This window comes from Ranitomeya imitator, chromosome 2, assembly GCF_032444005.1.
Source record: "Ranitomeya imitator isolate aRanImi1 chromosome 2, aRanImi1.pri, whole genome shotgun sequence".
NCBI classification, from domain to species: domain Eukaryota; kingdom Metazoa; phylum Chordata; class Amphibia; order Anura; family Dendrobatidae; genus Ranitomeya; species Ranitomeya imitator.
Window position 1 is genome coordinate 46,749,890 of NC_091283.1, and position 72,089 is coordinate 46,821,978.

The following is a 72,089-nucleotide window of genomic DNA, read 5'->3' on the forward strand; positions in this document are numbered from 1 at the left end:
AGGCTCTCTAATGCTCCATCTGTGTTCCAATCCTTCATGCATGATATTTTCCGCAATGATCTTGATAAATTCATGGTTGTATATTTGGATGATATTTTGATTTTTTCCGATGATTGGATGTCTCATGTGAAGCAGGTCAGGATGGTGTTCCAGATCCTTCGTGATAATGCTTTATTTGTGAAGGGGTCTAAGTGCCTATTCGGAGTTCAGAAGGTCTCTTTTTTGGGTTTTATTTTTTCTCCCTCGTCTATGGAAATGGATCCTGTTAAAGTCCAAGCTATTCATGACTGGATTCAACCCACATCTGTGAAGAGCCTTCAAAAATTTTGGGGCTCTGCTAATTTCTATCGCCGTTTCATTGCCAACTTTTCCAGTGTGGTTAAGCCCCTTACTGATTTGACGAAGAAAGGCGCTGATGTGACGAATTGGTCCTCTGCGGCTGTTGAGGCCTTTCGGGAGCTTAAACGCCGATTTACTTCTGCACCTGTGTTGCGTCAGCTGGATGTTTCTCTTTTCTTTTCAGGTTGAGGTTGACGCTTCTGAGATTGGGGCAGGGGCCGTTTTGTCTCAGAGGGATTCTGATGGTTCTTTGATGAAACCGTGTGCTTTTTTTTCCAGAAAATTTTCGCCTGCGGAACGCAATTATGATGTCGACAATTGGGAGTTGTTGGCTATGAAGTGGGCGTTTGAGGAGTGGCGACATTGGCTTGAGGGAGCTAAGCACCGCGTTGTGGTCTTGACTGATCATAAGAATCTGATTTACCTCGAGTCGGCCAAGCGGCTGAATCCTAGACAGGCTCGATGGTCCCTGTTTTTTTCCCGTTTTGATTTTGTGGTCTCGTATCTTCCGGGATCTAAGAATGTTAAGGCTGATGCCCTCTCTAGGAGTTTTTCGCCTGATTCTCCTGGAGTCCTAGAGCCGGTTGGCATTCTTAAGGAAGGGGTGATTCTTTCTGCCATCTCCCCTGATTTGCGGCGGGTGCTTCGGGAATTTCAGGCTGATAGGCCTGACCGCTGTCCAGTGGGGAAGCTGTTTGTTCCTGATGGATGGACAAGTAAGGTGATTTCTGAGGTTCATTGTTCAGTGTTGGCTGGTCATCCTGGGATTTTTGGTACCAGAGATTTGGTTGCTAGGTCCTTTTGGTGGCCTTCCTTGTCGCGCGATGTGCGTGCTTTTGTGCAGTCCTGTGGGACTTGCGCCCAGGCCAAACCTTGCTGTTCCCACGCTAGTGGGTTGCTTTTGCCTTTGCCGGTCCCTGAGAGGCCCTGGACGCATATTTCCATGGATTTTATTTAGGATCTTCTTGTTTCCCAGAAGATGTCTGTTATCTGGGTTGTTTGTGACCGGTTCTCTAAAATGGTCCATCTGGTACCTTTGCCTAAGTTGCCTTCCTCCTCAGATTTGGTTCCATTGTTTTTTCAGCATGTGGTTTGTTTGCATGGCATTCCGGAGAATATTGTGTCTGACAGAGGTTCTCAGTTTGTCTCTAGGTTTTGGCGGGCCTTTTGTGCTAGGATGGGCATTGATTTGTCTTTTTCTTCGGCGTTTCATCCTCAGACTAATGGCCAAACTGAGCGAACTAATCAGACCTTGGAGACCTATTTGAGATGCTTTGTGTCTGCTGATCAGGATGATTGGGTGGCTTTCTTGCCATTGGCCGAGTTTGCCCTTAATAATCGGGCTAGTTCGGCTACTTTGGTTTCACCTTTCTTTTGTAATTTTGGTTTTCATCCTCGTTTTTCTTCTGGGCAGGTTGAGCCTTCTGATTGTCCTGGTGTGGATTCTGTGGTGGACAGGCTGCAGCAGATTTGGACTCATGTGGTGGACAATTTGACGTTGTCTCAGGAAAGAGCTCAACGTTTTGCTAACCGCCGTCGGTGTGTTGGTCCCCGGCTTCGTGTGGGGGATTTGGTTTGGTTGTCTTCTCGTCATGTTCCTATGAAGGTTTCTTCCCCTAAGTTTAAGCCTCGGTTTATTGGTCCTTATAAGATTTCTGAAATTATCAATCCGGTGTCTTTTCGTTTGGCTCTTCCAGCCTCTTTTGCCATTCATAATGTTTTCCATAGATCTTTGTTGCGGAGATATGTGGTGCCCATTGTTCCCTCAGTTGATCCTCCTGCCCCGGTGTTGGTTGAGGGAGAGTTGGTTTTTCAAGGCGGAGGCTTCAGTATCTTGTCAAGTGGAAGGGTTATGGCCAGGAGGATAATTCTTGGGTTGTTGCCTCCAATGTCCATGCCACCGATTTGGTTCGTGCTTTTCACTTGGCTCGTCCTGATCGGCCTGGGGGCTCTGGTGAGGGTTCGGTGACCCCTCCTCAAGGGGGGGGGGTACTGTTGTGAATTCCGCTCTTGGGCTCCCTCCGGTGGTTGTAAGTGGCACTTTTGTGAGTTCTGCTCTTGGGCTCTATCCGGTGGTATTAAGTGGAATGGCTGCTCCTTGGATTTAGCAGTCAGCAGCTGCTTCCACTGATTGTCTATTCTGCTCGGCTATTTAGCCTGGCTCTTTCCTTCAGCTTGTGCCACTTGTCAATGGTTCCTGGTTGGATTCACATCTCTTTGGATTTCCCTGTTATCCTGACCAGTTCAGCAAAGCTAAGTCCTTGCTTGCTCTTTTCTGACCACAGGTTGTGGACTTATCCGTTCTGTGCTTTCTATGTTTGTCCAGCTTGTCAGTATGAATTAATTCTGTGTAGCTGGAAGCTCTGGGAAGCAGATTTACCCTCCACACCTTTAGTCAGGTGTGGAGATTTTTGTAAACTCTGTGTGGATTTTTTGTAGTGTTTTATACTGACCGCACAGTATTCCATCCTGTCCTATCTATCTAGCTAGACTGGCCTCCTGTGCTCATCCTGGTTTCATTCTGTGTATGTCTTTTCCCTCTCCACTCACAGTCATTACTTGTGGGGGCTATCTATCCTTTGGGGATTTTCTCTGAGGCAAGATAGTTTTCCTGTTTCTATCTTTAGGGGTAGTTAGTTCTCAGGCTGTGATGAGGTGCCTAGGGAGTGTCAGGAGCATCCCACAGCTACTTCTAGTGTTGTGTTGAGCTTAGGGACTGCGGTCAGTACAGGTACCACTTCCTTCAGAGCTCGTCCCATGTTGCTCTTAAACCACCAGATCATAACAGTAATCTATGTTATATGTACTGTATGTCTATATGTATGTTGTATGTATGTACTGTATGTATGTACTGTATGTGGCATGTTATATGTTGCATGGTGCATGTCGCATGGTGCATGTCACATGTCGCATGGTGCATGTTGCGTGCTGCATGTCGCATGGTGCACGTCGCATGGTGCACGTCACATGGTGCATGTCGCATGTTGTATGTCTGTATGTGTGTTGTATGTCTGTATGTTGTATGTCTGTATGTGTGTTATATGTCTGTATGTATGTTGTATGTATGTCTGTATGTGTGTTCTATGTATGTATGTTGTATGTACAGTATGTGTGCAATGTATGGTTTTTTTTTAACATATTTGCCGGATGATGGGCCTAATACTGTCCCATCATTGGCTAATGTGTCACTCACTGTCACTGTAGCAGGCAGAGCCCAATGGGACTTGTAGTCCCATCGGACGATGCCTGCACACAAAGACACACACACCAATAACCCCCCCACCTCCCGCCCACCCGCCAGCCCGCCAGCCAGCCAGAAGCATACCAAAGCACGGCCAGCGGACCCACTGCACACACCCGCAGACCCCAGCACCGCCCGGTGCCGACACATCACGGCGCAGCCCTACCGCACTGCCCGGCACCGGCACGCAGACCCCCCGCCCATCACATCACATTGTACACATCCCTGCCTAGCCCCACCCGCCCCCAGCACAGCCCTGCAGCCCCCAGCACCGCCCACAGCGCAGTCACTCTTGATGAGTGACCGCTGTTTGTGGAAGCTGGGTCACGCCTGCTCATGACGTCACGTCAATTTCCAGAGTCTGGAAATTGACGTGACGTTGGTGGAAATTAGTGGTGGCTGCAGCCTGGGGGTCACGTGACCGGACTCAGGCTCTGCCATAGCGTCGCTCACATGCGAAAACCGCAACAGAAGGTATTTACAAAATTCATTAGGGGCCCCGGGGGAATACATTTGGGGGTTAATTGAAAGTAATGGACAACCCATATAATTTATTTCAGTTCTTCAATACAAAAAGTGAAACCCATATATTATATTATATAGCGTCATTACACAGTGATCTATTTCAAGTGTTTATTTCTGTTAATGTTGATGATTATGGCTTACAGCCAATGAAAATCCAAAAGTCATTATCTCAATAAATTAGGATACTTTATAACACCAGCTTGAAAAATGATTTTAAAATCTGAAATGTTGGCCTACTGAAATGTATGTTCAGTAAATGCACTCAATACTTAGTCGGGCTCCTTTTGCATCAATTACTGCATCAATGCGGCGTGGCATGGAGGAGATCAGCCTGTGGCACTGCTGAGGGGTTATGGAAGCCCAGGTTCCTTTGATAGCAGCCTTCATCTCATCAGCATTGTTGGGTCTGGTGTCTCTCATCTTCCTCTTGACAATACCCCACAGATTTTCATTTAAACGCATTTTGGACTGGCGCAGGGACAACAAACATTAGGGTGTCTGGCTAATTGTCTATGGACCCTCTAAAAGGAAATAACACTGAGGGCCCACCACTCCAGCTATAAAGAACATGCACATCTACTGATTGGTTTTGGACTGGCACAGAGACAAAAAACATAAGTTTTAGATTTCAATGGAACAGGAGGAGTTATAGGTACCTTTAAAGGGTTTTCCCTAAAGCAAGTATTTCTTCTTAAAATAAACATGCTATTATCTTCAGTATGTTATAGATATTCAACAAGTGTAGATGACATCTGCTGATCTTTCCTTTTTCTGTTACCTTTTACTGTGGAAACCCACATTTTCCTGCGAGAGCAAGTAGATCCACATGAATCATGGTAGTCTAGCTGGGGGTTCTTGTGCATATTTTACCTTGGGGTCCTATCCAACTCTTTTTTACCTTTAAATACAAGAGCTTCAATCAGAACATTGGTACCATTCATAGAAGTTTTGAGGTGCAAAATCAAAGCCTCAATTTCCTTCATTTCCAGTTTCACCAACTCACCATTTCTTTAATTTCCAGTTTTTCAAACTCGGTGTTCAAGAGACATTGGTTCTCCATCACCTCTATGTGTTTGGTCAAACTTCGCTGCCCATTTCAAAAATAAGATCAACCAAATCAGACAAGTTTTTAGTTTTCAACCACAACAACTCTTCAAATATCAGAACAATGATGTTGTTATTTACATCACATAGGATACACTGAGACTGCTGATTATACATCACATTGGATATACTGAGACTGCTGAGTATACTTCACATAGGATACACTGATACTGCTGTAAACATCTACTGGACGGTAGTTGCCTGGATCTACTTTCTTCCCTTTCTTAAATATCGGTACCACTTCAGCAATCTTCCAATCATGTGGCAACACCCCTGTTACAAGAGAGTCTACGAAGATGAGATACATCGGTTTATCAATTACTGAGCTAAATTCCCTCGCTATCCATGGATGAATGCCATCTAGGCCGGGGGACTTGTCAATGTTTAACTCACTCGGATGCAGGCGTACGTCTTCCTGTGTTAAATTACGGTAGTTCTATCAGGTGGTGAACTTTAATTTTTGCCTTGTTGAAATCCCTGGAACTGTCAGGTCATTGGTGAACATGGATGAAAAGTGCCTGTATAATATCTCAGCCTTTTCTTGGACCTTTATAATTTTCTTGTTATTATCATCCTTTTAAGGGGCCGTCCGTACCATGCATTTTTCTTTTTTGGTATTGATGTATTTATAAAAAATGTGGAATTTATTTTAATGCCGCTGGCGATTTGTTTCTCTGTAGATAACTTTGCTATCTTGATTTCTTTTTGTACATTTCCTATTAAGATCTATTAAGATCTATATATTCCTGAAATGCTATTTCTGCATGCTCAACCTTCAAGACTTTGAATTCTGTTTGTTTTTGTCTTATTAAACTTTGTACTATCTTATTTATCCATAAAGGTTTATTTTTATTCCTTGACATTTCATTACTAGAGGGTATAAGTTTTCTACAGGATTTTAGTAGTATTTTCTTAAACATGCCCCATTTATGTTCAATAGTCCCAGGTACCATGACGTGTTCCCAGTCTACTTGATTAAGCTCTTCCCTTAATTTGTTGAAATCAGCTTTCCGAAAGATTCAGGTCTTTGTATTAACCCTTTGATATGTTTTATTGAATATTAGGCTTTGTTCACACGTTGCAGATTCTGCTGCGGATTTTTCCGCAGCGGATTTGGAAAATCCGCAGTGCAAAACCACTGTGGTTTTCACTGCGGATTTTCATGCGGTTTCTTGTGCGGATTCTTCTGCGGGTTTTCAACTGCACTTTCCTATTGGTGCATGTTGAAAACCGCTGTGGAATTCGCACAAAGAAGTGACATGCTCCTTCTTTTTTTCCGCAGCAAATCCGCGCGGATTTTTCCGCATTGTGGGCACAGCGATTTTTGATTTCCATAGGTTTACGTTGTACTGTAAGCCGTATGGAAAACTGCTGCGGATCCGCAGCGTCAAATCCGCCAGTTCGCCAGTGCGACACTGTGCACTCTATGCGCTAAATCTTTTAGTTACTGCTGCTCCTATGACTGTCCTATTGATCTTTTGCCTGGTGCTAAGCCTCCCCTGGGTCGAGTTTATCCATTATCTCTCCCGGAGACGGAGGCAATGTCTCAGTACATCAAGGAGAATCTGGCAAGAGGATTCAGTAGAAAGTCATTGTCACCTACAGGGGCTGGGCTCTTCTTTGTGCAGAAGAAGAATGGGGAGTTACGTCCATGCATAGACTACAGGAGTCTTAATGCTATAACCAGTTCCATCACTCTCTTTCCCTTCTTTTGAGGTCCACACCATCAGGCTCTTTCGCCCCCTCTCCCTCAGAGTAGCAGTCATATACCGGCCCCCAGGCTCACCCACCCACTTCCTGGACCACTTCTCAGCCTGGCTACCGCACTTCATTTCCTCAGAACTACCAACCCTTATCCTGGGAGACTTCAACATTCCCATTAACAGCCCCACTTCCACATCTGCATCCCAGCTTCTATCACTAACCACTTATCTAGGCCTCTCACAGCTCTCAACCTCTGAAACACACAAAGACGGTAACACCCTGGACCTGGTCTTTGTCCGGCTGTGTTCAATCTCCTACCTAGATAACTCACCGCTTCCCCTCTCCGACCACAACATTCTATCCTTCACACTCACAATTCCTCGACCACCCCAGCACTCTCCTACCACATACTCAGAAATCTACAAGCCATTAACCCTCATACACTTTCAGACTCCCTACGCTCATCGTTGTCCCCAATTTCTTCTTTTTCCTGTCCTGATCTGGCGGTACATCACTACAATGACACTCTTAGATCAAGTAGCTCCCCCCACCCTCAGAACCTCTAAACACAGAATGAAACAGCCCTGGCTCACATCGCAAACCCGATTTCTCCAGCAATGCTCTAGGTGTGCTCAACGCTTATGGAGGAAAACACGCACACCAGAAGACTTCATACACTTCAAATTTATGACAAGGACCTATAACTCTGCCCTTCACCTCGCCAAACAGACCTACTTCACCACCCTGATCTCCTCACTAGCCAACAACCCCAAGAAACTTTTTAACACCTTTCACTCCCTCCTCAGGCCAAAAGCACAAGACCCTATCACAGACATTTGTGCTGATGACCTGGCCTCCCACTTTATAGAGAAAATAGACAATATCCGTCAGGAAATCCGCTCCCAGACACCAAGTGCAATGACTCCCATTCCTCCCTGCACTTCCCCTGGCTCACTCTCCACATTCGATCCCATCACAGAAGAAGAAGTCTCCAAGCTCCTCTCCTCTTCTCGTCCGACTACATGTACCACCGACCCCATTCCCTCACACCTCCTCCAGTCTCTCTCTCCAGTCGTCATAACTCACCTAACTACAATTTTTAATCTCTCCCTCTCCTCTGGCATTTTCCCCTCCTCCCTCAAACACTCTATCATTACTCCATTACTAAAAAAACTCACCCTTGACCCTTCCTGCACAAACAACTACAGACCGGTCTTCAATCTCCCCTTCATCTCAAAACTCCTGGAGCGCCTGATCTACTCCCGCCTTACCCGTTACCTCTCCAGTCATTCCCTCCTAGATCCTTCACAGTCCGGTTTCCGCCCCCTACATTCGACAGAAACTTCACTCATCAAGGTGACCAATGACTTTCTGACAGCAAAATGTAACAATGACCACTCTCTGCTCATTCTCCTCGACCTCTCTGCAGCTTTCGACACTGTTGACCACCCTCTCCTACTTTCTAGGCTCCAGTCACTAGGCATTAAGGACACTGCTCTCTCCTGGTTCTCCTCCTACCTTTCTGACCGCTCCTTCAGTGTTCTGTTCTCTGGCTCCACTTCATCTCCTCTTCCTCTCACTGTCGGGGTACCTCAGGGCTCAGTCCTTGGCCCCCTTCTCTTCTCCCTCTACACAGCCCCAATTGGACAGACCATCAGCAGATTTGGCTTTCAGTACCATCTTTATGCTGATGACACACAACTATACACGTCATCCCCTGACCTTACCCCCGCTGTACTACAGAACACCACTGACTGTCTGTCTGCAGTCTCCAACGTCATGTCCGCTCTCTATCTGAAACTCAACCTCTCCAAAACTGAACTTCTTCTGCTCCCGCCTTCTACTAACCTTCCTAAATCTGACATTTCCCTCTTCGTGGGTGACACCATAATAACACTCCGGCAGCAGGCACGCTGTCTGGGTGTTATGTTTGACTCCGATCTCTCCTTCACCTCCCACATACAATCTCTTGCCCACTCGTGCCACTTACACCTAAAGAACATCTCTAGAATCCGCCCTTTTATCACCATGGAGACAACAAAAACTCTCACTGTCACCCTAATCCACTCCCGCCTAGACTACTGCAATGCTCTATTAATTGGCCTCCCCCTTACTCGACTTTCCCCTCTCCAGTCTATCCTTAATGTGGCAGCCAGGGTCGTCCATCTGGCTAATCGTTACTCGGACGTGTCCGCTCTTCGCCAGTCATTACACTAGCTGCCCATTCATTACAGGATACAATTCAAAGTACTTGTTCTCACCCTCAAAGCTCTCCACAGTGCGGCACCCCCTTACATCTCCTCCCTCATTTCTGTCTATCGGCCTAGCCGACCGCTGCGCTCTGCAAACGACTTTCGACTAACCTCTGCACTAATTCGTACCTCCCACTCCCAACTCCAAGACTTCTCCTGTGCTGCGTCAATCCTCTGGAATGCTCTACCCCAAGATATTAGGGGTACTTGCAAGATACTTGCATAGTTTTAGGCACTCGCTCAAAACACATTTGTTCAGAGCAGCCTATCATGTTCACTAATCAAACTCATTTTATGTTTGTGTGTGTGTATCCCATTCACTCTCTCCATCTACCTCCCACCCCCTGAAGATGGCTGGACCATCATTGTAAATACATCATTGTAAATACACACCTGTAATTTGTATCTCCCCCACCTCATTGTAGATTGTAAGCTTTCACGAGCAGGGTCGTCTTATTTTGTCTTATTTTGCATTATTATTGTATTGCTAATATTGTTACCTATGACTGTTGTGTTTGAAACTGTTAAACTGTAAAGCGCTGCGGAATATGTTGGCGCTATATAAATAAAGATTATTATTATTATTATTATTATAACCGTCAAAAATAAATACCCTCTGAGCTCTTCAATAGGTTGCGGGGAGCGAGGGTATTTACTAAATTAGATCGACGGGGTGCTTATAACCTGATATGCATCAGTGAGGGGGATGAGTGGAAGAAGGCATTCAACACTAGGGACGGCCACTACGAGTACCTAGTTATGCTCTTCGGGATCTGTAATGCCCCTGCCATTTTCCAAGACTTTGTGAACGACATCTTCTGGGATGTTATCCACCTCGGTCGTAGTCTATCTCGATGATATTCTCATCTACTCTCCAGATATAGACTCCCATCGGAGAGATGTCTGCAAAGTCTTTGACCTTCTACATGCAAACTCCCTCTATGCAAAGCTTGAGAAGTGTGTGTTTGAGCAGGAATCCTTGCCTTTCCTGGGCTATATAATCTCGGCCGAGGGATTGGCCATGGATCCTGCCAAACCAGAGTCTGTAATGAACTGGCAGGAACCCCATTGTCTTAAGGAATTATTGGGAGTTGATAGCAACGAAGTTGGCCTTTTCAGAGTGGAGACATCTCTTGGAGGGGGCCCGTTACCCCTTCCAAGTGTTCACGAACCACTAAAACCTTATTTATCTCCAGACAGCCCAGCGGCTAAATTCTCACCAGGCCAGATGGTTCCTGTTCTTCTCCCGATTTCACTTCACCCTCCATTTTCTTTCTGGGTAGAAGAACTCTCGTGTCGATGCTCTCTCCTGCTCCATAGTGTAATCTGAGGACGGAGCCTCAGCTAAATGTCCCTTCGGAGAGCCTCCGGCCAAGACTTTTGTCCCTTCTAATTTGTGACCGGAGGTTCTCTCTTGGGCTCATTCCTCCAGGGTGGGAGGACATTTTGGGACCAAAAGGACATCTGAGCTCCTGGTGAGGTTGTACTGGTGGCCGCATATGGCTCGTGACATTGGACACTATATGAGGGCTTGTGTCTCCTTCGCCAAGAATCGGTCTCCTCGGCAGCGGCCTGCAGGTCTACTGTATCCTCTGTTGGTGGCAGATAGGCCCTGGGAAACGGTCAGGGTGGACATTGTTGTGGGGTTACCCAAATCCTGGAACTGTACCATTATCTGGGTGGTCACCGACCATTTCTCCAAGATGGTGCACTTGGTGCCTCTTCCACTGGTACCTTCTGCACAGGCTTTGGCGGCGCTGTTTATAAAACACGTTTTCCGTCTTCACGGTATGCCTGACAAATTTGTCAGAGACCGGGGTCCCCAGTTCGCATCTCGGTTCTGGAGAGAGCTTTGACGTCTGCACAGCATTGAGCTAAACCTCTCTTCAGCTTACCATCCTGAGACGAATGGGTTGGTAGAGAGGGCTAACCAGACCCTGGTCACATATCTGCGACATTTAGTTTCGGCCAGGCAGGATGACTGGGCATCCTTACTACCATGGGCGGAGATTGCCCTTAACAATGCCATCGCCGATTCCACTGGGCAGACCCCTTTCCTCCTTAATTATGGCCAGCATCCACATGTTTCTGTGCCCATGCTCGTGTCATCCACTGACTCTAGGGTGGCAGACTGGCCCGTGACATTTGGGACTGCACACAATGCTATTCGGGCCTCTAAAGAGAGAATAAGGTGTTATGATTAGGTAATTCAGAACCACAATGGACCTTGAAGTTCAGAGCACACAAGTGACCTGACAAAACCCACAAAACATAGGACGAGCTCTGAGACGTGGAAACTATGCTGACCGCAATCCCTAATCCTATCATACCACATTAGAGGTAGCCGTGGAGCGCTCCTGACCAGACCTAGGCGCCTCGGGCACAGCCTGAGAAACTAGCTAGCCCTGAAGGTAGAAAAATAAGCCTACCTTGCCTCAGAGAAATTCCCCAAAGGAAAAGGCAGCCCCCCACATATAATGACTGTGAGTAAGATGAAAATACAAACACAGAGATGAAATAGATTTAGCAAAGTGAGGCCCGACTTACTGAATAGATCGAGGATAGGAAAGATAGCTTTGCGGTCAACACAAAAACCTGCAAACAACCACGCAGAGGGGCAAAAAGACCCTCCGCACCGACTAACGGTACGGAGGTGCTCCCTCTGCGTCTCAGAGCTTCCAGCAAGCAAGCAAAACCAAAAAAGCAAGCTGGACAGAAAATATAGCAACAAAATAAACACAAGCAGAACTTAGCTTATGCTGAGCAGACAGGCCACAGGAACGATCCAGGAGGAAGCAAGACCAATACTAGAACATTGACTGGAGGCCAGGAGCAAAGCACTAGGTGGAGTTAAATAGAGCAGCACCTAACGACTTCACCACATCACCTGAGGAAGGAACCTCAGAAGCCGCAGTACCACTTGTGACCACAGGAGGGAGCTCTGCCACAGAATTCACAACAGTACCCCCCCCTTGAGGGGGGGTCACCGAACCCTCACCAGAGCCCCCAGGCCGACCAGGATGAGCCACATGAAAGGCACGAACAATATCGGCAGCATGGACATCAGAGGCAAAGACCCAGGAATTATCTTCCTGACCATAACCCTTCCACTTAACCAGATACTGGAGTTTCCGTCTCGAAACACGAGAATCCAAAATCTTCTCCACAATATACTCCAACTCCCCCTCCACCAAAACCGGGGCAGGAGGATCAACAGATGGAACCATAGGTGCCACGTATCTCCGCAACAATGACCTATGGAATACGTTATGGATGGAAAAAGAATCTGGAAGGGTCAAACGAAAAGACACAGGATTAAGAACCTCAGAAATCCTATACGGACCAATGAAACGAGGCTTAAACTTAGGAGAGGAAACCTTCATAGGAATATGACGAGATGACAACCAAACCAAATCCCCAACACGAAGGCGGGGACCCACACAGCGTCTGCGATTAGCGAAACATTGAGCCTTCTCCTGGGACAAGGTCAAATTGTCCACTACATGAGTCCAAATCTGCTGTAACCTGTCCACCACCGTATCCACACCAGGACAGTCCGAAGACTCAACCTGCCCTGAAGAGAAACGAGGATGGAACCCAGAGTTGCAGAAAAACGGCGAAACCAAGGTAGCCGAGCTGGCCCGATTATTAAGGGCGAACTCAGCCAACGGCAAAAAGGACACCCAATCATCCTGATCAGCAGAAACAAAGCATCTCAGATATGTTTCCAAGGTCTGATTGGTTCGTTCGGTCTGGCCATTAGTCTGAGGATGGAAAACCGAGGAAAAAGACAAATCAATGCCCATCCTAGCACAAAAAGCTCGCCAAAACCTCGAAACAAACTGGGAACATCTGTCAGAAACGATGTTCTCTGGAATGCCATGTAAACGTACCACATGCTGGAAGAACAATGGCACCAAATCAGAGGAGGAAGGTAATTTAGACAAGGGTACCAAATGGATCATCTTAGAGAAGCGATCACAAACCACCCAAATGACCGACATTTTTTGAGAGTCGGGGAGATCCGAAATAAAATCCATAGAGATATGTGTCCAAGGCCTCTTCGGGACCGGCAAGGGCAAAAGCAACCCACTGGCACGAGAACAGCAGGGCTTAGCCCGAGCACAAATCCCACAGGACTGCACAAAAGAACGCACATCCCGCGACAGAGACGGCCACCAAAAGGATCTAGCCACTAAATCTCTGGTACCAAAGATTCCAGGATGACCAGCCAACACCGAACAATGAACCTCAGAGATAACTTTATTCGTCCACCTATCAGGGACAAACAGTTTCTCCGCTGGGCAACGATCAGGTTTATTAGCCTGAAATTTTTGCAGCACCCGCCGCAAATCAGGGGAGATGGCAGACAAAATTACTCCCTCTTTGAGAATACCTGCCGGCTCAGACAAACCCGGAGAGTCGGGCACAAAACTCCTAGACAGGGCATCCGCCTTCACATTTTTAGAGCCCGGAAGGTACGAAACCACAAAGTCAAAACGGGAGAAAAACAGCGACCAACGAGCCTGTCTAGGATTCAACCGTTTGGCAGACTCGAGATAAGTCAAGTTCTTGTGATCAGTCAAGACCACCACGCGATGCTTAGCTCCTTCAAGCCAATGACGCCACTCCTCGAATGCCCACTTCATGGCCAGCAACTCTCGATTGCCAACATCATAATTTCGCTCAGCAGGCGAAAACTTCCTGGAAAAGAAGGCGCATGGTTTCATCACCGAGCAATCAGTACTTCTCTGCGACAAAACAGCCCCCGCTCCAATTTCAGAAGCATCAACCTCGACCTGGAACGGAAGCGAAACATCTGGTTGACACAACACAGGGGCAGAAGAAAAACGATGCTTTAACTCTTGAAAAGCTTCCACAGCAGCAGAAGACCAATTGACCACATCAGCACCCTTCTTGGTCAAATCGGTCAATGGTTTAGCAATACTAGAAAAATTACAGATGAAGCGACGATAAAAATTAGCAAAGCCCAGGAACTTTTGCAGACTCTTCAGAGATGTCGGCTGAGTCCAATCATAGATGGCCTGGACCTTAACAGGATCCATCTCGATAGTAGAAGGGGAAAAAATGAACCACAAAAATGAAACCTTCTGAACACCAAAGAGACACTTTGATCCCTTCACAAACAAAGAATTAGCACGCAGAACCTGGAACACCATTCTGACCTGCTTCACATGAGAATCCCAATCATCCGAGAAGACCAAAATATCATCCAAGTATACAATCAGGAATTTATCCAGGTACTCTCGGAAGATGTCATGCATAAAGGACTGAAACACCGATGGAGCATTGGCAAGTCCGAAAGGCATAACTAGGTACTCAAAATGGCCCTCAGGCGTATTAAATGCAGTTTTCCATTCATCGCCCCGCTTAATACGCACAAGATTATATGCACCACGAAGATCTATCTTGGTGAACCAACTAGCCCCCTTGATCCGAGCAAACAAATCAGATAGCAGCGGCAAGGGGTACTGAAATTTGACCGTGATTTTATTTAGAAGGCGGTAATCTATACAAGGTCTCAGTGAACCATCCTTCTTGGCCACAAAAAAGAATCCCGCTCCCAATGGCGACGATGACGGGCGAATATGACCCTTCTCCAAGGACTCCTTCACGTAACTCCGCATAGCGGCGTGCTCAGGTACAGATAAATTAAACAGTCGACCTTTAGGAAACTTACTACCAGGAATCAAATCGATAGCACAATCACAATCCCTATGCGGAGGTAGGGCATTGGACTTGGGCTCATCAAATACATCCCGGAAATCAGACAAGAACTCTGGGACCTCAGAAGGGGTGGATGATGAAATAGACAGAAATGGAACATCACCATGTACCCCCTGACAACCCCAGCTGGACACAGACATTGATTTCCAATCTAATACTGGGTTATGGACTTGTAGCCATGGCAACCCCGACACGACCACATCATGCAGATTATGCAACACCAGAAAGCGAATATCCTCCTGATGTGCAGGAGCCATGCACATGGCCAGCTGGGTCCAGTACTGAGGCTTATTCTTGGCCAAAGGCGTAGCATCAATTCCTCTCAATGGAATAGGACACTGCAAGGGCTCCAAGAAAAACCCACAACGCCTAGCATACTCCAAGTCCATCAAATTCAGGGCAGCGCCTGAATCCACAAATGCCATGACAGAATAAGATGACAAAGAGCAGATCAAAGTAACGGACAAAAGAAATTTTGACTGTACCGTACCAATGGTGGTAGACCTAGCAAACCGCTTAGTGCGCTTAGGACAATCGGAGATAGCATGAGTGGAATCACCACAGTAGAAACACAGCCCATTCTGACGTCTGTGTTCTTGCCGTTCAACTCTGGTCAAAGTCCTATCATACTGCATAGGCTCAGGTCTATGCTCGGATAATACCGCCAAATGGTGCACAGATTTACGCTCATGCAAGCGTCGACCGATCTGAATCGCTAAAGACATAGACTCATTCAGACCAGCAGGCATGGGAAATCCCACCATGACATCCTTAAGGGCTTCAGAGAGACCCTTTCTGAAGATAGCTGCCAGCGCTCCTTCATTCCATTGAGTGAGCACGGACCACTTTCTAAACTTCTGACAATAAATCTCTATCTCATCCTGACCCTGACACAGAGCCAGCAAATTTTTGTCTGCCTGATCCACCGAATTAGGTTCATCGTACAGCAATCCGAGCGCCAGGAAAAACGCATCAATATTACATAATGCAGGATCTCCTGGCGCAAGGGAAAATGCCCAGTCTTGAGGGTCGCCACGTAATAAAGAAATAATGATCTTAACATGTTGAACTGGGTCACCAGAGGAGCGAGGTTTCAAAGCCAGAAACAGTTTACAATTATTTTTAAAACTCAGAAATTTTGCTCTATCTCCAGAAAACAAATCAGGAATAGGAATTCTTGGTTCTAACATAGAATTCTGAACCACAAAGTCTTGAATATTTTGTACTCTTGCAGTGAGATGATCCACACATGAAGACAGACCTTTAATGTCCATCACTACACCTGTGTCCTGAACTACCCAAATGTCTAGGGGAAAAAAAAGGCAAAACACAGTGCAAAGAAAAAAAAATGGTCTCAGAACTTCTTTTTTCCCTCTATTGAGAAGCATTAGTACTTTGGGCCTCCAGTACTGTTATGATTAGGTAATTCAGAACCACAATGGACCTTGAAGTTCAGAGCACACAAGTGACCTGACAAAACCCACAAAACATAGGACGAGCTCTGAGACGTGGAAACTCTGCTGACCGCAATCCCTAATCCTATCATACCACACTAGAGGTAGCCGTGGCGCGCTCCTGACCAGACCTAGGCGCCTCGGGCACAGCCTGAGAAACTAGCTAGCCCTGAAGGTAGAAAAATAAGCCTACCTTGCCTCAGAGAAATTCCCCAAAGGAAAAGGCAGCCCCCCACATATAATGACTGTGAGTAAGATGAAAATACAAACACAGAGATGAAATAGATTTAGCAAAGTGAGGCCCGACTTACTGAATAGATCGAGGATAGGAAAGATAGCTTTGCGGTCAACACAAAAACCTGCAAACAACCACGCAGAGGGGCAAAAAGACCCTCCGCACCGACTAACGGTACGGAGGTGCTCCCTCTGCGTCTCAGAGCTTCCAGCAAGCAAGCAAAACCAAAAAAGCAAGCTGGACAGAAAATATAGCAACAAAATAAACACAAGCAGAACTTAGCTTATGCTGAGCAGACAGGCCACAGGAACGATCCAGGAGGAAGCAAGACCAATACTAGAACATTGACTGGAGGCCAGGAGCAAAGCACTAGGTGGAGTTAAATAGAGCAGCACCTAACGACTTCACCACATCACCTGAGGAAGGAACCTCAGAAGCCGCAGTACCACTTGTGACCACAGGAGGGAGCTCTGCCACAGAATTCACAACAATAAGGGTCTCCACCAATGCTCATCGGTGCCCTGCTCTGACTTTTGCCCCAGGTGACTTACTGTGGCTCTCTGCTCGTAACATAAGGCTACGAGTTGAGTCCACTAAGTTCGCTCCTCGCTACATTGGCCCCTTCAAGGTTCCGGAACAGGTGAATCCTGTGGTCTACCTTCTGACTCTTCCTCCACGTCTGGGCATCACCGACACCTTCCATGTGTCTCTCCTAGAATCCGTTCACATGTCCCGGTTTTCTTAGTCATCTGCCGAGACGTTGGGTTCGTCCGTGGACTATTATGAGGTGAACGCTATTGTCGGCTCTGGTACATGGCAAAAAATTCTATCTAGTGGATTGGAAGGGTCATGGGCCAGACGATAGGACCTTGGGGCGGAGGCGCGCTCCCGGAATCTTCAGTCCACATTGCGGTGGGTATCATTTGGTGGCTATGTCGGCCATTTAGTTGTATTATAGTACTTACGACCCATTGTGTATAGCGGCAGTCCTAGGTGTATTATCACCTTTACCCTGCACTGTCATTTGATCTACTTTTCTGGGGCTGTAGTCTGCGGTGAAGTATTTGGATCACCGTTAGTGTGGTCGCTTCCCATCCCATTCGGTTTTCTCACGTATTGCCGTATTTATTTATGTATGCTGAGTTTTTTAGGCTTATTTTCATGATTTTGCTTATTTTTTTGTAATCATGCTAGGCAATATGTGATTACTATACTCTGTGGACTGTTATTTCTGTGCGCGTGCCTCCTGCTGTTTCTATTGCAGGGTTCAGTCCTGTGGCGCCATGCTGCGTGCTACCTTTCATACACTTGCTGTATTTTAAAATGAATAAAGTTTATACACTTTTTTGATACTCTTTTTGGTCGTGTATCATCTTTTTTTCGTTGTGGACAGGACCTTGGAGTCTATTGAGCATATCCTTGCTCCTCAGCTCATTGCAGCCTTTGAGCGTGGCAAGGCTCAAGGAGATGGGGCCCTAGGGGGGTAATGTTAGGCATCGATATTCCAACGCTGCACAGGGGGAATCTCAAGCCATGTCCTCTGCGGTCTCCGATTCTTTCTCAGCCACAGAGGATTCTGCTCAGCAGAGATGTCGGTCCCAGCGTCTTGCTCAGGCTAATGCTGTGCGTCTGGTTGCTGCTGCCATTCCAGGTCCAGTTATAGCAATAGCATACAGCATCAGTCAGCGGCGAGCAGATGCTCCTTGGAGTAAGTCCTGCTTCTGGCCTTCTGAGCATGCCCGTGAGATGACCACTCATTATTGGTCGGAGGTCACATGCTCAGGTCTTCAAGCTGCTCATATTGGTTCACTAGCAAGGTCCCGGAAGGCTGCGGCTATAAAGGGATAACACGGCGCATGGCCGTGCGCTAGTATATTCCAAAATTGTGTGTGTGTGCAAGCATGTATGAATCTGGTGCCTGCTACTAATCATCCCCTACCCTCATATTGTGTCTGGGTTGTGTTTGGAGCAAAGATACAGCACCTAGTAATGGCATTGCCAGCACAGTACACGTTGGTCAGCGTCTGTTAGTGGCGTACACCTGTGCAATGCCGCACGCACTCCGTGCGCTAAATTCTTAGTTGGTTAGTGGCGTTCGCCAGTGTGACACTGCGCCCTCCGTCCGCTAAATCTTTTAGTTAGTGCAACGCCGTGTGCCTAGTGGGTCTAGATAGGCTCTTACCCCTGCGTTCTTGGGGCTGAGTCTTGTGACCTTACACTAGCGCTAATACCGCTGTGCCCTGTGATGGTTAACAGCGTACGGTATCCGTATTCTGCGGCATAGCAGCTCTGTGAGGAAACAGAGCTCGTTGCAAGTACACACCAGGTGACTGGTAACCCACGTGTGTCCAGTGCGATACCGCCACTTAGTGTCCGCCATTACCGAGCAGCAGTTACCATCCCTGCACGTTGGACCCCGGGCTGCAAACACACCTTATTATTATCTTTATATTTATTTGGTGCGTTCTGCCAACCCTAATACCGTTTGACTTTTTCAACGCAGAATAGGCTGGAATTGAGATCGGACGCCATGTCTGGTTTGGAGAGCCCCTGATGTGCCTAAACAGTGGAAATCCCCCAATTCTAACTCTAACCCTTACCACAACAGACCCCTAATCCTAATCCCAACCCTAACCATAACCCTAACCACACTCCTAACCCCAATCACAACCCTAACCACAACCCTAACCCCAACACTCCCCTAACCCCAACACACCCCTAACCCTAATCCCAACCCTAACCATAACCCTAACCATACCCCTAACCCTGACACACCACTAACCTTAATCCCAACCCTAACCCTAATCTCAACTATAAACGTAATCCCAACCATAACCCTAATCCAAACCCTAACTTTAGCCGCAACCCTAGCTCGAACTGTAGCCCCAACCCTAACTTTAGCCCCAACCCTAACCCTAACTTTAGCCCCAACCCTAACCCTAGCTTTAGCACTAAGCCTAACCCTAATGGGAAAATGGAAATAAATACATTTTTTTTGTTTTATTATTTTTCCCTAATTAAGGGGGTGATAAAGGAGGGTTTGATTTACTATTCATAGTGGGGTTTTATGTTTGGCAGCTGTTACACCTAAAAGAAGCTTTTTATTGCATACAATAGTTTTTGCATCATCACATTTTGAGAGCTATAATTTTTCCATATTTTGACCCACAGAGTCATGTGAGGTCTTGTTTTGCGGGAAGAGTTAACGTTTTTATTGGTACCATTTTCCGGCACATGACATTTTTTGATCGCTTTTTATTATGATTTTTGGGAGGCAAAATTAACAAAAACCAGCAATTCATGAATTTCTTTTGGGTGGGGGATTAATACCATTCCGCGTGTGGTAAAATTGGCAGTTCTATTTTTTGGGTCAGTACGATTACAGCGATAACTCATTTATATCATTTTTTATGTTTTGGCACTTTTATACAATGAAAACTTTTACATAAAAAATAATTGTTTTTGCATCGCTTTATTCTGAAAGCTATAACTTTTAAATTTTTTCGCTGATGATGCTGTGTCATGGCTAATTTTTTGCCGGACAAGATGACGTTTTCAGCGGTACAATGTTTATTTATATCCGTCTTTTTGATCGCGTGTTATTCCACTTTTTATTCAGTGGTATGATGATAAAGCATTGTTTTTTGCCTCACTTTTTATTTTTAATGGTGTTCAATGAAGGGGTTAACTAGTATAAATGTATACTAAGCTGCTCCACCAAACGTCAAGGTATTCCCATATCAGAGCAGTCCTAACTGATGCATGCAATACATGTCCACATGGACTTTTCCTCTCTGAACCCTGTTCACACAGGTAATATACAGATGATCAGGATTTTAAATACATCAGATAGGGATTGCATACATCAGTTAGGACTGCTCTGATATGGGTATACCTTGACGTTTGGAGGAGCAGCTTAGTATACATTTTTTGCAAAAAACGTATCAACCAAATACTCTGTTTTTTTACATCTTTTTACTAGCACTTGCGGATTACTGTGATTTTTTTAACCCCTTCATGACCCAGCCTATTTTGACCTTAAAGACCTTGCCGTTTTTTGCAATTCTGACCAGTGTCCCTTTATGAGGTAATAACTCAGGAACGCTTCAACGGATCCTAGCGGTTCTGAGATTGTTTTTTCGTGACATATTGGGCTTCATGTTAGTGGTAAATTTAGGTTAATAAATTCTGTGTTTATTTGTGATAAAAACGGAAATTTGGCGAAAATTTTGAAAATTTCGCAATTTTCACATTTTGAATTTTTATTCTGTTAAACCAGAGAGTTATTTGACACAAAATAGTTAATAAATAACATTTCCCACATGTATACTTTACATCAGCACAATTTTGGAAACAAAATTTTTTTTTGCTAGGAAGTTATAAGGGTTAAAATTTGACCAGCGATTTCTCATTTTTACAACGAAATTTACAAAACCATTTCTTTTAGGGACCACCTCACATTTGAAGTCAGTTTGAGGGGTCTGTATGGCTGAAAATACCCAAAAGTGACACCATTCTAAAAACTGCACCCCTCAAGGTACTCAAAACCACATTCAAGAAGTTTATTAACCCTTCAGGTGCTTCACAGCAGCAGAAGCAACATGGAAGGAAAAAATGAACATTTAACTTTTTAGTCACAAAAATTATCTTTTAGCAACAATTTTTTTATTTTCCCAATGGTAAAATGAGAAACTAAACCACGAAAGTTGTTGTCCAATTTGTCCTGAGTACGCTGATACCTCATATGTGGGGGTAAACCACTGTTTGGGCACATGCCGGGGCTTGGAAGGGAAGGAGCGCCATTTGACTTTTTGAATGAAAAATTGGCTCCACTCTTTAGCGGACACCATGTCACATTTGGAGAGCCCCCGTGTGCCTAAAAATTGGAGCTCCCCCATAAGTGACCCCATTTTGGAAACTAGACGCCCCAAGGAACTTATCTAGATGCATAGTAAGCACTTTGAACCCCCAGGTGCTTCACAAATTGATCCGTAAAAATGAAAAAGTACTTTTTTTTCACAAAAAAATTCTTTTAGCCTCAATTTTTTCATTTTCACATGGGCAACAGGATAAAATGGATCCTCAAATGTGTTGGGCAATTTCTCCTGAGTACACCAATACCTCACATGTGGGGGTAAACCACTGTTTGGGCACATGGTAAGGCTCGGAAGGGAAGGAGCGCCATTTGACTTTTTGAATGAAAAATTATCTCCATCGTTAGCGGACACCATGTCGCGTTTGGAGAGCCCCTGTGTGCCTAAACATTGGTGCTCCCCCACAAGTGACCCCATTTTGGAAACTAGACCCCCCAAGGAACTTATCTAGATGCCTAGTGAGCACTTTAAACCCTCAGGTGCTTCACACATTGATCTGTAAAAATGAAAAAGTACTTTTTTTCACAAAAAAATTCTTTTCGCCTCAATTTTTTCATTTTCACATGGGCAATAGGATAAAATGGATCATAAAATTTGTTGGGCAATTTCTCCCGAGTACACCGATATCTCACATGTGGGGGTAAACCACTGTTTGGGCGCACGGCAGGGCTCGGAAGGGAAGGCGCGCCATTTGACTTTTTGAATGGAAAATTAGCTCCAATTGTTAGCGGACACCATGTCGCGTTTGGAGAGCCCCTGTGTGCCTAAACATTGGAGCTCCCCCACAAGTGACCCCATTTTGGAAACTAGACCCCCCAAGGAACTTATCTAGATGCATATTGAGCACTTTAAACCCCCAGGTGCTTCACAGAAGTTTATAACGCAGAGCCATGAAAATAAAAAATAAGTTTTCTTTCCTCAAAAATGATTTTTTAGCCTGGAATTTCCTATTTTGCCAAGGGTAATAGGAGAAATTGGACCCCAAATGTTGTTGTCCAGTTTGTCCTGAGTACGCTGATACCCCATATGTGGGGGTAAACCACTGTTTGGGCGCACGGCAGGGCTCGGAAGGGAAGGCACGCCATTTGGCTTTTTAAATGGAAAATTAGCTCCAATCATTAGCGGACACCATGTCACGTTTGGAGAGCCCCTGTGTGCCTAAACATTGGAGATCCCCCAGAAATGACCCCATTTTGGAAACTAGACCCCCAAAGGAACTAATCTAGATGTGTGGTGAGGACTTTGAACCCCCAAGTGCTTCACAGAAGTTTATAACGCAGAGCCATGAAAATAAAAATAAAAAAATTATTTTCTCAAAAATGATTTTTAGCCTGCAATTTTTTATTTTCCCAAGGGTAACAGGAGAAATTTGACCCCAAAAGTTGTTGTCCAGTTTCTCCTGAGTACGCTGATACCCCATATGTGGGGGTAAACCACTGTTTGGGCACATGCCGGGGCTCGGAAGTGAAGTAGTGACGTTTTGAAATGCAGACTTTGATGGAATGCTCTGTGGGCGTCACGTTGCGTTTGCAGAGCCCCTGATGTGGCTTAACAGTAGAAACCCCCCATAAGTGACCCCATTTTGGAAACTAGACCCCGAAAGGAACTTATCTAGATGTGTGGTGAGCACTTGGAACCCCCAAGTGCTTCACAGAAGTTTATAATGCAGAGCCGTGAAAATAATAAATACGTTTTCTTTCCTCAAAAATAATTATTTAGCCCAGAATTTTTTAATTTTCCCAAGGGTAACAGGAGAAATTTGACCCCAATATTTGTTGTCCAGTTTCTCCTGAGTACGGTGATACCCCATATGTGGGGGTAAACTACTGTTTGGGCACATGCCGGGGCTCGGAATTGAAGTAGTGACGTTTTGAAATGCAGACTTTGATGGAATGCTCTGCGGGCGTCACGTTGCGTTTGCAGAGCCCCTGATGTGGCTTAACAGTAGAAACCCCCCATAAGTGACCCCATTTTGGAAACTAGACCCCGAAAGGAACTTATATAGATGTGTGGTGAGCACTTTGAACCCCCAAGTGCTTCACAGAAGTTTATAATGCAGAGCAGTGAAAATAATAAATAGGTTTTCTTTCCTCAAAAATAATTATTTAGCCCAGAATTTTTTAATTTTCCCAAGGGTAACAGGAGAAATTTGACCCCAATATTTGTTGTCCAGTTTCTCCTGAGTACGGTGATACCCCATATGTGGGGGTAAACTACTGTTTGGGCACACGTCGGGGCTCAGAAGGGAAGTAGTGACTTTTGAAATGCAGACTTTGATGGAATGGTCTGCGGGCGTCACGTTGCGTTTGCAGAGCCCCTGGTGTGCCTAAACAGTAGAAACCCCCCACAAGTGACCCCATTTTAGAAACTAGACCCCCCAAGGAACTTATCTAGATATGTGGTGAGCACTTTAAACCCCCAAGTGCTTCACAGACGTTTACAACGCAGAGCCGTGAAAATAAAAAATCATTTTTCTTTCCTCAAAAATGATGTTTTAGCAAGCATTTTTTTATTTTCACAAGGGTAACAGGAGAAATTGGACCCCAGTAATTGTTGCGCAGTTTATCCTGAGTATGCTAGTACCCCATATGTGGGGGTAAACCACTGTTTGGGCGCACGTCGGGGCTCGGAATTGAGGGAGCACCATTTGACTTTTTGAATACAAGATGGGCTGGAAGCAATGGTGGCGCCATGTTGCGTTTGGAGACCCCTGATGTGCCTAAACAGTGGAAACCCCTCAATTCTACCTCCAACACTAACCCCCCCACACCCCTAACCCTAATCCCAACTGTAGCCATAATCCTAATCACAACCCTAACCACAACCCTAATTCCAACCCTAACCCTAAGGCTATGTGCCCACGTTGCGGATTCGTGTGAGATTTTTCAGCATCATTTTTGAAAAATCCGCGGGTAAAAGGCACTGCGTTTTACCTGCGGATTTTCCGCGGATTTCCAGTGTTTTTTGTGCGGATTTCACCTGCGGATTCCTATTGAGGAACAGGTGTAAAACGCTGCGGAATCCGCACAAAGAATTGACATGCTGCGGAAAATACAATGCAGCGTTTCCGCGCGGTATTTTCCGCACCATGGGCACAGCGGATTTGGTTTTCCATAGGTTTACATGGTACTGTAAACCTGATGGAACTCTGCAGCGAATCCGCAGCGGCCAATCCGCTGCGGATCCGCAGCCAAATCCGCACCGTGTGCACATAGCCTAATTCTAAAGGTATGTGCACACGCTGCGGAAAACACTGCGGATCCGCAGCAGTTTCCCATGAGTTTACAGTTCAATGTAAACCTATGGGAAACAAAAATCGCTGTACACATGCTGCGGAAAAACTGCACGGAAATGCAGCGGTTTACATTCCGCAGCATGTCACTTCTTTGTGCGGATTCCGCAGCGGTTTTACAACTGCTGAAATAGAAAATCGCAGTTGTAAAACCGCAGTGAAATGCGCAGAAAAACCGCGGTAAATCCGCCATAAATCCGCAGCGGTTTAGCACTGCGGATTTATCAAATCCGCAGCGGAAAAATCCGCAGAGGACCAGAATACGTGTGCACATACCGAAACCCTAACCCTAGCCCTAACCCTAACCCTAGCCCTAACCCTAGCCCTAACCCTAACCCTAGCCCTAGCCCTAACCCTAGCCCTAACCCTACCCCTAACCCTAACCCTAGCCCTAGCCCTAACCCTAGCCCTAACCCTAACCCTAGCCCTAACCCTAACCCTAACCCTAGCCCTAGCCCTAACCCTAGCCCTAACCCTAGCCCTAACCCTAACCCTAACCCTACCCCTAACCCTAGCCCTAACCCTAACCCTATTCTAACATTAGTGGAAAAAAAAAAATTCTTTATTTTTTTATTGTCCCTACCTATGGGGGTGACAAAGGGGGGGTGTCATTAATTATTTTTTTATTTTGATCACTGAGATATAATCTATCTCAGTGATCAAAATGCAGTTTGGAACGAATCTGCCGGCCGGCAGATTCGGCGGGCGCACTGCGCATGCGCCCTGCGCATGCGCCCGCCATTTTGGAAGATGCCGGCGCCCAGGGAGAAGACGGACGGACCCCGGCAGGATCGGTAAGTATGATGGGGTGGGGGGGAGCACGGGGGGGGGATTGGAGCACGGGGGGGTGGATCGGAGCGCGGGAGGGGTGGAACGGAGCACGGGGGGGTGGAACGGAGCAAGGGGGTGGTGGAACGGAGCACGGGGGGGTGGAACGGAGCATGGGGGGGTGGATCGGAGTGCAGGGGGGGTGACTGGAGCACGGGGGGGTGATTGGAGCACAGGGGTGAGCGGACAAGAGCACGGGGGGAGCGGGGCACAGGACGGAGGGGAGCCGGAGCAGTGTACCGGACAGATCGGGGGGCTGGGGGGGCGATCGGTGGGGTGTGGTGGGGGCACATCAATGTTTCCAGCCATGGCCGATGATATTGCAGCATCGGCCATGGCTGGATTGTAATATTTCACCAGTTATAATAGGTGAAATATTACAAATCGCTCTGATTGGCAGTTTCACTTTCAACAGCCAATCAGAGCGATCGTAGCCACGGGGGGGGGTGAAGCCACCCCCCCTGGGCTAAACTACCACTCCCCCTGTCCCTGCAGATCGGGTGAAATGGGAGTTAACCCTTTCACCCGATCTGCAGGGACGCGATCTTTCCATGACGCCACATAGGCGTCATGGGTTGGATTGGCACAGACTTTCATGACGCCTACGTGGCGTCATGGGTCGGGAAGGGGTTAAACTGAGTGTTTTTGGTTCTACTATGCTCTTTTGTGTCTTCAAGTTTCTTGGTGGTGTGTGAACATGTTCCTACAGACTTGTTCACTGTGCAAGTAGCCCATGTGTTCATGTTTCCAATATGGAATATGTAGTTCTGCTCTGGGCTCCAGTTCATAGAAAGGTTGTCCTGTAGTTAGAAAAGTTGCAAAGAAGAGCGACAAAACTGATAAGGGGCCTTAAGAATCTTGGTTATAACTAAAAATTAAAGACATCCAAGGGGTGAAATGATTAATTTGTACAAGTACATAAGTTGGTCAAACAAAATGTAAGGTCAAAAACTTTCATGTAAAATCACCTAAAAAAACAAGATGGTATTCCCTCTGGGGAAAAAAAAGGCTTCTTTGTCATTAAAACTATTAATCTGTGGAATAGTTTACCACAAAAGCTGTATACAGCAGGAACCATTTATGGTTTAAATAGACTTAGATGCTATTTGAGAAGAAAATAATTATGTACAGTGGGGGAAATAAGTTTGTGATCCCTTGCTTGTTTTGTAAGTTTGCCCACTGACAAGGACATGAACAGTCTATAATTTTAAGGGCAAGGTTAATTGTAACATTGAGAAATAGAATATTAAAAATAAAATCCAGAAAATCACTTTGTATAAATGATATAAATTTATTTGCATTTTGCAGTGAGAAATAAGTATTTGATCCCCTTCCAACCATTTAGAGTTCTGGCTCCTACAGATCAGTTAGACGCTCCTAATCAACTTGTTACCTGCATTAAAGACAGCTGTCTTACATAGTCATCTTTATAAAAGACTGCTCTCCACAGACTCGATTAATCAGTCAGACTCTAACCTCTACAATATGGGCAAGACCAAAGAGCTGTATCAGGATTTCATAGACCTGCACAAAGCTGGAATGAGCTACAAAACTATAAGTAAGACGCTGGGTGAGATGGAGACAACTGTTGTTGCAATAGTAAGAAAATGGAAGAAATACAAAATGACTGTCAATTGACATCGATCAGGGGCACCATGCAAAATCTCACCTCGTGGGGTATCCTTGATCATGAGGAAGGTGAGAGGTCAGCCTAAAACTACATGGGGGAACTTGTTAATGATCTCAAGGCAGCTGGGACCACAGTCACCAAGAAAACCATTGGTAACACATTACACCATAAAGGTTTAAAATCCTGCAGTGCCCACAAGGTCTCTCTGCTCAAGAAGGCACATGTGCAGGCCCGTCTGAAGTTTCCCAAAGAACACCTGGATGATTCTGTGAGTGATTGGGAGAAGGTGCTGTGGTCAGATGAGACAAAAATTGAGGTATTTGACATTAACTCAACTCGCCATGTTTAGAGGAAGAGAAATGCTGCCTGTGATCCAAAGAACACCATCCCCACTGTCAAGCATGGAGGTGGAAACATTATGTTTTGGGGGTGTTCCTCTGCTAAGGGCACAGGACTACTTCACCGCATCAATGTGAGAATGGATAGAGCCATGTACCGTAAAGTCCTGAGTGACGACCTCCTTCCTTGGGATAGAGAAAGTCTATAAACCATACAGAGGGGGGGACCATAGACGGAAATTGCTTAACAGGGCATCCTTCTGGATTTTTGCACTCTATACATGAGTGCCACAGGGTCTGAACTACAGACAGGACTTGATACCACAATATTAATGGTTGTTGTTTTTCATGGGATTTTTCTTTCTTTTCATATAAAAAGTATTGCATTGTTTTTAAATAATTTTCTTTTTTGTGTTTTTTTGGATTGTGCATGGATTTTTTTTTTGTTATTTTTCTCTTTTTTGATGTACACATATGTCTAATTACTTGCATGAAATACCGGAACGACTATTGCTCTGCTCTGTCTAGAGGTGATTAAGTATATTGAGAAAAGCTGGGTTGATCCACATGGAACCCTATAAATAATCATCTTAGCAGTCTGTTGTGTTAGCAATGAATAAGACTCTTAGTCGAAACGCGTAGGCTCATGCTGCTATTTGTGCAATACACCGTCTTATGTTGAAGTGAAATTAATCGGTGGTACACCATGGATACTATTTTAAAGATATGGACTAAATAAAAGTTTACCTTTTTATTGATATACCTCTCCCTCCTGGATTGTTCTTCATTTCACAACCTCCTTCCCTCCACCAGTTCATTAAAAATGGGTGGTGGCTAGGTCTTCCGACAAGACAATGAGCCAAAACATACAGCCAAGGCAACAAAGGAGTGGCTCAAAAAGTAGCACATTGAGGTCATGGAGTGGCCTAGCCAGTCTCCAGACCTTAATCCCAGAGAAAACTTATGCAGGGAGTTGAAGCTCCAAGTTGCCAAGCGACAGCCTCAAAATCTTAATGATTTAGAGATTATCTGCAAAGAGGAGTGGACCAAAATTCCTCCTGATATGTGGGCAAACCTCATCATCAACTACAAAAAACATCTTACTGCTGTGCTTGCCAACAAGGGTTTTGCCACCAAGTATTAAGTATTGTTTGCCAGAGGAATCAGATACTTATTTCTCACTACAAAAAGGCAAATAAATTTATATAATTTATACAATTTGATTTTCTGGATTTTAAAAAAATTGCACATAGACAGATAGACTGATGTGCAATATCAAGAAGGGGTTAAATAGCACACAATTAACTTATCTGTTTATGTGATGATTTCCAAGTATCAGTCGATTTTTTCAGTTACTCATTTGGTTTAGTTATTATTCTTTTCAGTTCAAACGAAATGCAATATAATTTAGCTTTATTTGCATGAAATGAAATAAGTCACAAACAAATTTGAATCAAATACAAAATTCTAAAAATTATCCATTTTTTTTAAAGTGCTTATGTAGTTAAAAGAATAAATCTATCACTAGGGTATATGTAATATCAATGAAACCAATTGGTTCTGCATTTTCTAAGAACCGCTATAATTACCGTAAATGCAGTCTTGGCTGTTGGTGGGACTGGTGCCATTTTTGAAAAAAAGACAAAATTTTTCTAGACTCAGGCAAGCCCTTAAAACATCAAACATCAACATATCATAGGACTTTTAATTATTGATTGATTCAATTAGTTGAAAAATAAATGTGAGATTCTTTTCATTTAAGCGCTTTAAAAATAAGATCATATGTGAGGAGATAACCATCATTGTACATGTAGAGCTTGTGATCGTTGGGGTTGTAGGAGAGACTGTGCATATTCTCCATCATCTTATCGAATCGTACGCTCAGGTAGGCTTCTTTGCTGGTTTTAGTGTCATACATGTAGAAGATCTCCTCTTTCTTTGTACTGAGGGATCTAGTGACATATAAGACTCCACACACCATGAAAGCGTTGGTGGCCCCACGTTTGTACTGGGTAGTGGACCATGTCTGCATCAACTCAAGAGTAGTGCCATTAACTTTACCAATGCGAATGTTTCCTCCATCGGCTTCAGTTGTGTAAATAACCCAGAGCCCGGCCTCATCACCTGCAAAGTCTATGTCCTGCCAAGCAGTAAATGAGTATGAAAACCGATTGTTATAGGCGGCATCAACGAGAACCTTGCGCTCCACAGTGTTGGTTGGTATGTTCAGTTTGCAGAGATTCTGGGAGTTATGGCAGTTATAGTACAGTGATTTGTTGTACATGATCATCCCAGCTCCTTGTCCATATCCTGGAACGCTTTTTTCTTCTTTATGTCTGTAGATCAAGAGATCATCATAGGTTTCGTAGTAACGTACGGTCCTCATATCCCTTCCGTCTGTTAGGAGAGGAGCCACAAATTGCATTCCTTGATCAGCTCCAAGAAGTGAGTCACTTCCCCAACCTCCAGATTTGTAGCTGACTCCCCAAAAGTTCAGTTGTACTACCAAAGGTTTGCTGATATTCGCTATTCCTCCATGGCCACATTTACCTTTGCAAAGAAACAAAATTGCATGTAACATATTCATAAAGTATTCACAGAACAGTCAGTGACTTATTTGTTGAAAACTACAAATAAAATTCAGACATTTTCAGTTTTTTCACATTTCCTTATGTTACAGTTTTATTCAGCAATGAGCAAAATCTGAGAGGATTACTATCTCTCTTTAAGAAGACCGAACATGTTTAGAGTCTTATTGACTATGATCCATGGAACTATCATCCAAATTAGAGCTCTCTTAGAGGAAAGAAGATTATTTTGTTAGTGCTACCTATATTAGATACATACTCTATAAGTCAGTGTTCTGTCATTTGCATATATTACTGATCATTGTGCAAAGTTTGTTAAAAACTCATATATCGACATAAAGAATAGTTATCTCCAATTGGGGGCACTAGCAAGATAATTTTGTTATTCGGGAAGTCAACTAATTTACATGCAGATATGGTAAAAATAAGAAAATGAAATTTCATTCATGTGTTCTAACTTTTTATTGAGGAACCATTTGCAGCAATTACAGCATTGGGTCTCCATGGAGTTATAAACTTAACATTAAAACACTTGAATTTGAAGACTTTATTGACATTTTATCTACAAATACTGCAAACGTTTGTCAGGTTTTATGAATTTCACAAGTATATATCTATTTACAGGCCTCGTCAGGAATCTTTGAGTTTATTTGACTTCTTTTAGGCATGACAATTGGAATTGGAGGACATGATTGTCCATTTTGAAGGTTCTCTAGTCTTCACTGTGGAACTCTAGGAGCCTTCCAGGGTCACTTCTCTAACTATGACTCTTGTTCTTAAAATCGCCATTTAGTTCTTTGTCACCTTTCTACCTAAGGTTTTTCTTCTCTCAGTTTGGTAGGGCAACCAGCTCTCGAAAGAGTCTTGATGGTTGTGTGTGACTCCTCTTTATAATACAGTACTGCATGTTCTCTCTAGCTCTTTATCTGTACCAGGACAAGCCACTTCTTTGTTAAGGTCACTTATTAATTTTTGTCTGACACACTGTCTACTAAATGGGACCAGGAAAAAGCTGCTGTCCTTTAGATGGAAATTAATGTACAGGCTTCCAGCAGCTCTTCTTGACATTTAAACTTAATAACCTGCTTTCTTTGTCTTATTTGTCTTCATGTTTACTTTCATTATTTTTTATTTGCCATTGTATTTTTGGTGCTTTCGAACAAGTTTTTAGTTATTTTTCCAATAGAGCTTTCTCAATTTGCAATGCTTTCATCATAGGAATGACCAACTTTAAAGGGGTTAGGATGTACCAAGTTTAGACATTATCCCCTCCCTTTCAACATGATAGTAGGGAATAACTTCCTGATTGCTGGGAGTTTGACCTCTAGCAGCCCCAACCGATCACAAGAATCTCAACTCTGAAGTGTTTGTATGAATATTGGCTGGTTATATACACATCTGCTCCATTCTTAATGGGAGTGACTAAAAACTACCGAACTCAGTGCTCAGCTATCTCTCTCAATGCCTTAGAGAATGAATTGAGCTGCAGTATGCATGATCGACCATCTACCCCAATATATCAGACTCTTGCCTACCGTGAAAACCTTCAAGTGGAACCTCAAAACTCACCTCTTCCGACAAGCCTACAACCTGCAGTAACCCTCATTCCACCAAACAGCTGCACGACCAGCTCTGCCCTCACCTACTGTATCCTCACCCATCCCTTGTAGATTGTGAGCCTTCATGGGCAGGGTCCTCTCTCTTTCTGTACCCGAAGATGACTTGTTTTGTTCAATATTATTGTATTTGTCTTTGTTATGTACACCTTTTTTCACATGTAAAGTGCCATGGAATAAATGGCACTATAATAATAAATAATAAGAATAATTTTCATTATTTTTTTCAGAAATGAAGAGCACATATAAAAATAAGCTATGGTACTTTGAATATATCTTATTAGAGAAATCTGCTTCACTCTTCTCCTGAACAGATCATTTACTCTCAATATTCTCAATTTGCAGGCAAAATCTGTCACCAGTGAATAAACATTTTCACATTACTGAAATAAGAAATGGTAATTGGTGTTCATAAAGTTCTACGGTGAGCAGAGGGGTAGGACAAAGGCAGACACAAACAGACACAAACATTCTGCTGTAAGTTCTCTAGAAATGACAGTTAAGTCCTTCATACTCAGACTAATGTTGGCCGAAACAATCATAACCAACAGGTTTGATCGACAGTTTAATGTGTGTGGGAGCCACAAACAATTTATTGTCGGGGAAAATATTGATCAGGCAAGTCTGATTTTGGAATGCCGATAGTCTGGAAAAAAAAGCAGCTACCAGACCTACCTAGCTATGGTACACTCGTAGAATGACAGTAGCATACATAGGGTGGACGAGTAATATAATTTTGAAGACTCACCATAGTCCACTGGAGGAAGTGGAGGATTAGGAGTTGGTCTAGTAGTCTGGTTCTTCTCACAATCTTCCAGCCGTTTTTGTAAGGCTGCAATTTCCCTTCTGATCAATAGAACATTGTTCTTGTCATAGACTTCCAGCTGGTTCACCATGATGGAGATGTTACGTATCTGTAACGGATAACACATTACACTGAAAAATATGCATAGAACATGTAGTCACCTTGGTGTTTCATGGGCTTCATTGTAAAGAGATATACAAAAAATGATTTAACTATAATTTCCCAGCCTGCTCAACATTGAATTTTAAACTCACAAATATAAAACATTGTGTGCAAAAATAATTTCATCATACTTTCTAATGCAAAAAAATCTTATGTCGTGTACTGATCACAGACATGATCTGTAGCTATGTAGAATAGACTGCCGAATGAAAATATTTTTCAAAACAAGGAAGGTTAAGTTAATGTCTATTGGCAACCTTACAAGTCTGGATTACAAGAAGGTAGGACAACATATGGTTGCAAACTTCGTTGATGCAGACTTGCTTTTATTATTACCAACCCTATAATATACTTCCCCAATCTCATAATAATACTTAAAAAAATCATTCTGTCTTTTCAAATTTCAGAATATTATTTCCCTTTCTAAATGGACTGTTAACACTACTAAATATCGAACTGGTTCCCAAAGAACTTACAAAAAATATTAAGAGTAAATTTCATCTTAAGACTGACAAAAATGGCAGACTAGGACATTCACCTGGTTGGGCAGATGCAAAATATTTAATATGAGAGTACGCCAACATCTGCTCTACCCTCTACAGCAGGGCTCCCCAACCCATAGCTCGCGAGCCACATGTGGCTCGCCTGCCCCTGACATGTGGCTCGCTGACCATCACAGAAAAAAAGTCCCTAGGGACTGTACAGCGTTGCGGGAGCGCTATTTGTAAGGCCCCACCTCTTCTCGTGACTTCACGCCTTTCAGGAGAAGCTCCATTTGACATTAACCCAACCGTCACTCACAAGGCCTACGGCTTCCAGCCAATCACCTCTCCCCACTCTTCTTCTTGCTTACAGGAAGCCTGTGACTTCCGTGTTGCTATTGGTGGTTGCGCGGAGACTAGTGATTGGATGTTCCTCAACTACAGTGGGCGGGAACGCGAGCGGCAGGGATGCGTTGTCCCAGTTACCTGTCCCGCGCCGGTTATGTTGTTTTGCCTGGTGTTCCTGATGTGAAGTGACGCGGGCCTCTTCTGTGAGGCTTCCCGCTCTACTTCTTCACGGTTGGTCTTATGGTGGGGCTGTTCCTGACCGCAGTGTAATATCTGCATAAAGGAGCCATGTCTCACCGGCTATCTAAGGAGGAGTTGGATGAGCAGTTTGAACAGTTCTTAAAGGAGGTAACTCACAAGGATCTGCACTGGCCGCTGCCTCACACCTCTCACAACGTGACGGCATATGTCAGCTCCAACAGAGCTACCAATGGTGTGTGTGCTGCCGGCTTCTGTCCTACTACAGCTACCTGCGATTATATATTATACTGTTATTACATGGCCACAGGTCTCCTTATTGCTCAGTGGGGCCATATCCTTAGGATAGGATATTAGTGGGGGCTCCACATCAGGGACCAGCTCTGAATACAGTGTAGAGGCCATTTTTCGGCTCTGCAGCTCCGCTCCTAATGAAATGGATGAGGCAGATCTGCAGCACCCTGGTACACGGAGCTGTGCTGGATCTGTATACTGTGGACCACTTACACATGTCTATACTGCTCTGTACTGGTTGCCTAATATGGGGCCAATTCTATAGGGAGCATCTTATGGGGCCAATTTAATATGGAGCATCTTATGGAGCCAATTCCATATGGAGCAGTATATGGGGCCAATTCCATATGGAGCATTATATGGGGCCAATTCCATATGAAGCAGTATATGTGGTCAATTACATATGGAGCAGTATATGGGGCCAATTACATGTGGAGCAGTATATGGGGCCAATAATATATGAAGCATTTTATGGGACTGTTAAAGGGTAATGACTTTTAAGATTGCTACTTCCAATAGGTGGCACTAGAGTTCAATTTGCATAACAATAATCTACTATATAATTGTCTAAGGGTCACTTCCATCTTTCTGTCTGTCCTTCTGTCTTTCTGTCACGGATATTCATTGGTTGCGGCCTCTGTCTGTCATGGAATCCAAGTCGCTGATTGGTCTCGCCAGCTGCCTGTCATGGCTGCCGTGACCAATCAGCGATGGCCACAGTCCGATTAGTCCCTCCCTACTCCCTTGCAGTCAGTGCCCGGCGCCCGCTCCATACTCCCCACAGTCACCGCTCACACAGGATTAATGCCAGCGGTAACAGACCGCGTTATGCCGCGGGTAACTCACTCCGTTACCACCACTATTAACCCTGTGTGACCAAGTTTTTACTATTGATGCTGCCTATGCAGCGTCAATAGTAAAAATATCTAATGTTAAACATAATAAAAAAAATAAAAAATCATTATATACTCACCTTCCGCCGCCTTTCCCGCTCCTCGCGACGCTCCGGTGACCGCTCCATGCAAGCGGCAGGTTCCGATGCTAAGGATGGTATGCGACAAGGACCTGCCATGACGTCACGGTCATGTGACTGCGACATCATCACAGGTCCTGCGCTCATACCAACCCTGGGACCAGAAGCTGCCGCGCGCACGGCACGCAGGTGACAGGACTACAAGGGACCCTCATGAATACAAGGGGCCCTCGGAAGGTGAGTATGTGTTTATTTTTTAACCTGTGACATACGTGGCTGGGCAATATACTACATGACTGGCCAATATACTACGTAACTGGGCAATATACTACGTCACTGGCCAATATACTATGTGGCTTGGTAATATACTACGTGGTTGGGTAATATACTATGAGGCTGGGCAATATACTACGTGGTTGGGCAATATACTACGTGGCTGGGCAATATATTACGTGGACATGCATATTCAATTCTAGAATACCCGATGCGTTAGAAGGATAGAGTGAAAGCGAAAATCTGCATGTTATTATTTGTGCCTTCTCTAGGTTTTTCTATGACTATCTGCATTGTGGCTCTCGACCAACTTTCATAGTGGAATGTGGCTCTCAAGGTAAGAAAGGTTGGGGACCCCTGCTCTACAGGCTCTTCCAATCAAAATACATGACAATATTATAGGGGCTTTCAATCTCAGCTTGTTTATAAAATTCATATAGTCATTTAGTTCTAGTAAAGTAGTTTGCTTAATTACTAATGGGACATTCATCTAAACTGCATTGTGAACTGGTGAAAACACGGAAAACCTAAGCTTTGAATTTCACTGGAGCAGATGGATTTGTGTGTAACTCTTGGGTCTTCTTGATTTGAAGAAGCTAGTCTTTCTTTTGATAAACATCCTACTATCTCAATTCCGTTAAGGATATTTCACCAATGTAGATGCCTTTTGCTGATCTTTTCGTCTCTATCATCCTTGATTCCTGCATTGGGAAACCAACTGGAGAGCCTGTTTCTGACATAGAGAGACCATGGCATACAGTATAGCAGATAGAGATCCTAGTACATATTTTACATTGGGACCAAAGAGCATTTATTTGTGTCTTTTTTACTATCCACATCTCTCTTACCTCTAAGTAGAGAGCTTCTACCAGAACATTGGTACCATTCATAGAAGTCTTCAGTTGCAGTATCAGAGCCTCCATTTCTCTAATCTCCAATTTCACCAACTCAAAGTCCAGCTCGGTGTACGAGAGACCTCCCATCTCCATCAACTCCACACGTTTGGTCAAATTAATTAGCCGCTCCTTGTAGACAATCAGTGCACTTTCATAGTGGTTGATCTGTAAGGTAATAGGACCTTATAAGATGTTTGTTCATTCATGGCAAAAGAACTTTGTGAAATAATACAGGGGTGGGTATATAAGCATACAGTGCATATTGGTGTTATTTTTATCATTATAGGAGGATAGGTAGACAAGGACAGATTGGATGGCCATAACAGTCACAGGCCTAGACTTTTTTTCTTGAGTAGAAATCCAAAAATTATATGTATAGTCCAGAAAACCATGCACAGTTGATAGCATGACTATAATACAACTACTATTTAAACTGTATGCCTACTTCTACAACCCCCTAGATAGTAAATTTACCAATTCAATAGCTGAATCCTAATTTTGAAACATTTTATGTGTAAAAAAGGACAATCAAAAGCACGGTTACTGGAGACAAATGTAGGAACAGGTTTTAGGTGCATCTAAGTTACTGAGCTGAAAAGTAATATAAATGTAAAAAAAATGTGTCTGTGTCTATTTTTATGCCTAGTTTAATATCTAGTGCCAATGACTCCATAACTTCAATGTAATAATAATGATATATTTGGTTAAAGTGGTTGTTTTATAATTGAACCACTAAGCTAGTGGTCAGTTGACTGATGTTGCTCTGGCTACAGAAGATATGGAGGGCCATACAATCGAATGAACAGCTTTAAAATCAATGGGTGGACTATGTCTGCCAATAGGAGAGTATATTTTGTTAGAGGCTCTCCAGTCTGACAAGAGATGCCCACATTGGGGAATTCTGTACTCTGAACTGAACATGTACTCTTGCAGAGCGTATAGAAAATTGTTCCATTTACATAAACCCTTAAAGCAAAATATTATGGATTTGTAACTTTGTGGAAATGATGTTTTAGAATAAATGACTTGAGTTCTCTACATCTGTTATAGCAATATTCATATTCAATGGGCGTAGAGGAACAATTCCTTTTATACCTTTGTGATCTCCTTCTGGACGGTGATACTCAGGTTCTGGTTGGCTATTTCCAGGTATTCCAATCGATCTGCTGGGAATGTAGAATCTGGGAGAACAATGGAGCATTGACAGACCCCTAACTCATCCACAGAACCCTTGAAATTGTGAATCTGTTGAAAAATGACAAAGTTATTGTTTAATTGTGAGAATTAGGATATCATATAATCTATAATAATACAAATTTACGTATTTGTAGTTTTCTAATTATTGTAATAAGCACTTGAAACAGCAGATTGGATTTTTTACTACACAGTAGATGGATTGTATGGTACCATTGTATGACATTTCATCAATTTCACAACAGAAATAAAAAGGGACATGTAAAGTTGAAAACAAATTAGTCAAGGTGGGGACGGAGTTAAAGAGAAGCCATCATTTACATTTTTATTACATAATTGAATAGCATACGTGAAAATAAGAAACTTTTTAATATATCATATAAAAGAAATTTACTTCTCTCTCCACCATGACTGATCTTTCATTTTCAAACTTCTCAATTCACACAGGTACTATCTGAAGTAGCATGCCCTTCTTAAGAAATTAAGACTGACATATTCAATGCCAGTCCTAATAAATTTGGCCCAAAATGTTTATCTTACATCATTCTAAAAATATTTGCATACCTAGGGGTGAACTTTGCCCCCATCACTGTGCCTATTTTCTGTAGCTAGTAGTTCTCAGCTCATTAAAAAGTTATTTTCTAATTTAAATTTTAAACACTAAGATTTATATTTACATATTTGGGGCCTAATAATGTGCAATGATGACAAGTTTGATGCACAAAGATTAAGTTTGTATAATCAAACTATATTTTTAACTCTTTTAAGAGAAGACTTTAGATAAAACTCAGACCTAAGAATAAATCATAAGTGTTATTTTTTTGGTATTGTACTTCAATTTCTCTATGTATTATTGTCATCAGTATTTAGTAACTATGCATATGTTGGATGTGAATAAAGAGAAACACAGCAGCACAGAAAGTTAGAATGTTCCTGAAAGTGTGAACAGTACACATGTACAATTTATACAGTGTAAAATGTATTAGAAACAACACTAAACAGGCAAAGACTCTACTAAAAATACCCCTAGTCAGGGAGCATAGTGCTATGACTATTATGATTTAGTGAGAAAGGTAAGATACGTAAATTCTTATATCTAGATGGTATGTCAATAAAAGGGGTTAGTGTACATGTACCCTGGTCCCCAAGCCCCAATGCACGTTTCACCCAAGGCTTCGTCATGGGGCATGAAACTAATTGTAATGTTTAGTAATAGTTATGTCCTGAAAACTGGAGGCTATTTGACGGTGGTTGCGAAATTTGGGACTTTTTAGTTTATTACTTTTACGGTTATTAAATATATTTTTTGCATCAGATTTCACATACTCTTTGTAAATATATCCCTATGAAGGTCATTGATTAAATTTAGAGCCCTGAAATTGAGATAACTAGAAATCATTGGTCAGTGGTGGCGAACCTAAGGTATTCATGCCAGATGGGGCATGCAGAGCCCTCTCTGTGGGTATGCACACCAGGCCCACCACCACCCAGACGCTGCTCCCTTCCCTTGTTCAAATGTATTCACATTTAAAATACATACCGTAGATACATTTGAACAGTGCTGCGCCGGGACTGGGGCAGAGGAGCGCCTGTCCAATGTGCAGCAGTGTGATGACATCATCATGCTACTGACCTCATCATACTGCTGCCTGTGTGACCACAGAGCTGCAGAGACAGTGCAGGCAGGCGAGCACTGGTAAGCGCTTCAGGAGGAGCTGAACATTAATTGTATTATTGTGAAAGGGGGAACAGTTCTGTCAGAGGTAGTGTGTGGGGATGGGTGGCTGCTTTATTTAGTGGGAAAGTGGGGAAGTGTGTGTGTGTATTTTGCAGAGGGGAAGTGTATGTATTTTGCAGAGGGGAAGTGTGTGTTTTTTGCAGAGGGACAGTGTGTGTGTGTATTTTGCAGAGGGACAGTGTGTGTGTATTTTGCAGAGGGGCAGTGTGTGTATTTTGCAAGTCTTCTGTGATGTCTGCTTCCGCCCCAGGTTAAATAGCCAATTTGTGATAAATATATGGATTTTGGGTTGCTGGTTGGATCACCATCACTGTCATAGGCAATTTTCTAACATGTGCCTATCATGGGCATTGCATCCACACTCTAGTGTGCCAGAGATGCGCCTGACGCAGGGTTAACAGAATGAACCAAGTGTGATCAGGTGCAACCTGCAGTCACAGCATTAGATTCTAACAAAAAATGCAGGCACAGTGTGCATCAAGATATATGCAAACATTAAACTTATGAATTGCATTACTGCTCTGTAGACTATACTCCTCAAGAGTGCTCTATATATTTGTCTTTTCAGGTGTGGGTATGTGAGAAATATTTTTAAAGGTGTTAAAAACCATACATTATCGTTTTTGGTTACTCCATGCTACGGGTAATAATTGAGAAACTTGAATGGGGTAATTGTCCAATATTCTAGTGCTATAAAAAAAATTAATAACTTAGGCTACGTTCACACTAGCGTTATGTTAGTGTGCGTCGGTTAGCGTCGGGCGACGCAGCGGCGACGCACGCGTCATGCCCCCTATATTTAACATGGGGGACGCATGCGTTTTTGTTTGTTGCGTTGTGCGACGCATGCGTCTTTTTTGCCGCAAGCGTCGGACCAAGAAAACGCAACAAGTTGCATTTTTCTTGCGTCCGATTTTCGGCAAAAAACGACGCATGCGTCGCAAAACGCAGCGTTTTTGCGTGCGTTTTGCCGCGTTTTTGCGTGCGTTGTGCGTTGCGTCGCCGACGCAGCGGCGCACAACGCTAGTGTGAACGTAGCCTTACAATGTTCTTGTAGGACAGCTCAAAATTAGTTTTCTGCACCCAAGTGAAAAGAATTTTGACATATTATACTTTAAAAACAGTAAAATTTTCATTTGAGCTTACCAAGTTGGCTGCGTGAATCTGGCCGATGCCTAGGAGTAAAATGGAGATGGTGAGCATGGTGTCCTCCTTGTCTTCTGTCCCACTGGCTCGTGTTACCCACTATATATACACACAATTATGACATATATACTTCCTCTCTTCCACTGGTCATAGCCTTAATTTATGTGTAATAAAATGTGACTGTGACTTGTGAAAAATGTTGCTGCTATAAACAGGTGGGAAAAAAGTGTTACCTGAGATATGGATTTGGAAATATGGATATTTGTAATTGAGTTGTTATTTTTATTGCTGGCCTCAATACAGTTTTATAGGGTTTATAGAAGACAAGCAAATTTGGCCAAAACAGAATCTTACAACCACAAGACTTGATCCATAAACGCTCATTCCAATACATATCGCTCCAAATATATCTCTGACAAATCTTGGGGCCTGCCTGCTGGAATCACTGAACATACCAAAAAAGCATAAACTTATGTCTACCACTTGGTTTTTAAATGTGTGCCTTTAGTCCACACTCATACCCACTAATTGAATACATACGTCTGTCCAACCTGCTTTCTGAAAGTATAAAAGCACAGCTATTTTATCATACCTGATGAAGGCTCCTTCCATAGAGCCAAAACGCGTTGTATGTATAATAATTAACGTTTGTTCCTGTACTCGCGGGACCCAAGTCTCCTTTTCGTTGTAGCATTGCCGCTAGAAATCGTCCATTATCTTCCGTGATACTAAATTCTCACTGACAAATTCTTAGTTACTGCATTCTGAAGCAAGCAATACAGAGTCCAACACATTAACTATAGAATGTTTAAAACTGTTGTTTCATTTTATTAAGTGGGTAAAATTGCAAAGTGTTGAAAAAAAAGAAATAGCAAAATTTTGCAACTTACAAAATTCTTTCTGTTTATAGCTTGTTGCCGAGCATACCAACTACCTCTGCAGTCAACCATAGTTGGCTGGTTTCCTAGACAAAGAGCAGAGCGCTTGCAACTTGCAAGTTCTTTGCTATATAGCTTGAAAGCGCTGCTCTTAAGCTGGCAGGAATGATGGATCTGGTTATCTTCAGCGTTTTTGCGCTCTGATGCTGCAGAGGCAAAACTGTCAATGCTAGTAGAATCAAAGAATGCAGAGTTCAGGCAAAAGGTGCAGCCATGCCGCCAGCCTGAACTGCTGATCATCAGGAACGCACCACCCACACACAAGCAAGAGGCCAAGAGGCAGGGGAAAGGTGTACTCCTGAATATCAATAATGAGTGCAACAACCCTGCCAGCATCACTGCATGGCCTTCCATTCCCCTTCTGCCCGTTACATCAACTCACTCACCCAGTGCCATGCTGTGAGATCTGTCTGCTGCCGGCTCCATGCCATGTGCTCCATGGCCGCTTACTTTGTGTACGCTTCCTGGCTGTGTGCATAGGCACGCAAGCAAGAGGCCAAGGGGCAGGAGAGAGGTGTACTCCTGAATATCAATAATAAGAAAACCTCTTTAATTAAATCCAACTGTACAGATTACTTTTGTCCAATATACATACAACTAAGTAAAAGCAGAAAAGTCTCTGGAGGTGTTGATATCCTTTAACCCCTTCATGACCTTGGGATTTTTCGTTTTTCCGTATTTGTTTTTCACTCCCCTCCTTCCCAGAGCCATAACTTTTTTATTTTTCCGTCAATTTGGCCATGTGAGGGCTTATTTTTTGCGGTACGAGTTGTACTTTTGAACGACATCATTGGTTTTACCATGTCGTGTACTAGAAAATGGGAAAAAAATTCCAAGTGCGGTGAAATTGCAAAAAAAGTGCAATCCCACACTTGTTTTTTGTTTGGCTTTTTTGCTAGGTTCACTAAAAGCTAAAACTGACCTGACATTATGATTCTCCGGGTCAGTACGAGTTCATAGACACCTAACTTGACTAGGTTATTCTTTACCTAAGTGGTGAAAAAAAATTCCAAACTTTGCTAAAAAAAAAAAAATTGCGCCATTTTCCGATACTCGTAGCGTCTCCATGATCTGGGGTCGGTTGAGGGCTTATTTTTTGCGTGCCGAGATGATGTTTTTAATGATCGCATTTTGGTGCAGATACGTTCTTTTGATCACCCGTTATGGCATTTTAATGCAATGTCGCGGCGACCAAAAAAACGTAATTCTGGCGTTTTGAATTTTTTTCTCACTACGCTGTTTAGCGACCAGGTTAATGCTTTTTTTTAATTGATAGATCGGGCGATTCTGAGCGCGGCGATACCAAATGTGTGTAGATTTGATTTTTTTTTTATTGATTTATTTTGATTGGGGCGAAAGGGGGGTGATTTAAACTTTTATATATTTTTTTATCTTTTTCACATTTTTTTTAACTTTTTTTTTAACTTTTGCCATGCTTCAATAGCCTCCATGGCAGGCTAGAAGCAGGCACAGCACGATCGCCTCTGCTACATAGCAGTGATCTGCTGTTCGTTGCTATGTAGCAGAATTGCAGGTGTGCTGTGAGCACCGACCACAAGGTGGCGCTCACAGCTACCGGCGATCAGTAACCATAGAGGTCTCAAGGACCTCTATGGTTACAATGGAGAAGCATCGCCGACCTCCGATCATGTGACGGGGGTCGGCGATGACGTCATTTCCGGCCGCCCGGCCAGATGCAGTAGTTAAATGCCGCTGTCTGTGTTTGACAGCGGCATTTAACTAGTTAATAGGCGCGGGCAGATCGCGATTCTGCTCGCGCCTATTACGGGCACATGTCAGCTGTTCAAAACAGCTGGCATGTCCCGGCTTTGGTGCGGGCTCACCGCCGGAGCCTGCATCAAAGAGGGGCTTCTGACCTTGGACATACTATCCCATCCGACGTCAGAAAGGGGTTAAAATGTAGAACTCACAGAAACTTCTTGCCTAATCCTTAATGATATATCAAATATTTACCTTCAATTTCTCTAATGCTTCTATTTAGAGCACAAAGTTCTAGATACAATACAAGTATTATATTCATTTCCTGATATCTTACATCATGCAATGTTCCAGGTCAGATTAAGAAAAAAAAAGCAAACAAGGTTTTGTCATATTTTTAGTGACATTTATCAATAAGACAAATGAAAGATAAGTTTAGGGAAGCTGGTGAGAGCCAACACCATAATAACATAATAAATGTGTAGGAAGCAAAATAATATAGTCATAATATTCAGATTGATATTGTAATAATACTTGAGTTGTAAAACTCTCGACAACGGTTCCCATGAGAAGGTAGACATTCTCATTGTCTTATCTACTGGGTTGAAATATCGATCTGATCATCTATGATGATTGCAAGCTGTGTTCCCACAGTGTAGTAGAGTCACTTCTAGCTCTATAGGTGGGGAATCTAGTTTAGTCACTTCTGTTTATTATGATTATTATTTTTATTTAATTGCCTTACGCTCGATCTCTTCAGAAAAATTGATCTTGTGCAAGCCTAGTTGGTCCACCAGAGTCTTCTCCACTAGGGTTGAGCGAAACGGATCGTTCATTTTCAAAAGTCGCCGACTTTTGGTAAAGTCGAGTTTCATGAAACCCGATCCGACCCCTGTGCGTGGTCGGCCATGCGGTACGCGACTTTCGCGCCAAAGTCGCGTTTCAATGACGCAAAAAGCGCCATTTCTCAGCCAATGAAGGTGAACGCAGAGTGTGGGCAGCGTGATGACATAGGTCCTGGTCCCCACCATCTTAGAGAAGGGCATTGCAGTGATTGGCTTGCTGTCTGCGGCGTCACAGGGGCTATAAAAGGGCGTTCCCGCCGAATGGCAGGGAAGGGTCCATTAACCACCAAACCGCTTGTTCTGTAGCGATTTCCACTGTCCAACACCACCTTCGGTGTGCAGGGACAGTGGAAGCTACATTTTTTTTTTCCTCAGCGCTGTAGCTCATTGGGCTGCCCTAGAAGGCTCCCTGATAGCTGCATTGCTGTGTGTACGCCGCTGTGCAAACCAACTGCTTTTTTCAAAGCACAAATCCTCTTGTTCCTTCCTTTCTGCACAGCTATCTTTTTTGTTTGTCCACACTTTTTATTTAATTTGTGCATCAGTCCACTCCTTATTGCTGCCTGCCATACCTGGCTGAGATTACTGCAGGGAGATAGTAATTGTAGGACAGTCCCTGTTTTGTTTTTTTCTGGTTTTTAAATTGTCCCTGAAAAAATCATTTTATTTTATTTGGTTTCTAAATTCTTCCTGAAAAAATCATTTTATTTTATTTTGTTTCTAACGTCTCCCTGAAAAAAAAAACAGTGGGAGATTAATATTGCCCTTTCTGCTTCTGTGCCAGTCTTGACTCCTGGGTGTGCCATCTCTCTCTCTCTCTCTCAAATTGTGGGCCATAGAAAGCCTATATTTTTTTTTTTTTGCTTGATTTGGGTTCAAAAATCTACCTGTGCAAATCAATAAATCAATCAGTGGGAGATAAATATTGGCCTCTGGGCTTGTGTGCCACTCCTGACTCCTGTGTCTGCCATCTGTCACTCAGTGGGCCATAGAAAGCCTTTTTTTTTTTTATTTGGTTTCTAAATTGTCCCTGAAAAAATCATTTTATTTTATTTGGTGTCTAAATTCTTCCTGAAAAAAATCATTTTATTTTATTTTGTTTCTAACGTCTCCCTGAAAAAAAAAAACAGTGGGAGATTAATATTGCCCTTTCTGCTTCTGTGCCAGTCTTGACTCCTGGGTGTGCCATCTCTCTCTCTCTCTCTCAAATTGTGGGCCATAGAAAGCCTATATTTTTTTTTTTGCTTGATTTGGGTTCAAAAATCTACCTGTGCAAATCAATAAATCAATCAGTGGGAGATAAATATTGGCCTCTGGGCTTGTGTGCCACTCCTGACTCCTGTGTCTGCCATCTGATACTCAGTGGGCCATAGAAAGCCTTTTTTTTTTTTTATTTGGTTTCTAAATTGTCCCTGAAAAAATCATTTTATTTTATTTGGTTTCTAAATTCTTCCTGAAAAAAATCATTTTATTTTATTTTGTTTCTAACGTCTCCCTGAAAAAAAAAAACAGTGGGAGATTAATATTGCCCTATCAGCTTCTGTGCCAGTCTTGACTCCTGGGTGTGCCATCTCTCTCTCTCTCTCTCAAATTGTGGGCCATAGAAAGCCTATATTTTTTTTTTGCTTGATTTCGGTTCAAAAATCTACCTGTACAAATCAATAAATCAATCAGCGGGAGATAAATATTGGCCTCTGGGATTGTGTGCCACTCCTGACTCCTGTGTCTGCCATCTGTCACTCAGTGGGCCATAGAAAGCCTTTTTTTTTTTTATTTGGTTTCTAAATTGTCCCTGAAAAAATCATTTTATTTTATTTGGTTTCTAAATTCTTCCTGAAAAAATCATTTTATTTTATTTTGTTTCTAACGTCTCCCTGAAAAAAAAAAAACAGTGGGAGATTAATATTGCCCTTTCAGCTTCTGTGCCAGTCTTGACTCCTGGGTGTGCCATCTCTCTCTCTCTCTCTCAAATTGTGGGCCATAGAAAGCCTATATATTTTTTTTGCTTGATTTGGGTTCAAAAATCTACCTGTACAAATCAATAAATCAATCAGTGGGAGATAAATATTGGCCTCTGGGCTTGTGTGCCACTCCTGACTCCTGTGTGTGCCATCTGTCACTCAGTGGGCCATAGAAAGCCTACTTATTTTTTTGCTTGATTTGGGTTCTAAAATCTACCTGAAAAAATCACAACATCAATCAGTGGGAGAAAAATATTGGCCTCAGGGCTTGTGTGCCACTCCTGACTCCTGTGTGTGCCATCTCTCACTCAGTGGGCCATAGAAAGCCTATTTATTTTTTTGCTTGATTTGGGTTCTAAAATCTACCTGAAAAAATCACTACATCAATCAGTGGGAGAAAAATATTGGCCTCAGGGCTTGTGTGCCACTCCTGACTCCTGTGTGTGCCATCTCTCACTCAGTGGGCCATAGAAAGCCTTTTTTTTTTATTTGGTTTCTAAATTGTCCCTGAAAAAATCATTTTATTTTTTTTGGTTTCTAAATTCTTCCTGAAAAAATCATTTTATTCTATTTTGTTTTTAACGTCTCCCTGAAAAAAAAAACAGTGGGAGATTAATATTGCCCTTTCAGCTTCTGTGCCAGTCTTGACTCCTGGGTGTGCCATCTCTCTCTCTCTCAAATTGTGGGCCATAGAAAGCCTATATTTTTTTTTTGCTTGATTTCGGTTCAAAAATCTACCTGTACAAATCAATAAATCAATCAGTGGGAGATAAATATTGGCCTCTGGGCTTGTGTGCCACTCCTGACTCCTGTGTGTGCCATCTGTCACTCAGTGGGCCATAGAAAGCCTACTTATTTTTTTGCTTGATTTGGGTTCTAAAATCTACCTGAAAAAATCACAACATCAATCAGTGGGAGAAAAATATTGGCCTCAGGGCTTGTGTGCCACTCCTGACTCCTGTGTGTGCCATCTCTCACTCAGTGGGCCATAGAAAGCCTTTTTTTTTTATTTGGTTTCTAAATTGTCCCTGAAAAAATCATTTTATTTTATTTGGTTTCTAAATTCTTCCTGAAAAAATCATTTTATTCTATTTTGTTTTTAACGTCTCCCTGAAAAAAAAAACAGTGGGAGATTAATATTGCCCTTTCAGCTTCTGTGCCAGTCTTGACTCCTGGGTGTGCCATCTCTCTCTCTCTCAAATTGTGGGCCATAGAAAGCCTATATTTTTTTTTTGCTTGATTTGGGTTCAAAAATCTACCTGTACAAATCAATAAATCAATCAGTGGGAGATAAATATTGGCCTCTGGGCTTGTGTGCCACTCCTGACTCCTGTGTCTGCCATCTGTCACTCAATGGGCCATAGAAGGCCTTTTTTTTTTTTTATTTGGTTTCTAAATTGTCCCTGAAAAAATCATTTTATTTTATTTGGTTTCTAAATTCTTCCTGAAAAAAATCATTTTATTTTATTTTGTTTCTAACGTCTCCCTGAAAAAAAAAAACAGTGGGAGATTAATATTGCCCTTTCAGCTTCTGTGCCAGTCTTGACTCCTGGGTGTGCCATCTCTCTCTCAAATTGTGGGCCTTAGAAAGCCTATATTTTTTTTTTTGCTTGATTTGGGTTCAAAAATCTACCTGTACAAATCAATAAATCAATCAGTGGGAGATAAATATTGGCCTCTGGGCTTGTGTGCCACTCCTGACTCCTGTGTCTGCCATCTGTCACTCAGTGGGCCATAGAAAGCCTTTCTTTTTTTTTAATTTGGTTTCTAAATTGTCCCTGAAAAAATCATTTTATTTTATTTGTTTTCTAAATTCTTCCTGAAAAAAATCATTTTATTTTATTTTGTTTCAAAAGTCTCCCTGAAAAAAAAAAATACGTGGGAGATTAATATTGACATTAGTGCTTGAGTGACAGTCCTGCGTGTGTGGCATCTCTGTGATTTGGTGCCACAGAAAACAGAGTGTGTCACATTGTGCCTGATTTTCCTTGTGGTCTCACCAACCTGTAAAGGGATATTGAAATCATACTGAAGTTATAGCTCACCGTGTAAGTTGTTTGACAGCAACAAATAAAGTTACTTAGGTTAAGTTTTTAAAACAATGAGGAAGTCTGGTGCAAGAGGCCGTGGCCATACATTGTCAGCTGGTAATGATGGTAGTGGAGCATCAGGTGGTCATGGGAAAAAAATATTCCACCTAAGTCTGGAGCTGTGGAGCCAGGTTCGTCGTCTGGCTACACAAGGCCTCGAACGCTCTCTTTTCTGGGAGTAGGAAAACCGCTTTTAAAGCCGGAGCTGCAACAGCAAGTTTTGGCTTACCTTGCAGACTCAGCCTCTAGCTCTTTTGCCTCCTCTTCTGAAACTGGTAAATGTAAAAGCAGCGCGTCGCTTGTGGATGTTCACGGTCAGGGACAAGTCGCTTCATTGTCCTCTTCAGCAAAAACAACAACAAGAGAGAAGGATGCAGCAGGCGACACAACGGGTTACTCCATGGAGCTCTTTACACATACCGTCCCTGGCTTAGAAAGTGAAACACTTAACAGGCCATGCCCATTACAAGTAGATTCTGACATGGAGTGCACTGATGCACAGCCACAGCCAGAATACAATGCTGGTCCTTTGACTCAGACCACAACCTTGCCCTCTCAGGGTACTGATCCACAATCAGACCCTGATGAGACTATGTTGCCCCGTCACGAACGCTATACCACCAACCGAGACGGTGACACAGACAAAGTTGCACACGAGCTAGAAGAGGAGGTAATAGATGACCCAGTTGTTCACCCCGATTGGCAGCCATTGGGGGAACAGGGTGCAGGCGGCAGTAGTTCAGAAGCGGAGGTGGAGGAGGGGCCGCAGCAGGCATCAACATTGCAACAGGTTCCATCTGCCGGGCCCGTATCTGGCCCAAAACGCGTGTCAAAGCCAAAACCTGTTGGAGAACAGCGTGGCCATCCGGTTAAAGCTCAGTCTGCAATCCCTGAAAAGGGATCCGATGCTAGGAAGAGTGCAGTCTGGCATTTTTTTAAACAACATCCAATTGATCAGCGCAAAGTCATCTGTCAAAAATGTTCAACTAGCTTAAGCAGAGGTCAGAATCTGAAAAGTCTCAATACAAGTTGCATGCAGAGACATTTAACCACCATGCATTTTCAAGCCTGGACTAACTACCAAACGTCCCTTAAGGTTGTAGCATCCTCGGCCAATGAAGCTAGTCAGCAACGCAACATCCGTCACTGTAAGGCCACCATTTTCCGCACCACCGGCAGTATCTGTGCAGGTATCTTTGCCAGCCAAAAGCAGTCAGGGTCAGGGAATCATCAGTTTTGTATGAGGAAATATTGCATCTAGGGCACCGGCGGAAACAATACTGTCTCTAACCGTCTCTCAGTCTGCCATGTCCCCCGGCACACCCGCTAGTTCCACGATCTCCAGCTCTCCAGTCCAGCTCACCCTACATGAGACTCTGGTTAGAAAAAGGAAGTACTTATCCTCGCATCCGCGTACACAGGGTTTGAACGCCCACATAGCTAGACTAATCTCGTTAGAGATGATGCCCTACTGGTTAGTTGAAAGCGAAGCTTTCAAAGCCCTGATGGAGTACGCTGAACCACGCTACGAGCTACCCAGTCAACACTTTTTTTCCAGAAAAGCCATCCCAGCCCTGCACCAGCATGTTAAACAGCGCATCGTCCATGCACTCAGGCAATCTGTGAGTACAAAGGTGCACCTGACTACAGATGCATGGACCAGTAGGCATGGCCAGGGACGTTACGTGTCCATCACGGCACACTGGGTGAATGTGGTGGATGCAGGGTCCACAGGGGACAGCAATTTCGGGACAGTTGTGCCTAGCCCACGGTCTAGGAAACAGTTGGCTGTAGGCGTTCGCACCCCCTCCTCCTCCTCCTCGTCCTCCTGCAGAAGCGACAGCTCTTCCACAGACCGCAGTCAGCCAACCACTCCATCGGCAGCTGACACTGTTGCACACCAGTTGTCCCGTTATGGGCCAGCTACTGGCATGCGTCAGCAGGCTGTATTGGCTATGAAGTGTTTGGGCGACAGCAGACACACCGCGGAAGTTCTGTCCGATTTCTTGCAACAAGAAACGCAGTCGTGGCTGGGCACTGTAGATCTTGAGGCAGGCAAGGTAGTGAGTGATAACGGAAGGAATTTCATGGCTGCCATCTCCCTTTCCCAACTGAAACACATTCCTTGCCTGGCTCACACCTTAAACCTGGTGGTGCAGTGCTTATTGAAAACTTATCCTAGGTTCTCCGACCTGCTCCTCAAAGTGCGTGGACTTTGCTCACATATCCGACGTTCGCCTGTACACTCCAGCCGTATGCAGACCTATCAGCGGTCTTTGAACCTTCCCCAGCATCGCCTAATCATAGACGTTGCAACAAGGTGGAACTCAACACTGCACATGCTTCAGAGACTGTGCCAACAGAGGCGGGCTGTTATGTTTTTGTGGGAGGATACACATACACGGGCAGGCAGTAGGATGGCAGACATGGAGTTGTCAGGTGTGCAGTGGTCGAAGATACAAGACATGTGTCAAGTCCTTCAGTGTTTTGAGGAATGCACACGGCTGGTTAGTGCAGACAACGCCATAATAAGCATGAGCATCCCCCTAATGTGTCTGCTGATGCAAAGTTTGACGCACATAAAGGATCAGGCGTCTGCACCAGAGGAAGAGGAAAGTCTTGATGACAGTCAGCCATTGTCTGGTCAGGGCAGTGTACAGGACGAGGTAGCGGGGGAAGAGGAGGTGGAGGACGAGGAGGAGGATGGGGATGAGTATATATTTAATGAGGAACCTTTCCCGGGGGCACTGGAAATTGGTTGCGTGGCAAGGCCGGGTTCTGGTTTTTTGAGGGACACAAGTGACGTAGATTTGCCTGAAACTGCCCCTCAACCAATCACAACCGCAGATTTGACAACTGGAACTTTGGCACACATGGCGGATTATGCCTTACGTATCCTCAAAAGGGACACACGCATTACGAAAATGATGAACGATGACGATTACTGGTTGGCCTGCCTCCTTGATCCACGCTATAAAGGCAAATTGCAAAATATTATGCCACATGAGAACTTGGAACTAATATTAGCAACCAAACAATCCACTCTTGTTGACCGTTTGCTTCAGGCATTCCCAGCACACAGCGCACGTGATCGTTCTCACACGAGCTCCAGGGGGCAGCAGACCAGGAGTGTTAGGGTTGCACACATCAGAAGTGGCGTTGGACAGAGGGGTTTTCTGACCAGGTTGTGGAGTGATTTTGCTATTACCGCAGATAGGACAGGTACTGCTGCATCAATTGAAAGTGACAGGAGACAACATTTGTCCAGTATGGTTACTAACTATTTTTCATCCCTTATCGATGTTCTCCCTCAACCGTCATTCCCATTTGATTACTGGGCATCAAAATTAGACACCTGGCCAGAATTGGCAGAATATGCATTGCAGGAGCTTGCTTGCCCGGCAGCTAGTGTCCTATCAGAAAGAGTATTCAGTGCTGCAGGTTCAATATTAACTGAAAAAAGGACTCGTCTGGCTACCCAAAATGTTGATGATCTAACATTCATTAAAATGAACCACAACTGGATTTCGAATTATTTTGCTCCACCTTGCCCGGCCGACACCTAGCTTTCCTATGAAAAGCTCTTGCCTGTGGACTACTGTGAATTACTTTTGTCATGTCTAATTTGCTGCAGCTGAATGTCCAGCATACGACATGTTTACACCTCCCTAAATGGCTAAACTCCCCACAAGGGGCCGTGGTATCGCGACTTGGCGCAAGCAACCGTGAGAGTGCTGTTTGTCTTAAGAGGTGGGTGTGCCCGCTTTTGGTCGACGGCAATGCCACTGGGTCCCTCATAGTACAATAAAGTGTCTCTGGCGGTGGTGGTGCGCACCCAACGTCAGACACACTGTTGTAACATGAGGGGCCCTGGGCCTGTACCGCCGGCCACAAGAGAGTTCACCCACCCCCAGGTCAAACATTGCTCTACCACTTCCACAGTTATCTCTCACACTTCCACCAATGTTTAGTCTATGCGCTGACATCCTTCCATTCCTGCCAATGACAATACCATTGTGTTGACATGTATGATGGTACTTAACATAGTCAGGGGCAGTGTCCTCTATTTACCACAGTAAATACTTTGCGTTAAATTAGTAGGTCTGAAACTACGCAGAGGATCCCACCCCTGAACCTAATGATTGCACCCTTTAGTGTTTTCGTTTTGTTTTAATGCGAGACATTCACATTTATTTATTGTTTTGGACTACTAACTGGCAGACACTCCTTCCACTAGGCCTCCACTGACCTGTCTACTGCTGCCCGTGTACCCCTGGAACCAATTTTAAATTGCCTACAGCCAGCCCATTTTATTATGTTAGGCCTTCGAAGCCTGTCTGCTGTCCCTCCTTCCACTAGGCCTCCACTGACCTGTCTACTGCTGCCCGTGTACCCCTGGAAACAATTTTAAATTGTCTACAGCCAGCCCATTTTATTATGTTTGGGCTTCAAAGCTTGTCTGCTGTCCCTCCTTCCACTAGGCCTCCACTGACCTGTCTACTGCTGCCCGTGTACCCCTGGAACCAATTTTTAATTGCCTACAGCCAGCCCATTTTATTATGTTAGGCCTTCGACGCCTGTCTGCTGTCCCTCCTTCCACTAGGCCTCCACTGACCTGTCTACTGCTGCCCGTGTTCCCCTGGAAACAAATTTGAAGTGCCTACAGCCTAATTTTATTATGTTAGGCCTTCGAAGCCTGTCTGCGGTCCCTCCTTCCACTAGGCCTCCACTGACCTGTCTACTGCTGCCCGTGTACCCCTGGAAACAATTTTAAATTGTCTACAGCCAGCCCATTTTATTATGTTAGGCCTTCGAAGCCTGTCTGCTGTCCCTCCTTCCACTAGGCCTCCACTGACCTGTCTACTGCTGCCCGTGTACCCCTGGAACCAATTTTTAATTGCCTACAGCCAGCCCATTTTATTATGTTAGGCCTTCGAAGCCTGTCTGCTGTCCCTCCTTCCACTAGGCCTCCACTGACCTGTCTACTGCTGCCCGTGTACCCCTGGAACCAATTTTAAATTGCCTACAGCCAGCCCATTTTATTATGTTAGGCCTTCGAAGCCTGTCTGCTGTCCCTCCTTCCACTAGGCCTCCACTGACTTGTCTACTGCTGCCCGTGTACCCCTGGAACCAATTTTTAATTGCCTACAGCCAGCCCATTTTATTATGTTAGGCCTTCGAAGCCTGTCTGCTGTCCCTCCTTCCACTAGGCCTCCACTGACCTGTCTACTGCTGCCCGTGTACCCCTGGAACCAATTTTTAATTGCCTACAGCCAGCCCATTTTATTATGTTAGGCCTTCGAAGCCTGTCTGCTGTCCCTCCTTCCACTAGGCCTCCACTGACCTGTCTACTGCTGCCCGTGTACCCCTGGAAACAATTCTAAAGTGCCTACAGCCATATTTTATTATGTTAGGCCTTCGAAGCCTGTCTGCTATCCCTCCTTCCACTAGGCCTCCACTGAGCTGTCTACTGCTGCCCGTGTACCCCTGGAACCAATTTTAAATTGCCTACAGCCAGCCCATTTTATTATGTTAGGCCTTCGAAGCCTGCCTGCTGTCCCTCCTTCCACTAGGCCTCCACTGACCTGTCTACTGCTGCCCGTGTACCCCTGGAACCAATTTTTATTTGCCTACAGCCAGCCCATTTTATTATGTTAGGCCTTCGACGCCTGTCTGCTGTCCCTCCTTCCACTAGGCCTCCACTGACCTGTCTACTGCTGCCCGTGTTCCCCTGGAAACAAATTTAAAGTGCCTACAGCCTAATTTTATTATGTTGGGCCTTCGAAGCCTGTCTGCGGTCCCTCCTTCCACTAGGCCTCCACTGACCTGTCTACTGATGTCCGTGTACCCCTGGAACCAATTCTAAAGTGCCTGCAGCCATATTTTATTATGTTAGGCCTTCGAAGCCTGTCTGCGGTCCCTCCTTCCACTAGGCCTCCACTGACCCGTCTACTGCTGCCCGTGTTCCCCTGGAAACAAATTTAAAGTGCCTACAGCCTAATTTTATTATGTTAGGCCTTCGAAGCCTGTCTGCGGTCCCTCCTTCCACTAGGCCTCCACTGACCTGTCTACTGATGCCCGTGTACCCCTGGAACCAATTCTAAAGTGCCTGCAGCCCTATTTTATTATGTTAGGCCTTCGAAGCCTGTCTGCAGTCCCTCCTTCCACTAGGCCTCCACTGACCTGTCTACTGCTGCCCGTGTTCCCCTGGAAACAAATTTAAAGTGCCTACAGCCTAATTTTATTATGTTAGGCCTTCGAAGCCTGTCTGCAGTCCCTCCTTCCACTAGGCCTCCACTGACCTGTCTACTGATGCCCGTGTACCCCTGGAACCAATTCTAAAGTGCCTGCAGCCATATTTTATTATGTTAGGCCTTCGAAGCCTGTCTGCGGTCCCTCCTTCCACTAGGCCTCCACTGACCTGTCTACTGCTGCCCGTGTTCCCCTGGAAACAAATTTAAAGTGCCTACAGCCTAATTTTATTATGTTAGGCCTTCGAAGCCTGTCTGCGGTTCCTCCTTCCACTAGGCCTCCACTGACCTGTCTACTGCTGCCCGTGTACCCCTGGAAACAATTTTAAATTGTCTACAGCCAGCCCATTTTATTATGTTAGGCCTTCGAAGCCTGTCTGCTGTCCCTCCTTCCACTAGGCCTCCACTGACCTGTCTACTGCTGCCCGTGTACCCCTGGAACCAATTTTTAATTGCCTACAGCCAGCCCATTTTATTATGTTAGGCCTTCGAAGCCTGTCTGCTGTCCCTCCTTCCACTAGGCCTCCACTGACTTGTCTACTGCTGCCCGTGTACCCCTGGAACCAATTTTTAATTGCCTACAGCCAGCCCATTTTATTATGTTAGGCCTTCGAAGCCTGTCTGCTGTCCCTCCTTCCACTAGGCCTCCACTGACCTGTCTACTGCTGCCCGTGTACCCCTGGAACCAATTTTTAATTGCCTACAGCCAGCCCATTTTATTATGTTAGGCCTTCGAAGCCTGTCTGCTGTCCCTCCTTCCACTAGGCCTCCACTGACCTGTCTACTGCTGCCCGTGTACCCCTGGAACCAATTCTAAAGTGCCTACAGCCATATTTTATCATGTTAGGCCATCGAAGCCTGTCTGCGGTCCCTCCTTCCACTAGGCCTCCACTGAGCTGTCTACTGCTGCCCGTGTACCCCTGGAACCAATTTTAAATTGCCTACAGCCAGCCCATTTTATTATGTTAGGCCTTCGAAGCCTGCCTGCTGTCCCTCCTTCCACTAGGCCTCCACTGACCTGTCTACTGCTGCCCGTGTACCCCTGGAACCAATTTTTATTTGCCTACAGCCAGCCCATTTTATTATGTTAGGCCTTCGACGCCTGTCTGCTGTCCCTCCTTCCACTAGGCCTCCACTGACCTGTCTACTGCTGCCCGTGTTCCCCTGGAAACAAATTTAAAGTGCCTACAGCCTAATTTTATTATGTTAGGCCTTCGAAGCCTGTCTGCAGTCCCTCCTTCCACTAGGCCTCCACTGACCTGTCTACTGATGTCCGTGTACCCCTGGAACCAATTCTAAAGTGCCTGCAGCCATATTTTATTATGTTAGGCCTTCGAAGCCTGTCTGCGGTCCGTCCTTCCACTAGGCCTCCACTGACCCGTCTACTGCTGCCCGTGTTCCCCTGGAAACAAATTTAAAGTGCCTACAGCCTAATTTTATTATGTTAGGCCTTCGAAGCCTGTCTGCGGTCCCTCCTTCCACTAGGCCTCCACTGACCTGTCTACTGATGCCCGTGTACCCCTGGAACTAATTCTAAAGTGCCTGCAGCCCTATTTTATTATGTTAGGCCTTCGAAGCCTGTCTGCAGTCCCTCCTTCCACTAGGCCTCCACTGACCTGTCTACTGCTGCCCGTGTTCCCCTGGAAACAAATTTAAAGTGCCTACAGCCTAATTTTATTATGTTAGGCCTTCGAAGCCTGTCTGCGGTCCCTCCTTCCACTAGGCCTCCACTGACCTGTCTACTGATGCCCGTGTACCCCTGGAACCAATTCTAAAGTGCCTGCAGCCCTATTTTATTATGTTAGGCCTTCGAAGCCTGTCTGCAGTCCCTCCTTCCACTAGGCCTCCACTGACTTGTCTACTGCTGCCCGTGTTCCCCTGGAAACAAATTTAAAGTGCCTACAGCCTAATTTTATTATGTTAGGCCTTCGAAGCCTGTCTGCGGTCCCTCCTTCCACTAGGCCTCCACTGACCTGTCTACTGATGCCCGTGTACCCCTGGAACCAATTCTAAAGTGCCTGCAGCCATATTTTATTATGTTAGGCCTTCGAAGCCTGTCTGCGGTCCCTCCTTCCACTAGGCCTCCACTGACCTGTCTACTGCTGCCCGTGTTCCCCTGGAAACAAATTTAAAGTGCCTACAGCCTAATTTTATTATGTTAGGCCTTCGAAGCCTGTCTGCGGTCCCTCCTTCCACTAGGCCTCCACTGACCTGTCTACTGATGCCCGTGTACCCCTGGAACCAATTCTAAAGTGCCTACAGCCATATTTTATTATGTTAGGCCTTCGAAGCCTGTCTGCGGTCCCTCCTTCCAATAGTTCTCCACTGACCAGACCAATGCTGGCCGTGTACCCCTGGAATGCAGCTGATAGTGCATGGAGTCTCCTTTTTTTCTTTTTTTTATATTTAGAAAGCCTAGATGAACCACGCTGTACCACGGTTCAAGCTACCCAGTTGACATTTCTTTTGCGAGAAAAGCCATCCCAGCCCTCCACCGGCATGAAAAAGTCTGCATTGTCATAGCACTCAGGCAATCAAACAGTAGAAAGGTGCACCTAACAAGAGACGCATGGACCAGTTGGCATGTCCACAAAAAGTTACGTGTCCATTACGGCGCACTGGGTTAATGTGTTGGATGCATGGTCCACAGGGGACAGCCTACAAAGTCTGTCTGCAGTCCCTAATTCAAATTGTCCTCCACTGACCACACCACTGCTGCACGTGTACCCCTGGAACCAATTTTAAAGTGCCTACAACCTAATTTTGTTATGTTAGGCCTACTACGCCTGTCTGCGGTCCCTCCTTCCAATACTCGTCCACTGACCACACCACTGCTGCCCGTGGACCCCTGGAACCTATTTTTAATCGCATAGAGCATCCTTTTTTTAATAGTAGGCGTACAAAGTCTGTCTGCGGTCCACTATTAAAATTGTCCTCCACTGACCAGAGCAATGCTGCCTGTGTACCCCTGTAACCTTTTTTAAACTGCAGTGAGCCACATTTTTGGTTTAAGGCCTACTACCTGTGTCTGTCTGCGCCACTCAATACAGCTGTCCTCCTTTGAAAAAAGCAGAGCGTCAATAGTCTTGTTTTCAGCCTCTAGGAATTTGAAAACTGCATTGGGGCTACTACTTTGGTAGGGCCTACTAACGGTGTCTGCCGCTCCAAGGTGTGCCCCAGGTTTCCTCTCCATTGCTTCGATCTTCCGACTCTCGTTTAGTAGTTGTTGAAAACTACACTGCATTAGGCCTACAAATTGGGTATATGGGGTGTAGAGACGGTGTGTTCCACTCCAAGGTGTTCCCCAGGTTTCCTCTCCATTGCTTGGGTTTTCCGACTCTCGTTTAGTAGTTGTAGAAAACTACACTGCATTAGGCCTACAAATTGGGTATGGGGTGTAGAGAGATGGTGTGTTACACTCCAAGGTGTTCCCCAGGTTTTGTCCACATTGCTTCGGTCTTCCGACTCTCGTTTAGTAGTTGTAGAAAACTATACTGCATTAGGCCTACAAATTGGGTATGGGGTGTAGAGAGATGGTGTGTTACACTCCAAGGTGTTCCCCAGGTTTCGTCCACATTGCTTCGGTCTTCCGACTCTCGTTTAGTAGTTGTTGAAAACTACACTGCATTGGGCCTACAAATTGGGTATGGGGTGTAGAGACGGTGTGTTACACTCCAAGGTGTTCCCCAGGTTTCGTCCACATTGCTTCGGTCTTCCGACTCTCGTTTAGTAGTTGTAGAAAACTACACTGCATTAGGCCTACAAATTGGGTATATGGGGTGTAGAGACGGTGTGTTCCACTCCAAGGTGTTCCCCAGGTTTCCTCTCCATTGCTTGGGTTTTCCGACTCTCGTTTAGTAGTTGTAGAAAACTACACTGCATTAGGCCTACAAATTGGGTATGGGGTGTAGAGAGATGGTGTGTTACACTCCAAGGTGTTCCCCAGGTTTTGTCCACATTGCTTCGGTCTTCCGACTCTCGTTTAGTAGTTGTAGAAAACTACACTGCATTAGGCCTACAAATTGGGTATGGGGTGTAGAGAGATGGTGTGTTACACTCCAAGGTGTTCCCCAGGTTTCGTCCACATTGCTTCGGTCTTCCGACTCTCGTTTAGTAGTTGTAGAAAACTACACTGCATTAGGCCTACAAATTGGGTATGGGGTGTAGAGACGGTGTGTTCAACTCCAAGGTGTTCCCCAGGTTTCCTCTCCATTGCTTCAATCTTAATGCTCTTGTTTAGTTGTTGTTGGAAACTACACTGCATTAGGCCTACACATTTGGGTATGGGGTGTAGAGACGGTGTGTTCCACTCCAAGGTGTTCCCCAGGTTTCCTCTCCATTGCTTCAATCTTAATGCTCTCGTTTAGTAGTTGTTGGAAACTACACTGCATTAGGCCTACAAATTGGGTATGGGGTGTAGAGAGATGGTGTGTTACACTCCAAGGTGTTCCCCAGGTTTCGTCCACATTGCTTCGGTCTTCCGACTCTCGTTTAGTAGTTGTAGAAAACTACACTGCATTAGGCCTACAAATTGGGTATGGGGTGTAGAGACAGTGTGTTCCACTCCAAGGTGTTCCCCAGGTTTCCTCTCCATTGCTTCGGTCTTCCGACTCTCGTTTAGTAGTTGTTGAAAACAACACTGTATTACGCCTACTAGTTGGGTTGGGGCCTTCTATTTGTGTCTGCCGCTCCTTGCTGTTCTCCTCCAGTGAACAAAGCTGTGCCGCCGGTTTACTACTGTTGCCAATTTTGAACTGCATTTAGAATACTTACTGATTTGGGCCTACTCTCTGTGTCAGCCTCTCATTCCAGTTGTCCTCCACTGAACAAAGCAATGCCCCCTGGTTAGTCCTGTTACCAATTTTGAACTGCATTTAGCCCACTTTGTTCTTTGGGCCCATATCTGTTTCCCCCTCATCCTGCCCATTGCCCAGCCAGTGATAGATGAGTCTGCTGGTACATTGACCCATAAGGCAACATTCCCCGTGCACGCTACACTGCAAGATTGTGACCCTGCTGAAAGTCAGGTCCCCCCTCCCGCATACCATACCACATTACACGGGGACAAAGAGGTGCAGGTTCCTTCATCAGGTGGGGGGAAGAATACTCGTTGGCGATGTCACAGGCACAGGGCCTCTCATAGTACGCAAAAGTGTTGCTGCCGGTGGGAGGCGCCGCCGCCGTGCAAACACACCGCTGTACTTTGAGGGGCCCTGTGCCAGTGCCAATGCCAACGAGTGGGCCCCCCCTGCTTGCTCAGGATCACAGCACTTGCAAAGTTTAAATACTTACCTCTCCCTGCTCCACTGCCGTGACGTGTTCCAGATTTCCTGGGCCCACTAATTACTTGAACCAGCCCTACCCTCCACAACTTTAGCCAAATGACCCCCAATTTCAAATGCCTTCCAATTATTATAAGGTAAATTACGATTGACAAGCTTCTGTAACAAGAATGGATGTTTTTGCCATTAAAATGGGCAGCGTAGGTGTTTTCCTGGCCTCCACTCACTGCCGACTATGCTCCCCCATTGACTTGCATTGGGTTTCGTGTTTCGGTCGATACCCGACTTTTCGCGATAATCGGCCGATTCCACTCAACTCGACTTCTAAGATAGTCGGGTTTCGCGAAACACCCCTCGACTCTAAAAAGGTCAAGGTCGCTCAACCCTATTCTCCACCATTATCTTGATTGTATCAAGCCATTGGGTTGCTGGTCTTTCTCTTTGCCTTCTTCCTCCTATTCTGATCATGATGTCCTTCTCCAGAGATTGCTCTCTTCTTATGATGTGTCCAAAGTAGGTGATCCTTGCTTCGAATGACATGTCTGGCTTGATATGTTCCAAAATTGATTTGTTTGTGTTTCGCATAACAAATAAAGAAAAAAAAGTCTGTGACAATCAAAGGTATAATAAAGCCTCTAATTGCCTTAAAAAACATGTAAGACACTCTGTGGTCTCCTAAGACTGTACTAGACCTCTTTCAAGCTCTTTAATGCAAATAGCCCCAATTTCTGTCTAAGTAAACTCCATATACAGGTGCTTCTCACAAAATTAGGATATCATCAAAAGGTTAATTTATTTCAGTTCTTCAATACAAAAAGTGAAATTCATATTATTTAGGCTACGTTCACATTAGCGTCATGCGACGCAGCGTCGTCGACGCACGGCAACGCATGCGTCATGCGCCCCTATCTTTATCATTGGGGACGCATGCGTTGCGTTGTCGTGCGTTTTCGGTAAAACGCACGACGCATGCGTCGTTTCACCGCACCTGGGTGGCGTCGGAGACGCTACATGTAGCATTTTTGTAGCGTCAAAAAAACGCGCGCGTCGCACTTGCGTCGCTCGTGCGTCGTCAATGCGTTATAATTTCCCATTGAAACGTATTGACGACGCACTTGCGTCGCGGGTGTGCGTTTTGCGTGCGTTGTGCGACGCATGCGTCGTTAGATAAAAAGAAACAAAAAAGTGTCTAGACAGTGTCTAGACAGTGCAAACAGTGAGAAAAACATCCCCCATATATAAAGAAAATGTTGGATTGTTTGTCACTTCTGCTGCAGGCTACACTACAGAGTACATCTACTCCTACTACAGTCTTTTCATCCGCTGTCCAGAGATGTAAGTATAGAATGATTCTCTGCATTTTCTACATGTTTTTTAAAATTATTATTGCAAGTTGTGTATTATATTCTGCACTGTGGTTAAAGATATTGTGGTATTTTTAGTCTGGTTGTGATGTATGGCGTTGTATAGGATGGCGTTTCATTGTCTGCGGCCTTGATTACTGTTCTTTCCAGGATAGATTTTTCGTTTCCATTTATTGGTTTGGTGGTGTTTTTTTGAATTCAGTTGTGATGTTTTATTCTTGCGTTATATGATGGCGTTTAATAGTCTCCGGCCCTGTCGGTTTTATATTAAAGTATGGTAGTATAGAATGATTCTGCGCCCTTTTATTACATTTATTAATTTTTTATTGCAAGATGTGTATTATGTTCAGCACTGTGGTTGTGTAAAGACATTGTTGTAAGTTTTCTGGTTGCGATGTATGGCGTTGTATGGCCTTTTATTGTCTCCGTCCCTGTCGGTTTTATTGTAAAGTACGGTGTGTTATTAATGTTTATGCCCTTAATTTTTGGGTGTTGTTGTTACTTACAAAAAAAATATTGTGTTTTTTGTGTTGCTCCGTTCATTCTGTACTTTTTAAAAAAAAAAAAAAACAAAACCTTTTTTGTGATTACTACATAGGGTCTGTTGTAGATTAGTTTTCTTATCTTAAAGGTACCGTCACACATAGCGACGCTGCAGCGATACCGACAACAATCCGGATCGCTGCAGCGTCGCTGTTTGGTCGCTGGAGAGCTGTCACACAGACAGCTCTCCAGCGACCAACGATCCCGAGGTCCCCGGTAACCAGGGTAAACATCGGGTAACTAAGCGCAGGGCCGCGCTTAGTAACCCGATGTTTACCCTGGTTACCATCCTAAAAAGTAAAAAAACAAACGCTACATACTTACCTACAGCCGTCTGTCCTCGGCGCTCTGCTTCTCTGGTCTGGCTGTGAGCGCCGGGCAGCCAGAAAGCAGAGCGGTGACGTCACCGCTCTGCATTCCGGCTGACCGACGCTCACAGCCAGAGCAGGAGGAGTGCAGAGCACAGCGCTGGAGGACAGACGGCTGTAGGTAAGTATGTAGTGTTTGTTTTTTTACTTTTAGCATGGTAACCAGGGTAAACATCGGGTTACTAAGCGCGGCCCTGCGCTTAGTTACCCGATGTTTACCCTGGTTACCAGCGAAGACATCGCTGAATCGGTACAACAAGGAAAAAGAAGACTGACAGCACTCACTTATTGGGGCGCCAGGTCCACATCCAGGGGACCTTCCTGGATTGTCCACATAGTCCAAAGAAAAACAGAAGACCAGCGCTCCATCCGGATGTATTGTTCCAAAGTGCAAACTTTATTGAGCCATGTAACAGCAACGTTTCGACCCAGAGGTCTTTGTCAAGCATACCTAAACCTGCAGCGGAGAGGCCTTAAATAGCGTGGATGTTACACAAAACACCAATCACCACCAGGTCCGCCCCCTGTCACATAATATCATATTTAAATAACAAAACACACATCAATTACATATCAACTAAAAATCCACCACCGCAGATATAAACACCATAGAGGAAGCATGGAAAAGATACACACACAATATACTATGTATGTTGTTTATCTTTACATCCACCAATACAATCGATGCATCTAACGTTACTATGGAGATATAAACCAATCGTAGATAAAGCAAACTCCACCAATACCTAACTGTTGTGAACGGCGCCTAAAAATACACATAGCCTATCAGATAGTCCCAATCATACAAGCGTATATTCAACCAACCGGCCACCCTGTTGTAAGCTAAACCGCTCACGTCATATCCTGTCCTGGTCTCCACACCGATCACCGGACCCGGCAATATCAGCGTCATCAGAGTCACACGCATGCGCACACCACACCGCAAGGGCACCTCCCAAGGACCAGGGAGACCAATCGGCAGATGTAACCGCCCACCTCTACAGTCACATGACATGAAGGGAGCTTGTATCCAAGGCAATATAAACAAAAGCAACGCTCCCAGGCTGCCTAATCCAGCGCAGCCCAAATACGAGTCCTTTATGCAGCCCCCGCATACGGGAGTATACCCGCAGCCGACACTATACGTGCACCGCCACCCGACAATGCAACCCACAGATCGGCGCGCGTACCCCCACATATAACCGAGGCGCAACAAGATCACAGTCAGGAGCCTAAATTCAAAGATATTACTATACTAAAGGGCCAAATGTCAAATATAAAGGACAAAGACGCCCATTCACCCATATATGCTATAAAGCCCCACCGCAAAATACACAATCAAGTGGAATTAAATAATATAAAATATAGCGGAATCTGATCATCTAAGCCATAGCTTCAATCCCGTCCTCCATTATTCAAACTGCATCCACTCTCCAATGCCTATACTTAGATAACCACCTATGGGAAAATGAAAAAGAAAAAAGAAAAAAAACATAAAATATAAAAACCACGGAGTGGAACATGTAAAAGAGACTAATATAAAATTACACCGACGCGAGCTACCCGCATCTCATCAATACCGTAAAACTATACCACACAGTTATGTAAGTTGTAATCCAGGTTCAAACCACCCGGTTGTAAAGATCCCAGCAAGAATATCCACTTCAACTCTTTCTGCTTTAATAACTGCAGTCTGTCCCCACCCCTCCTCAGGGTCGGCACACTATCAATAACCCTGAAACGCAGTTGATTGACAGAATGTTTATGTTCCAAGAAGTGTTTCGGGACAGGTAACTCAGTCAAGCCAGTTCTCACAGTGCTCTTGTGTTTGATTATTCGAGCTCTGACCTCCATGGTTGTCTCACCAACATAGGTGAGCCCACACGGACAAACAATCATGTATACCACCCAACTGGACGTACAAGTGTACCTCTCTTTCAAGAAAATCCTTCTGCCAGTATGGGGATGGCAGAAGAATTCACCTTTTAAAATGTTGTTGCAACACGAGCAACCCAAACATGGAAAATTACCATGCTTGGCCACCCTGAGGGTACTCTGAATCGAGGATTTAGAAGTCCCCACATCAGAGCGAACCAACCTGTCCTTGAGATTGCGCCCCCTTCTATAGGACATCAGAGGATACGTCATAAAGCTAGGGATCGATGGAAGACCCCGTTGTAGAAGTGACCAGTGTTTTCTAATCACTCTACCAATCTGATTACTTGCTGGATTATAGGTGGTCACAAATGGGATTCGATCACATACCCGTTTTTCCCGTGTCTTTTTACGAACACTTTCACGAGAGCAATTCAGGGTTCTCTCCTTGAACCTCACAACCTCCTTACCAGGATACCCCCTCTGTAAAAACTTCGAGCACATCTCATCAAGACGTAGATTGACCCTATCCTCATCTGACACAATCCTCCGGACCCGCAACAACTGACTCCACGGCAATGAATTAACCATCCGTCTCGGGTGGTTGCTATCGAACATCAACAAACTATTCCTGTCAGTTTCTTTAACAAAAATATCAGTTCGCAACCTACCCATATCCTTATATACCAAAGTATCCAGGAATTGAATCTGAGTCATAGAGTGTGTAAGGGTAAATTGCAGCTCAGAGTGTATCTGATTCAGATAAATCTGGAACTCCAGCAGTTCTTGTACACTACCTTCCCAAATGACAAAAATATCGTCAATGTAACGCCACCAGGCTCTGACGTGACGCCAGAGGATGGAACCGTACACAAACCTGTCCTCAAGCACCGCCATAAAGATGTTAGCATACGTGGGGGCCACATTTGACCCCATGGCGGTGCCCCTCAACTGCAGGAAAAAATCGTCCCCAAAGAGGAAAAAATTCCTCCTGAGGACGAACTCCAACAGTGTGAGGACAAGCTGTGCACACTCCAGGGCCACGTCAGAGCCTGATAGCATACATGAGACCGCATCCAAACCCTTTTCATGTTCAATAGACGTGTATAGCGATACAACATCAAAGGATGCCAAAACCGTCATCTCAGTAACATTAACCTTCTCAATCTTATCCAAAAAGTCGTTGGTATCCTTCACATATGACCTCGCTGAAACTGCAATGGGACGTAATATACGATCCAGAAAAATGGCCGTTTTGTTAAACAATGAGCCCCGGCCCGAAACAATGGGGCGACCCGGGGGATCACATAAACACTTATGTATTTTCGGCAACACGTATATTACCGGTGTGACAGGAAAATCAACAATCAAAAATTCTGACAGCTTATGGTCAATGAGTCCCATAGAAAGGGAATCACTGACCACAAGCTGTAATTCTCTCTGAAATCCAGATGTCGGATTACCAGGCAATTTCGCATACACAGAATCATCAGCCAGTTGTCGCTGTATCTCAGCCTTATATTTCACACTGTCCATCACAACCACCGCTCCGCCCTTATCGGCTGGTTTGATGGTTATTGATGGATTCCCGGCCAATGTTTCCAAAGTCACTCTTTCCCTATACGACAAATTGTGGACTGACTGAGGTCTAAAGTCTTTCCTTATCTTTTCAATATCCTTCCGTACTAGCTCAATATACGATTCAACAAAATGGTTTTCCTGTCTGCTTCCCGCCCTGTGACTGCCGGCCGTAAAGTGAAAGCAGAGCACAGCGGCTGTGCTTTCACTTTCAGTTTACGGCCGGCAGTCACTGAGTGCGGGAAGCAGACGGCAAGGGACCTGACGGACACCAGAATGTAAGTATGTGCTGTTTGTTTTTTTTTAGTTTAACGCTTGTAACCAGGGTAAACATCGGGTAACTAAGCGCGGTCCTGCGCTTAGTTACCCGATGTTTACCCTGGTTACCCAGGGACCTCGGCATCGTTGGTCGCTGGAGAGCTGTCTGTGTGACAGCTCCCCAGCGACCACACTATGATTTACCTACGATCACGGCCAGGTCATATCGCTGGTCGTGATCGTAGGTAAATCGTATAGTGTGACGGTACCCTTAGTTCAGTTGGAGTGCAATGTTCTTTGTGGTTTAAATGACTTTTTTTTTTTTTTTTTTTTATTTATTGCTGGATTGTGCATAGGAGCATAGGATCAATGTTATTTTGTTCTTTATTTCAGATTTGCATTATTAGTCATGGCCAGCGGCAGTGATTCCAGCAATACCCCACCGCTGAGGAGTCCGGTGAGTCCATGATCTACTATTGCTTACTATATTCGCTGTCATTTGTAGATGGGTCACTCAACTTTTTGGTAAACTATTTTGCAGGCTTCTTCAAGTGAGGAGGAGAACCAGGAGGAAGAGAGGGAGCAGCAGCAGGGACCACGGGGCCAAGCTGTGGTTGCAGGACGGAGCGTAAGTATTTCTTTCAAACCTATAATTTTTTTATTTTTTTATTTTTTGCGGGTATGGGGGGTGGTGGGAGGTTGTGGTGTTGTGTGTAGTAGGTGGCGGTGGAGGAGGTAGGGACAATTTTTTTTATCTTTCAAACATTAATATTTTCTATTTTTTTTTAGGTTTCACAACGGGCCCTGGATGAGCCACTTAATATCGACCTTATGGTGGCATCAATAGAAGCACGGGGCCCGTTGTGGGACAGCCGTGACCCCCAGCACGCGGACCAGGGCATATTGCGGCGTCTGTGGTTGGAGGTGGCACAATTGCTGTGGGATGGCTTCGACAGCGCTTCACCAAAGGCCAAAACTAGTTTCCGTAAGTATTTCCAAAATGCTGCTGTGACACATCATGCCATGATTACACAACCGTCTGTGATGTCTTCTATTGGGATTGCACACGGTTGCGTAATCGTTTTCAATATATTATCTAAAACCTTTTTTATTTTTTATTTTTAATACACAGTTAAACAATTGAAGACCAGATGGCGCTCCATGAAGGACCGCTTCCGGAGGGGCCTGAAAAAGGAGGGACAGACTCGTAGTGGTGCTGCCGCTTCAAGGACCTCGGTGTACAAGTATAACCGTATACTGCAGTTCTTGCGACCGGTCCTTGAAAGCAGAGAGTAAGTATAGTACCTATGCACACACCTAGTTTTTACAACATGCATATTCACATACTACATTCCAGCCACGTTGCTTATTGCCCAGCCATTTATTTTGGCAAGTCCCAAGTATAGAAATGAAGAAAAAAAGGCAAGTTCACCGAGGTGTGAAAAGTAAAAAATACATACTTTTATCCACTTCAATCATAAGCAGAGGATGAAACATCAGCACAATGCAATAGACACTATCTACGCGTTTCAGGTGACAGGGAACATCAGACCTGATGCGTAGATAGTGTTTTTATTGTATTGTGCAGATGTTTCATCCTCTGCTTTTGATTAAAGTGAATTTTGTTTTTACTTTTCACACCTCGTTGACCTTGAATTTGTAATTCATTTCTGGTCTTCTCACACTTGACACAGCGGCTCCCTTCTGGCATTACAACAATGGTGAGCTTGACTTTTAGCAATTTCACTAAAATCTGAAGTATACATAAAAATAGTAGATTGTCCAAGCCCAGCCAATATTTCATAGTGGAGTAGTATATTGCCCATCCAGGTGTATCCACGATTTTTTATACACAAAAAAGTAAAATATAATAGATACGGCATACATTCTACTGCAAGGCAGGTTATGTTCCCATGGTTGCTCAGCTCGCAGGACCTGTGATGACGTCTCGGTCACATGACCGTGACGTCATGGCAGTTCCAACGTAAGCATAATTGTCTGGCGTTGCAAACCACAACCTTGGTTGACTATTTAGAAATAAATAAATACCTTTTTTTTAATATTGATGGTGCATATGCAGTGTCAATATTAAAAATAGTTTAATATTTATGGCGGCAATGGATACCTGGCGGTAAAGTTTAATGACGCATGTGAAATGTGATATTTTGTATACTAATGGTTTCCTTATTTTTTCACAGAACACACAGCAGCACCCGCGAGACTGTCCGACCCTCAAGAGCGGTCCTTTGTGAAGCGCCATCTGAACTGTCGCAGCCATCCCACAGCGAGAGCAGGTCTGCACCAACACAATCTGGCGAACCGGCAGCCGGTCCATCAGATGTTCCCCTGGCCGAGGCCTCGGGTCTTCCCGACAGCGTCAGCGGGCCTCGGACAGGGCGCCCATGTCCGAATTTTTACATCTGAGCACCGTATTTCAGAATGGTTTCAAGGCGCTGTGCGATAAAATGTGCAATATCGAACGGCGTCTTGAAAACATCGAAACGGATCTCTCGAGGCCGGCCAAACATTTTTTTACTGCCATTCACAACGGCATGGTTGAACATCTTACGCCGGAACTCCAGATTTCGTTCATGCAGGGCTGCAACAATTTATATGTCAGTGCTCTGCAGCAGGCTCGGGTCATGCAGTCAGCGACAAATATGCCCGCAGTACCATCGCTGGCTGCCATGACTCCGACTCCTCCTGCAGAGCACCACCACAGAGCTCCGCGTGCTGAGGGCCACCGCCACCGCCACCACAGAACAGAGCCCCAAAGTTCTGAGCCTGACAGGCCTTCAAGGGGACACAGACGGGGTGCCGACCCACACCCAGAGGGAGAGAGGAGGAAAAAGAAGAAGAAGCGAACGACGACAACAACAACCACTACGTCCTTGGCTATGGCTGCTCCCCTAAGTACCACCAGAAAACACCCCGGGTCGACCCGGAGCACACCAAGTACCCAGGCTGGGTCTACACGGAGCACACCCAGTACCCAGCCTGGGTCAACGAGGAGTACACCATCAACACAGCCTGGATCGACCCGGAGCCGGAGTAGCCAGCCAAGGACACTGGTCGTCCCTCCTCCTCCCTCACCTCCTTCTTTGCTTATCTCACCACCATCCACTTCCTGGATTGATGTCGGCATCCCGTCTAGTGTGATAGAGTATGCTGCTTCCTCTCCCTCGTCCTCCTCCTCCTCGGTCTCATTTACACCCCAAAAAACTGTGAGATATGAATCCCCTTTAGTTGCGGATATTGGTACCCCATAAAAACATTTTCCCCAATTTTATTTTTGTACCCTAAATAAATTTGTTATATTTTTTCAAAAAAAATTTGGTTTTTATTGTCTCAAATAAAGTTTGCACCAAATCACACCTTGCGCCGTACACACAAATCTTGTCTTTGTAACACCTGATGTGCAATGTGTGACAATATTTATCAATTTTTTATTTCCTTTTTTTATAGGGCTGTCGCTCATTGTACTCAGATGTTACAAACACAAACAGCATTGCTCAATATGTCAAGTTTTTAACAATGTACCATCACACAACGATTTCAGTATAGATAAAGTTGGTTTCTTATGTGTAACCAACGTTATCTTTTCTGAAATCGTAAAACGATTGAGCCCCTGCTGTGAGTTTTTTGGTGTCAGCGAATGATTTGGAATTTTTTTTGGGTAACTGATCAGACGCTGTCATTGTTGGATCGGCGAGTTTAGACCGATCCAGCGATGTCTTTGTTTTAAACAAGGGAATATTGGGTTACTAGCGCACTGTTTTAAACACTCACATAAAAAGTGAACAATACCCCACAAATATAAAAAGGTGTCTACCACGTCCCTCGCCGTCATCTTTCCGCACTGACACTGTGATTAACGCCTGTAAAGCTGAGCACACCGTTGACTTAATAATAAACGCTGTGCTGTGCTTTAGGGCTGCCACAGTACGGGAAGTTGACGGCGATGGACGTTTCACACACCGGAGTGTAAGGTTTTTTTGTAATTTTTAAAATTACATTTACAATGGTAAACATCGTGAGTGTGGCAAAGCGCTTTTACCCAGATGGGACTTGCTCTTTTTTGGTCGCTGGAGAGCTGTCTGTGTGACAGCTCTCCAGCAACCACGCGACAACTAAACAACGATCTCGGTCCAGTCGTATCACTGGTCGGTATCGTTGGATAATACTTTTATTAATGTACCTTAAGATTATTGGTCAGGTGAGGTGGAAGCAATGTTCACAGTGTCGCCACTATTTGACTCTGGACAAATTCTAGCATCCTGAGTACAATAGTGTTAACTCTGTAGAGTTTTGCAAACATGATCGTCTCCCTCCTTGTCAAGCCAGGTTCCCTATGCAAATAGTCTGCAGGATTAAAAATGGTTGACAAGGTGGGAGCCGATTATGTTATTATACGTCAAAACTATGGAACACACAAATTTTGTGTGACACACATTACTTTCAATATTGGATTTTACAATTCTATTATTACTATGAAAAAACGTATAGCAGATTTGTGTGGTGAAAACGGAAAGGCACAAGAACTTTATTTCAAAACACAACGCATTAGAAAATCAGGGGACATTATAACAATAACCAAACATAGGATGGTTAAATGACATGGACTCCACAGTGTTTACATGACATCATAATAACACGAAGAATTAAACCATTTGATCTTGCCATGAAACACGGCCAACATCAGAAACAAAGTATGCAGCAAATTGGTCCCTCATATGAGCAATCTCCACAGTTGTCCGCAGAGGATGAGCTTGGTAATCAGGCAATGGATTTGGTATGGGTTCATCAAGTTCCACGTTGACTCTCTCTTTATCAATAATAAAATTGTGGAGAACCACACACGCCTTCACCACCTCATCCACTGTCTCAATTTTCAAATTTATGGCGGATCCTAAGATACGCCATTTGGAGACCAGGATGCCAAAGGCGCACTCCACAGTTCTTCTGGCCCTGGACAGTCTGTAATTAAATATAGTTTTGGTGCGGTCCAACCCACGACTTGAGTAAGGTTTAAGTAGGTTGCCACTCATTTGAAAAGCCTCATCACCAACAACAACAAATGGCAGGGCCGGGCCGTCGGTGTTGGGAAGAGGTCGTGGCTGGGGGAAATTAAAATTGTTATTGTACAATCTTCGGCCCATATCAGACTCCTTAAATGTCCGTGAATCATTTGCACGACCAAAAGCTCCAATGTCCACAGCGATAAACCTGCAGTCCGCACCTGCAATTGCCATCAGCACGGTGGAAAAGTATTTTTTATAATTAAAAAAAAGAGATCCACTTCTTGAAGGCTTGGTAATCCTAATGTGCTTCCCATCCACGGCTCCAATACAGTTAGGGAAAGAACACACTTGTTCAAATTTTTGGGCGTTGGCAAGCCATATTTCTCTTGTAGGGATGGGTAAAAATTCCTCCCGGAGGTTGTCCCACAATGCGCGGCAAGTGTCGGCAATAATCCCAGACAGTGTGGAGACTCCAATCCGAAACTGGAAATGCAGTGATCTCAATGTCTCTCCGGTAGCCAGGAAACTGACAAGAAGATAAATAAATAAATATAATTAATTAAATTGGTATGAAAGAATTTTTCATTTTTAATTACAATCCCCCACCCCACAAAAACAAAACACGTTACTTTAAAAAATGGCAAGAACATATAAATCCTTCACATTCCATTACGTACCGTAGAGTCACCAGCAGACGTTCCTCAGGGGAAATCGATTTACGGAGCTGCGTGTCCTGCCTGGAAATGGTTCCTTCCACCAGATGCAGCAGATATCGGAAGCTGTCTTTTGACATCCTGGTGTATTCGAAGTATTTGTCCTGGTTCTCATTTAATTCGCCAAACAGACAATGGTAGGCTCCACGACTCTCTCGGACTTCCACTATAGGGTGTAGCCAAAAACGCCGACGAATCCTTCTCCGTAGTTTGTCTCTTCTCCTCTGTTCATGACAGGCAAAAGCATAAGCTATAGCAAGGGCTAATTCCAGCTGAAAAGTGAGGTAGATACTCTCCATGGGACGATCCATCTTGATGCTCTATGGTTGGAAATAATGTATGCCGGGGTATATATACCACTATTACATTAATACCCACCCCCATCTACCCATTGGTGGCATTATCGATTGTCTAGACACTAAACCCACCCTCTTCTATTCATTGGTGGTGTTATCTAGTGTCTAGACACTAAATTGTGTGTAAAGATCTAATCAGTGTTTGACAACGCATGCGTCGTAAAACGCTGCGTTTTTTGTAAAAACGCAACAAAAACGCACCAACAACGCTGCGTTTTACGACGCATCCGTCCGACGCTAGCGTCAAAAAAGGTGCGTTTTTGCGTGCGTTTCCAATGCGTCTTGCGTTGCGTCGGCGACGCTGCGTCGCATGACGCTAATGTGAACGTAGCCTTGGAGACAGTACAAACAGAGTGATCTATTTCAAGTGTTTATTTCTGTTAATGTTGATGATTATGGCTTACAGCCAATGAAAATCAAAAAGTCATTACCTCAGTAAATTAGAATACTTTATAACACCAGCTTGAAAAATGATTTTAAAATCCGAAATGTTGGCCTACTGAAATGTATGTTCAGTAAATGCTGTCAATACTTGGTCGGGGCTCCTTTTGCATCAATTACTGCATCAATGTGGCATGGCATGGAGGCGATCAGCCTGTGGCACTGCTGAGGTGTTATGGAAGCCCAGGTTGCTTTGACAGCAGCCTTCA

General features: G+C 44.5%; 2 protein-coding genes across 2 annotated transcripts; both read right to left on the reverse strand.

Moving 5' to 3' along the window:
• Nucleotides 1-27,932: 27,932 nt before the first annotated feature.
• Nucleotides 27,933-40,394, reverse strand: LOC138661745 (olfactomedin-4-like). Its single transcript, XM_069746635.1, has 5 exons — nucleotides 40,278-40,394; nucleotides 37,295-37,444; nucleotides 36,152-36,364; nucleotides 32,517-32,682; nucleotides 27,933-30,114 (listed from the first exon to the last, which is right to left on the reverse strand). The coding sequence occupies exons 1-5, from the start codon at nucleotides 40,332-40,334 to the stop codon at nucleotides 29,318-29,320; spliced, it is 1,383 nt and encodes a 460-aa protein (XP_069602736.1). The 5' UTR covers nucleotides 40,335-40,394; the 3' UTR covers nucleotides 27,933-29,317.
• A 29,520-nt stretch (nucleotides 40,395-69,914) lies between these two features.
• On the reverse strand, nucleotides 69,915-71,561 carry LOC138667174 (uncharacterized). Its single transcript, XM_069755470.1, has 2 exons — nucleotides 71,048-71,561; nucleotides 69,915-70,896 (listed from the first exon to the last, which is right to left on the reverse strand). The coding sequence occupies exons 1-2, from the start codon at nucleotides 71,392-71,394 to the stop codon at nucleotides 70,011-70,013; spliced, it is 1,233 nt and encodes a 410-aa protein (XP_069611571.1). The 5' UTR covers nucleotides 71,395-71,561; the 3' UTR covers nucleotides 69,915-70,010.
• Between the last annotated feature and the right edge of the window lie 528 nt (nucleotides 71,562-72,089).

Coding starts and splice junctions, on each gene's coding strand:
- LOC138661745 (XM_069746635.1), bottom strand. CDS start 40,334: ATGCTCACCATCTCCATTTTACTCCTAGGCATCGGCCAGATTCACGCA. Junction 36,365..37,294: donor TCCAGAAGGAGATCACAAAG/GTATAAAAGGAA, acceptor ATTACCTTACAG/ATCAACCACTATGAAAGTGC. Junction 30,115..32,516: donor ACTTCCTCCAGTGGACTATG/GTGAGTCTTCAA, acceptor TTCTTTGCAAAG/GTAAATGTGGCCATGGAGGA.
- LOC138667174 (XM_069755470.1), bottom strand. CDS start 71,394: ATGGATCGTCCCATGGAGAGTATCTACCTCACTTTTCAGCTGGAATTA. Junction 70,897..71,047: donor CGTCTGCTGGTGACTCTACG/GTACGTAATGGA, acceptor TCTTCTTGTCAG/TTTCCTGGCTACCGGAGAGA.